At 37.1% G+C, this 72,089-nt stretch overlaps 2 protein-coding genes across 2 annotated transcripts; both read left to right on the top strand.

The window, feature by feature from the left end:
- Positions 1-4,489: 4,489 nt before the first annotated feature.
- On the top strand, positions 4,490-5,329 carry bhlha9 (basic helix-loop-helix family, member a9). Its single transcript, XM_046861434.1, has one exon. The coding sequence runs from the start codon at positions 4,490-4,492 to the stop codon at positions 5,327-5,329; it is 840 nt and encodes a 279-aa protein (XP_046717390.1).
- A 34,598-nt stretch (positions 5,330-39,927) lies between these two features.
- wscd1b (WSC domain containing 1b) lies at positions 39,928-52,942 on the top strand. Its single transcript, XM_046860555.1, has 9 exons — positions 39,928-40,107; positions 43,130-43,711; positions 44,728-44,842; positions 47,478-47,662; positions 49,278-49,399; positions 49,716-49,881; positions 50,651-50,815; positions 51,002-51,202; positions 51,948-52,942. The coding sequence occupies exons 2-9, from the start codon at positions 43,315-43,317 to the stop codon at positions 52,298-52,300; spliced, it is 1,704 nt and encodes a 567-aa protein (XP_046716511.1). The 5' UTR covers positions 39,928-40,107; positions 43,130-43,314; the 3' UTR covers positions 52,301-52,942.
- The last annotated feature ends 19,147 nt before the right edge of the window (positions 52,943-72,089 follow it).

The following is a 72,089-nucleotide window of genomic DNA, read 5'->3' as shown; positions in this document are numbered from 1 at the left end:
TTATAATCTATATAACGTTATTTTTGTTATATAGCAGCACTTATGTGACACATCCATTATGCAAGTCCTTGATAAGTTGCTTCTGCAGAAATAATAACACATCAGATAGAACCTGTGATTTGTCTGTCAGCTACTGTTATAAGAAATTAATCGAAATTTTTTGAGCGCTTGGTCTCACTTTAATTAAAGATGTAACAAAGTGTTCATCCTTGTGAAAAAGTCAACTAATATCAGTAGTTGCAGTCATTTTCAGTGATTGTACAGTAATTGGCCCCCCAGTGTGAACAGGGTTGACTCATCCATCAGTGTTGCTCATCACTCTCTTTTTTTTTTCCTTTGACTAGAGAGAGTGAGAGAATGTTGTGTCTACTGACTCAGACTGGGTGGTTCTATTAAACCAGTATGTAATGTGGCAGGTGTGTGTGTGTATGTGACAATATTACACTATGACAGTATGTTGTGTCAGAAAATCTATGATATCCCATCGCTACTGAATCCAAACCAAATCTGTGTAATTGTGGGAAAATGTAATGTTTTCTTTATTAAGCTTAAGCTGTTAAATCCATACACATGAGTCAATTGCTGATCACACTGAAATTACCTCACTGTTCAGTTTTTTTTTAATCTGAAAAAATACCTAAGGCAATCTGTCCTTGGCAGGAGGATATGTTTTATTGAGGTGTGAAAATTCCACTCGGAAAGCTGAAAACATACATTAACATACCTCTGCAAAAGCCAAGGTTAGCAACCGGACTCTACTTACTCATTACTCTAACTACCCCTTGGGAAATGCATATCTATAATGTTGGCCACAGACCTCTAATAACACGCAAGTAACAACCGCTCATTATGTGGGCCTGAGCTAGAGATTTACAAATCTCAGGAAAGTGTCGTTGGACAGGTTCTCCTTGTCATGAAAATGGTTATTCCTTCAAGGGCGTCGCAGGACGCTCAGTAAAGGCCCTGATTTATTCTTGGCGGCTGATAATTACTGGTGTCTTGTCATCTGTCAGAAGCAACGGGCTTAGACGGTCTGAGGCACAGATTTCGTGCTCTCAATAGGAGGCAATAAAATCTGACATAGGCCAATTATAAATCTTCGGCTGGGCCAGGGGGATGGTCTCTGCTTTGGTGAGACAACTCAGTGCTTGGGACGCCAATTCATTCCAAACGATCTTCAGTATTATAAATAACATGATGCCGAAAGGCTTCTGAAACAACAATCAATGGCAATGAATGCATGTTTAAGCACTGTAGCGTTGTTGCTGTCGGCTGCTTTTGACTTTTTACTCATTTTTAAAGCACAGCATTTCCATATCTGTCTTTATGAAACATTGCCGATATAAAACACAAGATACTTGTGATTTTGCACACCTGGCATGGGCAAATTAAGCATGGGCTACATGATAAAGGCAATGCATGAATTGCCCAAAATGACACCAAAATTAGGTGGTGATGTGTCACATTATGTTCAGACAGTAAAAGTGTCATGAAACTGAGAGCACCATTCAAAATGACTATGGTGCAGAAAACAATACTGCAAACCCAAAGTTCCAAAGGTTCCAAAAAGTTGGGACACTGTAAAAAAAAAAAAACAGAATGCAATGATTTACAAATTTACATATTTTATTCACAATAGAACATTGAACACATATCAAGTGCTTAAACTGAGGAAATTTACCATTTTAAGGATTAAATTGGATTTTGAATAACCACAGCACAACTCATAAAAGTTGGGACAGGGCTATGTTTACCACTGTGTAGCGTCACCCTTCTTTTAACAACTGGAAACTGAGGAGACCAGTTTTTGAAGTTTTGCGAGAGAAATATTGTCCCAGCTTTTTTGGAATTTGTGGTTGCAGTTTCACAATACAAGTGTTAAACCCCCTTCTGAGTCTATATTTTTATCAAATATTTTTACATCATCCCCCTTTATACCACAACCCTCTAGAAATTGCTATTCTCATGGCTCACAGGTATTGATTTATTCATTACCGCAGTTTTATATTCTGTCCTTTTTTTAATATATTAATAGCTCAATAATATCAGCCACCGGTAGGCCTTGAATTTCGCACATATGCTTTCAGTAGTGAGTCAATCCACCACTTAATACCACCATTATGCAGCTAGAGATATAAAAACTATCAATATTATACAGAAATGTCTTGCACAAGCATCAATATTAACCTTATGTAATAACCCCCGTCTCTCCGTGCATTTTGCATTTTTTCCCCATGCATTATGGTGGTATGAAATTTTGGGAAATTGTGTGTTTTTGTGCAAATTCTACAGAAAAGAAAACACAAATGTATAAATGGTTCATAGAAAAAGCTTAACAACTATTTAGAATTATTATTTCCTCATGAAAATCCTCACAGCTTTCCTCACAGCTTTTCTTGAGAAGTCCATCATGTAAATATTGTTGTAAGTATATCTGCAACCAAATCCATGTCTTCCACTCTACCAGTCATTGTGGAATGAAAAAACAACTATTAAATCCACACAAATATAACTGAGCTTGTAAAGTTTGATACAGATGCATTTTGATTGTTCTGACTAGCACTCTCTCTCTCTATTAAATCAAAGAACTGATGCGATCGGATGCCTCCTAGGAGGTTTTGGAGTGGCTAAGTTGCATTCTGATTTAAGCAACATAGAATGTATGCTAGTATAAGACCACAATGCTAACAGTATTGGCCTTGCATCAGATTTATTTGACCCTGGCAACATGTAATGTGATAGCTGAAATCTAATTGTATAGAAACTCATTGACTACTCTAAAATATATCCAACTTTAATTTCTATAGTATTAGAATAGTAGAATAGTGTATTGTGATGTAATCATATGTGAGTTTTCTGTAAGGAGATCTTTATTTAACATTTATGGAAGTCAATTACAGCATCTAATATACTCGGCTAGCAAAGTGATATGTTGTCTGAAATGGGAAAAGCCTCAGGAAGTTGAAATAGTCTTATAAATAAATGTACTCAATCAACACAGACATGTATGCATCCCATTAAGAGTGCGTTGTCCTTTGCATCTCCATAGTCATATTCCTTTTCACATGCAGCTAGCATGAACATTAATTTTACAGATCACCCCAAAAATAAAAATTGCTCTCAGTCCTTTACACAAAACCCTTAATGGGGGCTACTGCTAAGTAACAATGTGTTTAACTGCAAAGACCTGAAAAGTTCACATCATTAGCACTTTAACGGCTGGCGTCACTCAGCCGCAGCAGCCACCATAAAAGAAGAGAAAAGGAAGAAAACCATGTTCAGGCATGACCTCTTGTTCGGTGTTAAGGCAATGGCCATGGCCCGTCCTAGTACTAAGTATTGGTCTGGCCCACACAACTGATGAGAAAAATGATCTGTAGTTTGCTCAGGTGAAAAAACATACCTCAGAGATGATGAAAACATAATTCAACATGGCACTGGTAGACGCAATAAAAAAGAAAAGAAAACAAAATATTCCACATCAAAAGACCATCTTTTCTGACTTTTGACTACCGAAATGAGAAGAATTTTGCTTGTTTTGACAAGCATCTTTTTTTTTTAAAGGAAATTACACAAACCATGAAGTAAAATGCTGGGTTGCTGAAGCTAACAGCTATTACATGTTATAATTGTAAAATATTTGCCCTCTTTCCCTTAGCTTTGAAGTCCAGGTCCTTATCTATGTTTGTCCTCAGGTGCTGTAGGGACTTGATTTATAGTAACCTTACAAAGACACACAAATTATACAGTGCATGAAGCCCTGCACCAGAAGAGCAAGGATCGCCACTCTGGAGACTCCAAATTGCATCTGTGGAAAAGTCCAAATAATGGGTCCTAACCATTTTCCTCCTCCTTTCACACAGTGTGAGAGGAAATATACAAAATACTGGTTATTTGATAAATACACAATTTGTCATGATGGGTCACAGACAAATTTAGATGGAGTTGGTGGAGTTGATGATTAATATTTACCACAATTTAAAAATGCTAAATATTTTTCATCCAATATTTAACTGCCAGGTTTGAGTGTGCTGACATTTCATAATCTCTTTATAACAGTTGCTGGTGTTATTTTGATGCATGTAATACTAAAGAATTTGGAAATTTGTAACAAATTTTTAAACATCCTGTTGATGGTGTATGTCAAAGCCTTTCACTGAAAGATTGAAAAAAAAAAAAAAACAATGTTAAGATAAAACGTGAGTTTTAGAGGAAGGTGTGTCTTTTCAGCAAACTGATGCATTTGCCTGGAGGGCACTCGTAAACACAGCGCGCCATTCCTCATGGGTGACTGTACCATGTGACTGTAGGAGAAGGTGCTTTAAAAAGCAGCCGTACCTGTTGGGAGGAAGCAAAGGGTAATCATACAGTGTCTGGTGGCGCCAGTCAAAAGAGGCTCCGGACTGCACGACAAAGCTGAAACTTCGATACTGAACTCCACTGAGGAGTACCGAACTGGAGAACCGAGCCACATCTAGAAGTCCCAGCAATGACGAGTCGAAGCAGCTTCACCGGCTCCGAGTTCTCAGAGGAGGAGCTGGAACTAAGACTGGAGGCTCAGGTAGATGATGATGCCACTGACAGCAGTCGTAAAAGTTCCTACACTGATAGTGCAAGTCCTGGCAGCACCCTCAGTGAAGCAGAGGAGGGTCGGCCGAAGAAACGCGGCAGACCGGTGCGCTCCAAGGCCCGTAGGGTGGCAGCCAATGTGCGGGAGAGAAAGAGAATTCTGGATTACAACCAAGCCTTTAATGCTCTGCGTGTGGCACTCAATCATGATCTTAGTGGCAAACGGCTTTCCAAGATAGCCACGTTGCAGCGTGCCATCAACCGCATCTCATCGTTATCTGTGTTTCTTAGCTCCAACCCACCCAATGGAGCCAACAAAACCTGCAACCACCAGGAATGCCACAGACAACCTGGACAAGTGTCCCCACCCCACCTAGAGCCCCAAGGGTATGTGTCCTGGGAACAACCACTGGCACACCAGATTCAGGTGCACAGACTGCCTTCAGAACAACAAGTTTACATGGACCATTTGAGACACGTGGGTTCAACCTGTCCAAGATCGCCACACTATTCCTGTTACTCTTCTAATGTCCAGATTTATCCAACTGGTGGATCCTGTACCAGTCTCTCTGGTGATAATGTCAGTCCTACGCGGCATGGACGACTGGGTGACAGCTTGGGCTACCAAGCTGGGGTTTGGGGATCCTGTTCTCAGAGCTATGTCGATGGGCACAGTGAGGCATCTCAGACTCTACCTTTCTCATGGCACATGAGCTATCTTCAGGAGACAGGTCCTCAACACTGCTATCCAATGCTATGACACATTTTCAGAGGGAACTGTGATAAAATAATATGAGGACACTCTGTAGGTGCAATCTCAAAGCCATAACCCAATCTGAATCTTTGACACTGGACAGTTAGGTGAACAATATTTCAAATATAAAGCCAATGCTTCATGAATGAATGTGTAAATTATGTTCCAGTATTTCACATGCTAAGCTTACAAGCTCGAAAACCTCACTGTGGAGGTAAATAAAGTGTTTTACTGATTGTATGAAAAGGAAGAAGTGTTATTGTAAATATATTGATGAATGCTTTTTAATAAAAACATACAAAATAACTAAATGGCCTAAACTCATTCTTTGTTGTTTTAAGCAATTTATAGAGACTATAAGAAAACTGAGAATAAGAATTGGCTGCCTTTAACAAATTTCTCCAGACTGTTCAATGCACTTCCGCAATTCAAATTCCACTCAATGCAAATTCAATCTCATTTTTATTCTTCTATTATGCTTCTGCATGCATTCTCTTATCTGTTCACGCAAATATGTTTTATTCAAGTGGGATAAAAGAAGGATCCAAAGAGAACAATATTCCGTCCTGCATTAGTTTTTGTTGAGTCTGCTGGGGGACTTCCTCACTGTGCGTGTTAATGAAAGCAAACAACGTTAATGTCAGACTGTTAGTATTTGCAGACAGACAGATTTATGAACTCTCAGGAAGGAAGCAGAAAAATCTCTGGCTGCCTGAGAAAACCCCTCTCTTGTAGCCTCCAGCTGTGCCATACAACACAATCCGCTGCAGACCAGCGTTCGGAACGTTCTGAAAAAACACCACTTCGACGCTCACATGGAGCCAGAGACGATATTTAATTTACATTTACGCCATTAGGCAGACGCTTTCATCCAAAGCGACTTACAAAAGTGCTTAGAGTCTGTATAAATGAATAAATCAATATTAGTTCGCTAGATTACAAACTTAACTTAACTCGGCTGAGAAGAAAATTTGTTTACAAAAAAAAAAATTGGATATGGTGTGAGGGGAGGAATCGATGATTTGAGGTGTAGGCGGTACTGTCTTCTTTCTCATTGCTATCTTTTTTCCGGAGGTTACCGTGAATCATGGAAGTAACTGAGTCAACTGAAGCGTGCTGAGTGACAAATGACGGTGACGACATGTCTTCTCTTCCTACCCACTGCTGGCAAACAGCCAGGGCAACCATATAAACACATTTCATAGCGCTTGTTCCGTGCTATAAAATACTTTACACCTATTAACAAACAAACATTTAGCAGACATGAATATGTTTAGCGACCATCTGTGGCATATGAGCGACTGAGAAAAACAAAAACACGGCCTACATACTAACACACAAACAGCATGTTGACAGATATACGATGTTGAACGCGGATCAGACTGCGATCGTTGTTATTTAGACTTTCTTATGCCATGAGTCAGGAATAACGCTTACACATCAACCCCACGGCACACAACTCTGTCCGTCTGACACGCCTCCCTTACGTCTTCCGTCTCCAAAGCTGGTGATATATAAGTAAGAAAGTGGGTGTCATGGGAACCAAAACGGTGAACAATGACTCATTTTGCTAACCCAGTTCATTCACAATTAAATTTTTACAAATGTCGGGAGAAATTTCACAACCATCCTAATGATTCTCATAAGGTGGAAATATGGATTTCTTCTCTCCTGATCAATCAATCTATATGTTAGATCATGTTTAGATCATCAGTACAGGACAAAGTTCAGATACCTGAAAAAATGCTTTCCCCTCCATGAAAAAGCATGATTTACACTTCACAGTCCCAGTTTACTCACTATTGTGATACAGATGTCTGGTTTTTAAAATATTCATAGTCAAGTCAAGTCAAGTCAAGTTTATTTCTATAGCGCTTTTCACAACAGACATTGTCTCAAAGCAGCTTTACAGAATTTAACAGTTAAGGTAAATGTTGTGCATTTATCCCTGATAAACAGCCATGGCGACTGTGGCAAGTAAAAACTCCCGTAGATGTTATGAGGAAGAAACATTGAGAGGAACCAGATTTAAAAGTGGAACCAATCCTCATTTGGGTGACATCAAGACTGTGATTATAAATCTTTAAACAATACAGAACACTGAAGAGAGAACAAACATGAGCACTGTGTGTAAGATTATGAGTAATAATCTTTCATACTTTACTTTTACACAATGAATAAAAAAAATATGTATACTTTCCACTTGTCCTGTTTCCACTTTATTCTAACCATATGATGACCTATTATATTTAACAGGTACTAGTCATTTCTGGGCTCAGACAGCATTAAAGAGTAAAACTTTCTAATAAAATTAAACTTTCGAACAAAATGATGTGAGAGAAAATGAGTCCTAAGCTAGGTAACATTTAAGAAATTAGAAATAAAGTTAGTTAACTTCAGCTGTTTTCTCATGTGCGTCTCATTTTTCAGCGGAATCTAAAATCAGTGCGATTTATTTTTAGCTTTTTTTGTAAGTACATTTATGAAATTATATCTCCACATTTTGATTGTAAAATTTTAAGCTGTTCCTTGATTTTTTACCACAAAATCTATTGAATGATTTGAACATTTATTAAAGAAAGCAAATTGGGTCGCTTTAACACTTCTCAAGTAGGTTTGTAGACGTGCAATGGTACCTCTACAAGCCAGTAGACAAACTGAACAACAATTGAATAGACATTTATGCTGTAATGTCTAACCTGGGGAGGGATTCTGTAGGCAGTGCATTCAGAGGGTCTCTCAGTCACACATAAATCAGTGCACAGCAATGAAAACGATTTCTCATACCGAATGCAGTCAAAGGAAAAAGTAACACAGTGCTGAGTCATTGACAAGGTGTGAAATAAACAGCATTTATAATGAAAAGGGTTCTGATTAATCCTTGCAAAAAGTTTTGTTCATGCAAGCATGAAAGGATGTGGTAATGGAATGTCAAGAAACCCCTCAAACGTATGTTATATAAACAAAGAAATTCATTAAGTGTTAACTATAAACTAAGTGGACTATTCAGAAACCTGATATGTAGCCCCATATACTTAATGCAACCTGTAAGTGCTGATTTACAAAAACTCAAAAGAGTTAGGGCGATAAGGTGGTGGTTAAGTGGTTAGTGGTTAAGGCCCTGGGTTACTGATCAGAAGGTCAAGGGTTCAAGCCCTGGTATCACCAAACTGCCACTTTTGGGACCCTTGAGCAAGGCCCTTAACCCTCTGTGCTCCAGGGGTGCTGTAACATCACTGACCCTGTTCTCTGACCCCAGCTTTCTACATCACTCGGATGTGGGTGGGAAACATTCGACCTCCGTTTGAACCCCATATTTTGTCCTTTCTCTCATTTTAAACCACCAGGTGGTGATATCACACTGCAGTGAGGAGTCTCAGGCACTGTACACCATTCAGAGCTGAGAAAAGTGCATTTAACTAAATAATAGCATCATAAACCCAATACCCTGAATGAAAGAATGGCAAATGGATGAAACTGAGCAGTTTTTATCTTATACAAATCAAGGAAAAGCAACTCTGCTTTAACCAACTTTATGTCATGTTATCACATGACAGAATCTTAAATCACCTACCCAACACATTTTTAGGCTCAGTATCCTCTAGGCTCCTTGATCTGTTCTTTTAAAAGCAGTGGGTTCAGTTTATCTTTCTCAAATGGCTCCAAGAATAGTTTGGTTTAAAACCAAATCTCATCATCTTCCACACAATTCTTGTAAGCCAGCCGTAATGTTTGCTTCTTCAGTTTTCCACCAGAGTCAAAAGGCTAATCTAACTAGAATTAACATACATATTTTTCTGTAAACATTTGTCACAAACCACATCTGTATTTTCACCAGTCCAGGACACAGCAACTCACTATTTGATCTGTAATTAAAAGAAATTACATTATGTAGCTAAAAGCTGTATTGTTATGGAGGCAGCCATTTTAGCCACTTCTTACCATAGCACAGCTTGTTATCATTCCCTGTTCACCGAGCGTCGCTTCATGAAGTTTGCCACAAAAGGATAAAATAATAGTTTCTCTTTGTAACCAATTTTATAAATACACAGTCACTGCTTTGTCTCTTTAGAAAATGATCATTTAGTTCAAGCAGAACATTGTGTTTAGCTCACAAATAGCCTTGCTTAACATCATCTTTGTAGTGTCTCCCCTTTCATACAGTATGCTCTAACTTATTGCATTCTTAGTCCATGACCCCTTGCGTAGTAGAAGGAGGGTGTGTTTTGATAGAGACTACAATGCTACTAAGAATTTTGAGAGTGTAAATGTTTCAACTTTATTCTTTGCCAAAGTGTTTCTTTATGTGGTGTTCACTGTGTGAGCGTTAAAGGTTTGTGTGAGTCAGTGAGTTTCTCTAATTTATTTCCGCCACAGCTCTGCTGATAATCATCATCAATACAGTGCCTGAAAATAAAATACAATCCACTGAACAGTGGTGGGCATGCACATAAGTAAAAGTAGAGATACAGTAAGTAAATTTTTACTCCAGTAAAAGCTCCCTTTAAACATTCACTTGAGTAAAAGTATTAAAGTATTTGCGTAAATATACTTTAGTATACAAGTACTATGGTTTATTATGGCTATAATGTCTCATTATCATTTTTATTACAAGTCTCTTTGCTTAATCAACTCAATTTATGAATAAAAGACTCTAATGTTACTCTCTGCACAATAATCTATAAATAGTATGATATTATTAGTCAAACACTGATTGATATCTAATAAATTATCATGAGCCCAAAACCTCCTTTTCAACGACTTTTAAAGAATCTCGCAAATAAAGCCACGGGTGCTGTGTCAAGTTAGAATCAGGAGTTTCCTCCATCATTTATTCCTCACGAAATGTTCTGCTTGCTGTTGAACTGATGCTAAACTGGATGTTCGTGATAAGTAGATACCACCAACCGGCAATGGTGTTTCTAGCTTGAATGCCGCCCTGGGTGAACTACGCCATGACCCAACGTCTCCCCCATTGATTAGTTTCAGCTTTAAGAAGCTCACTGGATGAGTAAGAACATATTCTCAGAGCAGTCCACAAATTAGGAGACATTTCTGAGAAGTCGCTTTCATGTAAAATATCAATCTAAATGCATTTATTGCACTATTAAATGCACATGTCATTGTGCACAATTTATCAAACTCAGAACCAAAAATCATCAAACTCCTTGGCTATTGTAGCCATAAGATTTATACAACATCTATAGCCTTATAATATATATGTCTTTTCAATGGGCTTTTTAAGATGCAGAGGAGATTCCCCCCTTACTGACCTCAGTTTAGGACCTTTTCAGTCCAATCACAGAAAACCTTTATGACATCCCCCAATTAAAGGCAACTAAATCAATCAGTGCTGTTTAACTACAATCAAACTAGACTAGTTACAGTAGGCTGGAATTGTTTTGTTGCTACACACATTATAATAAACTACATACTATAAATTATAATGTTATGCAGCTAAATTAAATATTGTTGCTCTATGAGTAAAAGCATAGCAGGAAGCAGAAACAGTTTTTAACCTATTTCATTAGATACATTAGCTTATACTAATAAGTTAGATAAGTGATAGAGCTGCATACAACCCTTTATCTTTTGCATGTTTCCTTCATAGTTTTTTCCTGTTTTTTTCAGAAATGGGCTCCTGAGAGTTTGGACCTTTTTTGTCATCCATAATTTTTTATTTAATTCAGCGCTCCTTACTGTTGTGATGTCACCCCAGTCGCCTCTCCTTTCTGAGTGGATGAGTGAAGGAACTTCTCCGGGTGGTGAGTGCACACTCTGAGTCCCGACCAGGTACATTCACCGTGAAAACCATTCAAATGAGTGGGAAAAAAAATACAATTTTTTTTGTGTGTTGCCACAAACTTATTTTGATAAGCTGAGCTGCTGCCCATGTCGCCTAAATCTGGAGCTGACAAGTGGCAATTAAAATAAGTTTAAAACAGAGCGTGCGCTGTACCCTGATTGGTGGCTTGCTGCATGCTTGACCAGTTACGTTTTTATTCACTCAAATATAAACGAACGACTGATTTCACAAAATGTAGTTGAGGAAAAAGTTAAATATTTGACTTTGAAATGTAGTGAAGTGAGAGTTAAAGACTCCCCAAATGAAAACACTTGAGTAAAGTCAAGTCAAGGTTATTTCTATAGCGCTTTTCACAACAGACATTGTCTCAAAGCAGCTTTACAGAAATCAGCAGTCAAGGTGAATGGTGTGCATTTATCTCTGATAAACAGCCATGGTGACTGTGGCAAGGAAAAACTCCCTTAGATGTTATGAGGAAGAAACCTTGAGAGGAACCAGACTCAAAAGGGGAACCCATCATCATTTGGGTGACAACTAACATGACAACTGAGAACTAACATGAGCACTGAGATTTTAAGTAATGTTTTAAAAATGTTATAAAACTAGGAGCTACTGAGCTCAACATTTGTAATCATCACAGATCCAGCATCAGCTTCTCCATGCCAGAGCTTTTAAACACTCCAGGAGGTCCAATGTCAAAACTCCACACATGTAGTGGGATCAATTAGCACTGGTACGTCCCTAGATGGTTCGGGATGTTTGCGAGTTCGGCATCTACTTCTTCAAAGGTCTATAATCTTCATGAGGTGGGACATGACTGGAGCTGGCCAAACCTCAGGATGCCTCGAGATGGGGAGAGAAAGAGAAGCAGTGTAGAGAAATTAGCGTAGCTGCTGTTCATGATATTAACAGCACAAGTTGATAATGTGCATGTGATCAGATGTTCTGGAGCACAAGGTTATGAAAGTACAGATAAGCAAAAAAAACTACTTAAGTGCAGTAACGAATTGCATTTACTTTGTGACTGTCCACCACTGCACTTGATGTAAAGCGGCCACTCCAATGTTCTTTTGGGTTTTCTAATGTAACTTTGATCGCATTTGTTGCTCCATATATCTTGATCAGTATCAAGATATTTGGAGCAACAAATATCTTGATCACTTTAGTGCACCAGATAGCCAGATCTGTGTCTATATTTGGTTATAAACCAGGAGTGGGTGTGGCCTAAACCTAAAGAATTAAAAATTAAATAAGATTGCTATAGCGATGCCATCAGAAATTCTGAAAATGTCAAGATTGTGTGTTCCTCAGCCTCAGCTACATCACTCCACTTTTAGAAATGTTCTAAATAAGAATGGGTTATTATTTTTGTTTGTACCTCCAATTTTATAATATTTTCTAATGAATGTATTTAGTTCTATTTCATATTTTTAAAATATAAACAATATTTATTTTAGACTAGTATCCTAAATTAACCCTGACCACACAGTTACTGGTGATGAATGAACAAAAGAATGAACACTTTAAATGCGTTATAGAGCCTATACGATATATCCATAATAATAGGAAGAGCAATGATTTATTTTTTTGCCTATATTCATGATGTCCTTGATGTCCCCATTCCTTGTCTGAAGTATAGCAGAATTTCAAGAAAATTGGTCAGGGGGAGCTGTTCTTCCTGCTGCTCTTGTGGATGTGTAGAAGTGACAAATTACCCTGTTCCTGGTGAGATATGGAACCCCCACTGTGCTCAGCTCTGCCATTAGTCGCCTTCTACTGCCTTCAACACACAGCAGGAGGGTCATCATCCAGGCAACAGTCTCACACATCAACACTCAGGCCGCTGGCAGAACACTGCATCACCATGCAGGGGGGTTAGCAGTAAATGTTTTCAATTATGTAACAGATTATGGATCAAATCTTGATTGCATCATTAATAAGGCAAAGGCACTCACCATTAATTAGACTCTATATATACTGATGTTTGTTATTAAGACATGCAGTTACATTGGAACAGTGCTTGTCTTTTTTTTTTTTCTGTGGCCTTTACAGGTGATGGGACTTGGTTTTTATTGTTATGCATCCAGTCAGATATTGAAGCTCTCAAGTTTAAGAAAGCCCACATTTATTGGAGAAGCATATTGAGTATAACCCATTCATAATGCAGACATGCAATTCACAATTATTGCATTCACTCACTTTTTCTAAAGATTTAACCCAATACAAGTGCATGACAAGTGCATGAATAGATAATGTGTTCTGAACAACCTTTTGCTTAGATTACTACTTTGCACACTCTTGGCATTCTCTTGATGGCTACTTTAATGAACCTACAATATGACATATTTTCAGTTCACTTTTTTGTTATGTATATAATTCCACATGTGTTAATTCATAGTTTTGATGCCTTTAGTGTGACTCTACAATTTTCATAGTCATGAAAATAAAGAAAACTCTTTGAATGAGCAGGTGTGTCCAAACTTTTGGTCTGTACTGTATATATAATATATATAAACTTTTGGTCTGTACTGTATATATATATATATATATATATATAGGAGGTGCACTTCTTTTTCTTTTTGCTTGCCAGGGTCCACAAGGCATCTCGATGAAACAGCAAAAAAACACTGTAACAAGAGTTTATTATTTTTTTTCATACGTTTCAGTGTTTAGGTAAAAAGCTGACAGGTAGAAAAACAGATCACAATAATTAACAACAAATTACAATAATGCAAGACATATTTACAATTCACTCCCTCATCCTGAGTTTAAAATCAGTCCGCTCAGTTGTTATTTTTGGAAAAGTGATCAACTAATTTCGTTGGAAAATATTGCAGGCAGATACAAAAAAATGCAATTTTCAGAAGCAGATTTGATATACAAGTTGTTTAAACATCTCTTGTTGAGACCGATTTTGAACTTCAGTAATGTAGGTGAAGTTAAATAACGTTCAGGGCCCACACACACACATACACACACACACACACACACACACACACACACACACACACACACACACACACACACACACACACAATTATCCTCAGTAAGAAACAAAGGAAAAAAAAAATCCAAATGAATTGTTGAATTATAATAAAGAGGTATTTTCATTAGCGTAAAAACAAATTAATTTAGAAATATCAAAAACTAGAACCAAATAAATTCATTATGTTGCAGGCAGAAATAACCGATGGATGTGCAGTAAACAATTAGAATCCTTTATCTTATTTACGTTTGGTCTGTTCCTCTATATTATGTTGTTAAGAGCTTCTGAAGGAAGACTTTTTCTTTCTCTCACACTTGGTTTGCCTTTCTGTCTCTGCCTCTGGCTTTGCTGCATCCCTGCTGTCTGTCAAAGAGCCTCTTCTCCAATAAATGGCCCCAGCAATACTGAGGTATATATCATTTACCCAGGTACATTGTTGTGAGAAAACGCACACAACAGCTTGACTTTTATGCTTTTATGTGCCACGTGTTCAGTTTGTGCGCCTGCATTTGTTATGGTGCTTACTTCTGATTAGCACTAAACACTTCATTTACATTAAAATCATCTCACTTGTCTGAGGACGATATATGGGGAAAAGCTATTCATATTTAATCATGGCCTCTAGTGAGAGTCATAAATATCATTTAACACAATAAGATTATAATGCCATTGGTGACATAACGATTAATTTTTCAGTACAACAAAAAATTGCTAAGAGATCTGCCTGTTTATGTGCATGAGCGTCTCATGTTTGTCTTCATTTGATGTAAGATGTTAAAAACTGCTAAATGTTTTTTAATGGCAGAGTCACCTGACCTCATCCCCAAATGCACTATACATCTGAAGAGAAGAAGCAAGTGGTGAGGTCCGTGTTTTCCACATTTCAAGCAATTAACTGCAAAGGATTTGCATGAAAAGAATCCTTATATTTATGATTATATAAGCTTGCATTAAAAATGTCTGCAATTCCAAAGCAAGTAATGTGAGATCTTTGTTTAAATTTAGGGTAAAACTTTATACCACCCTTGAGTCATTTCAGATCCATTGCGCTGGAGACATAATGGGAAACATTGTGTCGATGTCCAATTACTTACAAACCTGACTGTATATCAGCAGACTTGTGATTTACATGATTTTACTGTGTAGGTCACTATATGCACTGAAATAAAAGAAACACAAAGTTAACTGAGTTGAAAATAAATATCTGGCAACAGATTTCTGATATTATATATAGAAAGAAGGATAATACGGTGCGAGCTGAATAATACAGTATATCACAGAAACAAATATACGTGCATACATAACTCATTTGTCACGTTCCGCCAGAGCGGATGGCAATGAATATTTAGAGAGGATTACAGCCCCAAATTCACTTTCATCAGGGAAAGATGAAATTGTGCTCCTAAATATCTCGAAACGCTCCTACGTCCCATTCATCAGCTCTAATTTAGATGAAAACGTATATGTTTGGACAGGACTGTTGTGCTCGCATTCATAACAGCATGACAATAAATCTATTGGCCATCAAAGCATAGCAATGCAGAGGAATAATTTAGAGTTATTAGGATGCACAGATTGCTTCATGCTGAGGACAGTGTACACTGTAATGTATTTAATGTGTGTGTGTGCTACACTCCAGACATTAATGTTAGATGTAGTAACTCCTTAGTTGTTATTAATGTTATTATTAATAATAATAATAATAATAATAATAATAATAATAATAATAATAATGATCATTAATAATAATGATCTTATGTAGGTGAGATGAGGAGGCCTGGGGTGCAGTCAGCATTCCAATTCAAACCAAAGGTTGGTTGAGGTCAGAGCTCTATAGCAGGCTTCTCAAGAGCTTTCACTGTAACCTATGTAAAGCATATCTTCATAAAGCTGGCTTTGTGCACAGGGGCATTGTCATGTTGGAACAGGTTTGGGTGTCCTAATTCAAGCGAAGGAAATATTTAATGCTACAGCATCCAAAGACATCCTATACAATTATGTGGCCATATTCAATTCATAATTGGTGATAAAGAACGGATAAGATGTTCTTTAAAAGTGTAAGTTTGTCCCTAATGAGTGAGCCAGTGGAAACTGTGGCAAGGAAAAACTTCCCGAGATTTCATAAGGAAGAAACCTTGAGAGGAACCAGACTCAAGAAGGAACCCATCCTCATGTGGGTGTCACTGAATGTCTATTTATTACAGCTAAAAGATGTTGAGGTGTGCAGTGATTGTGATCAGACTTTAACTACAGTCCAAATCTATTCTCTATCTATCTCTATCAATTTCTTGTCTTACTCAGTAATTTCATGGATTTCCACTATGATAACAGTTTGGGGAACCATCTAACGTACTTATGTAATAGCATTATTTATGAATGTGACATCAAATATATGTAAATACATCTCAAATAATAAATCTCAAAGTGTGATTTTAACATTCAACATGACAATTAAGTCATATTAAATGCCAAACAATGACAAAAAATACAATTCTTTGGCATTTTACACTGGATCCACGCAGTAACGATTCAATTTCTAGAGAATAAGCTTTTCAAAATTGTTCATTTGTCACCAGAGAGGTTATAGGTGTAAAAATAATGATGCTGTGTCCATTCATCTCTTCTGATTTTCTAATTTTCTCAGACGTTTAGTCATTTATAAAGCGACTACTGTCAGTTAAAACCCAAAATAAATTCAAAACACAATTCCACTCATGTCATTCTGATTATTAAATAAAATAGCATATTGTCTTCTAGTGAAAAATGACAAAGTGCAAGCTGTGAGCTATTATTATGTCAATGCTGATAATATACAATTGTTCTTATTACTTCAGCCAGATTGAGCAGCATAATAGAAGGGAAAGCTGTGTCAAAGACATAAAAGCATGGAGAACCAGTTCTGGATCTTATCAGCCAGCAAATATAAGCAGATTGAAAATTTTTCATTGGCAATATTCCAACATTACCTCGTAACTGAAAGCTGCAGTGATGGTGAACAACCTTCTCATCACCAGATCTTTATTTCTTCTACATTGAAGATAATGGTAAACTTAACATAAAGCAAGTTATTTGTGGAACAAACATATGGAAAAATACAAACATGTGGATGCGATTGTATAGGTTTCAGGGGAATTTAGAAAAAAAAATGCATGTTTGCAGAATATCCTGGATAAAAGAATAAGTTTACTTTCGATGCAAAGATTTTGATGAGTTTTTACTAAACTAGCATGCAGCCAGACACCAACTGCTATGTAAAATGTACTTTTTTTGAATGCTTACTGGAGGAAAGACTTTGATACAGAATCCAGACAGCAAATCCAGACAGTGTGTAATTAATACCTGAGACAAAGAGGCCTCCGGTTGAGGGACTGAGCTTCCCGGCAACGCTCCACCTGGCAGAGAGTCGCACACCGCAGTATTCAAAAGACACTTAGTAGTCTAATTACAGATAAGACACATTCATTAACGGTCCAAATCCCTGCCATATGGGTCTGTATCGGACAATTTTGAACCACTCACTCGTCTCTAGAACCAACAAATTGGTCTGCTCTCAGAAGTGCTATCTAAATGCAAACACAGAGCAACCCTTCAGAATATTAAACAGCCATCTTGGGTCTTTGCTAAGCGAACAATGTAATTTAGCAGGGTATTTTTCTATGTCATGGGTTTAATTATTCCAGTTCTCATTCTCCATGTAGCTTTGGCTTTAATGGATTGAATATTTCGGCGAGACTGCTCAATAAAACAGTCACTGAGAAGTACGAAGGCTGACCTTTCTGTGCTTTCAGCCATTACCAAGACCTATTTCATACCACCACATACTACAATTACTTATTATTCTACATATAGCATCATGCATTATTTGATTGGGGCTGCTTGTAAGGTTCTTGATCGAAATGAAGATGCATTCAGGGTTGCAAAATCTGTGGAAAAAATACACAATGAGGAAATTACCATTCAAAAACTTTAGTGCTACAGAAATGCATTTGTGAGCAAACCAATTGCAACTGTCAATCACAGTGACACTAGCCATTCTGTGAACTTATATTGTATATGCTATTTTTATATATAAAAATTTTGAGTTATAAGGCTTAAATATAACCTCACTGCTTTCTAAAGCATATATTCCATGCTTATCATTGTGCTTTAAGCCCCTTATGTACACTGTCAGGCATACCATTATGACATTATAACATTATGACCTGTAAAATGAATAACACAGATTATCTCTTCATCATGGCACCTGTTAGTATGTAAGATATATAGTATTATGCAGCAAGTGAACATTCATTAAAGTTGTTACCAAATTGTGATGACTAGTGATGAGGATGAAAAGGATTAGAAATGAGTTTATTAGCAGGACAGCACATGTAGGATGTTTTGGGGACAAGGTGAGGGAGGCGAGATTGAGATGGTTTGGACATGTGCCGAGGAGGGACATGGGGTATATCGGTAGGAGAATGCTGAGGATGGAGCCACCAGGAAGGAGAAAAAGAGGAAGACCAAGGAGGAGGTTTATGGGTGTGGTGAGGGAAGACATGCAGGTAGTTGGGTTGAATGAGGCAGATGTAGAGGACAGGGGGTATGGAGACGGATGATCCGCTGTGGCGACCCCTAATAGGAGAAGCCGAAAGAAGAAGAAGAAGACGACTGGGTCAGAGCATCTCCAAAACTGCAGCTCTTGTGGAATGTTCCTTGTCTGCAGTGGTCAGTATCTATCAAAAGTGGTCCAAGGAAGGAACAGTGATGAACCGGTTAGAGGGACATTGATGCACGTGGGGAGCATAGTCTGGCCATAGTGGTCCGATTCAACAGATGAGATACTGTAGCTCATATTGCTGAAGAAGTGCTGTTAAGGCTCGACAGGTCAGAACTGATTGGGCAGCTAAAGGGCAATCGTAATTTTATGCCTGATCGTGTGTATATTCCCTTCAAATGAAGTGTTAAGAGGCAATAATTTTATATATATTATATTTTATATTATTATTTATTATGCAATTTAACTTGGGTAGAGACAAAAACCTCACTAATGTACCTCTCACCATGTTTAATTTTACTATACTCTGTATGCAAATATAAAATAATTAAAAAAACTAATATAAAGCTGTGTTTGGGACCTCTCCAAAGTTAATCATATTACAAAATTATATAAGATATTACCATCAAGAAAATTATCTGGAAGATTTCTACTTAATTTTTCTTTGATTTTAATATATATATATATTTTTAGTAAAATAGTTTGTAGAAGTAAGAATGTTTTTTCCTTTCTATGCTCTTAAGAAAACAAGAGCAGAATTTGAGAACCAAAGAAAATAAAGAAAATAAAAATAAATAAAAGATCCAGTAAAACGTTGTGCATGACGAGTCAGGTAGCACTTTGCACCTCAGCTGTTTACCGTAGCGTAGTTTTACATTAAGGTCCAGACAGTTGCACAAATATATTAAATAGGAAAAAAGCTGGAGTTTTTTTCCCTGAGGCAGTACAATTGAAAGCCTAAAAGCAATTGATATCCAAGAGAAAGCACCGGGCTGGCAGAATTTCTCTAACCCAGTTAATGTCAGAAAAGACGAATTACTTTCGGTGGTTTCAGAGGACCACAATCCAATATCTCCTGAAAGCCAAGAAAATATTTATTAAAGAAAATAGGAATTAAGTTACATGGATTGAGGATCCCGGAGCTCGGTTATGCATTGAGTACAGTATTTAAATGTTTTTGTAACAGATGTTTAAAAGAGCAAATCAGCAGCAAAAAAATGACAAAATATTATCCATAAGTTATGCACTAAAGGCACAATGCTAATGTAGTGGACTTGTACAGCTGTTAAAAAGTGCTGACATGGGAGACTCTTATCATGATTGAAAAATAAATGACCCCTCACATTTTTTCTTCTTAAATAACAGGGACTATTTTGGTCCATGATTCCACTTTCATACCACAGTTCCCATATGTGTTCCCATATCACCATATGCTTGTGTCCTGGCTCAGGTCTTTTATTCAAACTCTATACTCTATACAAGATTCAAGAGATGTTAATTGATTTTCTAGGGTAAAGATTGACACACAACTGTGTATCGGGTGTATTTTATGTACTGGGCATTTGATAACTGCTGTATTTTTGTGCATATAAAAATTGGTATGCCTTAACAATATTGAAATGTTTCCACTTTGCACTTTGGATTGGCTCTGTGTCTCATCTCTTTACTTTATGTTTCTAGTCTGGCATATTTCTACCCTAAAATATTTGTGCTACTGAAGCAATTTACTTTGGCTGATTGATGGTGCTGAGACTGCGTATGCTCATCCAACTCACCCGACGCAGTTAGAGAGAATAGTGACTCTGCCGTCTGAACGCAGGCCCGAGCGGTGAAAACTGATGATGTGTCTGAACTACGGAATTTATTTCTCTCTTTAAACCAATCTACGCTCTGTTGTTATATAGCATCTTGGGTTATATTCTTTGCCCGAAGACTTGGGCAACCGAATTGAAAGACACATTTATCCTTTTAGGCACAGATCCGAAACATTTTAAACTTGGACCATAATATATATGTACATAAAGGGTACGAATTTCTTATTAAGCCGCAGCACATTAAAAAAAAATATATGTTTTGCTTTCAATGATCAGCATTTAAAATTTCAGGGTATTTTAGGGCAAACTCTGAACAGGATTTCACATGATGCACTGGACTTTTACAAAACTTGAGCTGGGTTGAATGAAGATTGTTGAGGTTTGGAGGTCTTTCCTTTCGCCGGAATCATCCTGCTTGATACTTTTCCAGAACCTTTTCCTTAACTCATTTTTGATATCTCATTATTCCTTATGATCCTCATTGTTTAGATAGGTGTGGAAGTGGGTAAATATACAGTGGTACCCCGCTTATCGACCGGCTTGGACATCGACCTTTTCACTTAGCGGACAGTTTTTCGACCGAAATTTGCGCCCGCCGAACAACCAAATGCCCGCTTATCGACCTTTTTTTACCCCGACCCACGTGGAGCGAGGGAAAGGATCTTCCCAGTCTCACCTCAGCCTTCATGGAGAGAGCATCTATCGTAAATTAAACTTCGGTTTGTAAACAATAAAGTGTTATCTAGCGGTCAATATAACAATTTAGTGCGTGTATATTGTATATTGCGTGTACATTCGCTCTTTGACCTTTTCGCATTTCGACCGGTTTAAAGAAACGGATTAAGGTCGATAAGTGGGGTACCACTGTACAAGAATCTGTCAAAAAGCATATTTCATTTAATTCTGACATGAGTTAAAGACAAAAGCAAATGGGAGTTTCAAAATGGCTGTTTTGTCTTTGTAATTGCTGCTGCAGTCAATTTCAACTGCCCTATTTTCATCCACATGGTTCAACCGCTTAATGATATGTTTAATATTAAGTGCCACGAGATTCAACTACAATATCTGCTCATGAAGCAGATGTAAGAAATGCGCAGCTCAGTTTGCTGTCTCGCACCTGCCGCTCTGTTTATATGCTGAGCTTGAAGCATGGGTTCCTTCATTGCTAGGCTGACGGAGTGGCTCCGTTAATTAGAACAGCGGTGCCATAGCTGAATAAGGCAAGACAGCATGCCACCTTGAGGGACGATTAGCCCCGAATGCTGATCTTGGTGGATCTCAGTTAGAGAGAGAAATGGCTCCAATTATACACACCGGGTAAATGAGAACAGAGAGCACTGTAATCTGCAGCAAGATATACATTTTATTGTGTCCCAAAATTCTGAGATTCAGCTTCAACATCAACGTTATGGTTATAAACCCCAATCATTGTCCTACGCCATTTTTTAGACAGATCAGTTCCTGTAAACAGAGGACGTGTCCATAAATGACATCAGTTTCCACGCTCGGTAATAAGGCACGCAATGCAACAGCCACTAATGACAAACTCTGGTCCTAAATAAGAGATAATGCAGATACTTGCAATTAAATCAGTAAAACAAGAGCCATTTCAGATCTAATTAGAGATAAGGAGCACAAAATAAATACAGTCTTGAATAAATCAGAACCAAAAATCTAGTAAAACCAAATGAAGCAGTCGTGTATTTAACAATATGTTATCTAGGGTGTTATCTAACTTGGACCATTCCTATAGCTATATACACTCTCAGAAAACACTCTCAGGGTAGTAAACTCTATCGTGGCAGTACGCTCAAACCTGCATCTTTTTCATATATTTAAAGTTAATCTTTTTCCAACAAATGTGTACGGTATAAAGAACATTTAAAGCTTAAACATAAATTATGTTCCACTTACAGACTATGGTAAAGTATGTACAAATATTTAAGTAAAAGTTTTAAAGGACAAGAGCATCACCTGAGCTACAAAAAAAGTACAGCTCAGTACCTTCTTTTGTAATTGTATCCACACCACAAGTCTGAGAGCACTAGTAAAAACACTTGTCCTTCCCTATTTTCTCATTTAACACAGCATTTTCCATTACTGAAATACTGAATTTACTGAAATGCAAAGCTTTCAGGGCTTATTGTAGTTCTATATGCTGAACATAGGTAAAGATTGATGATCATTAGCACCTACTTGGTATAAGTGGTTAATCATACACCTGACTCTGATCCTACAAAATCCCTGATTTGTACAAAACGTGTAAGAATTGAAAACCAAAGGTTGGTCACATCAAATATTGATTTGAGTTTTATTTTCTGCTTTTCTTTGCATCATTTTGTCAATTGAGAACAATTTAGAATAAAAAAAAAATAAATAAATAATAAATAAATATATAAATATATATTCCTGTGCTGTAAAGCATTTTTGCTTTACAGCATTTCTTCACATGAACATGATCATAAATATAACATGGCCAACATGTCGTACTAGAAACATACAGTAGAAAATTGCCAGCACTTTGGTATATGTGAACACAATAAACGTTTTCTATTGCTGAGAATAAACTCTTTGTGATGCAGAAGCCTCTCAGGGTTGCACTCTACTTCATTTTGCCAAGTGTGCGTCCCACACAGAATAGTGAACAAGCTGTAATGAGAGGAACTCTAATGAGGACCGACATCCTGCTACACCTCACTCTGCCGCAGCAGTCCCATCGGATGACGTGTTCTCTTATTAGAGAATGAAATGTCACCCAGCTCTGGAGGATATAAACACAGACCTTGTAGGTTTTTCTTGCTCTTTGCCCCAGTATAATCAGTGTCACTTTTTATTCGGCACTGCCTGGAATTTTCTTTTAGCATGAAAGATTTATCTTATAACAACACCACCAACAAAAATGAATCAAAGCAACAAATATACACAGTATAGCAATATTTAATATAATAGGTTAATTTTATAGTATACAAGCGTATTGTATGTGCACTTAGTTAGGAATGAAAGGTGTAGGTGGAAAACTAACTGGGACTGAAACACCTTCCATGTTAAATCATTACAAATCAGTTTTTCATTTGTCAAAAAAAAAAAAAAATCACAGTGAATGAGCTGTTGCTATAGAAACAATAACACATTGGAAAGAGAGCATTAATATAAACTTGTGATTTGAGCTGCATTCTTACATGCTGTTATAGAAAATGAACTAGAAGTAAAGAATAAAACATGTCATGCCATTCTCTAGGATTCTATGATCATCAGGTAGTTCAGTGGTTAAGATGTTGCACTTCTGATTGGAAGGTCATGAGTTCCTGCTGCCACTGTTGTGGCCCTGAGCAAGGCCCTTAACCTCTAACTACTCAGTTTTATAAATAAGATAATGGTAAGGCGCTTTTAATAAGGGTGCCTCTTGAATAACATAAATGTTCCACCCTTTAAAAACTCAAAGGTTGTATGTAGAAGCCCTTAACAGAATATATAGTCAAGGGTATAGTATATTATAGATGGTGCTATCGACTATACAAAGAAACCCTTGAAGAATCCTTGTCTTTTAGTGTACATCTGTCTACATATTCCTTAGTATACATAAGTCTCACTAAATAAGTGTTTTCTTTTATAAGCGCATGGATATAGACAGGATTTATGAAGTATATCAGTCTCAATTTAACATCTTTTGCACGTTCTTGCATTAAAATTAGTTACTACACATTTAACTTTCTATTCAAATTTACCAAACGGTTCCCTGGTGGTCTAGTGGTTAGGATGCGGCGCTCTCACTGCTGTGGCCCGGGTTCGATCCCTGGCCAGGGAACCAACCCCAGCCATTAGGGTTGCACAAGCCTTAGTGCCGGTCGCAAGCCCGGATAAATGGGGAGGGTTGCGTTAGGAAGGGCATCCAGCGTAAAAACCAAATCAAACATGCGGATGGTCTGCTGTGGTGACCCCTAATGGGAGAAGCCAAAAGAAAGAAATTCAAATCAACCAAAAGTGGGTGCTGTATGGTTCAACACCAATACTGGTAAACCTAAAGACCAGACAGGATTAGAAAAATAAAATGGGTTTGTAGTTTAAACATTTAATTTACTACGCAGGTCCTGTTAAAATGTTCATGTTGGAAGGAATGTTCATCAGGAAGGTTTTGTGAGTTAGTGAAGACAGAAAGAAATTTTTTTAGTTCACTTACTTTTCTTCAGCTCTGCCTGTGAAATATTTCATGTACATCTTGTTGCCTAATGAGAAAGGAAGAGTGACAGGTCTGCCTGTTTAGTCAGGTTGAAGATTTGAAGGATGTATCTTGCAGATGTGTTTGTATTCAAATCAAAGTGATTAAAAAAAAGGTGTCAAAATTGTATCAAGCAATGGATTTCATGCTATTGTTTGACAAACTACAGCTTCTTACTGTGCCTCTTGTCCTGATTTGAAATAATTATAGATTTTTACATATATCTGTTATGACAGAAAATATAAAGTGTTAATATAAATATTGTTTTCTGGTATATATTGAAAATAAATTAGAATGCAATTAAGTAAGAGTAGTTTTACAGCATTACAGCACCTGTGCTTGGGCTGCTGGCTGTGTGGAGTGATCTCCCCAAGTTTGCAGTGTTTTTTCTCCAGGCTCAATCCAATTTAAATCTGTCCTGTGAACACTACATGGAAGGCGGAACTACAACCTGGATGAGGTGTCAATCCACTGAATGTACCTGACACACAGATTTGACAAATAGGAGCAATTTAACCTAGCCATTCCACATCTCAGTATGTATTAGAAGGTGAGAAAAGACCAAAGAACCAAAAGGAACACCACACAGTAGCCGGATGTTAATATACTTTATCAAAGCAAGTGACTATTCATAGTTTGGAACAATATTCTGCTGTAGTAGTTTGGCTTGAAGAATAGTATTGTGTGGGCAGCTTTACTTCTTTCAGACTTTGAGAGAGAAGAATCTGCTTCACCAGTGATGGAATTTATTCATTTTATCCCAAGTGGAACGACTTCTGGGAGAAAATACAATAAAGAAAAGATTAAATGACTGACATCCTTTCAGTGATGCTGTAAAACCCTTAGAATGCTCCCAAAAAGAAAACATAGCCATTAAAGTTTAATTAGACAAAAATAGACTGAATGACAGAAAAACAAATCCAAATCAAGTAGAAAAAAATGTTCTGCTTTGTTGCTTTAATTGCATTTACATAATGTGAAAATTTCTGTTGAGGCAATTCACTGCTTCATTATTAGAAAAATAGCTCAGTGAGTTTTGTCAGCATTGAAAAGAATATGCCAGGGCCATTATCCACTGTTTTGACTAATTATAAAGATAGATGAAATTCATTTTTTTTTTAGCATTTCCAATTGACCAAATAATTAGAGATTATTTGTTTTGTTTTCTGCCTTTTACAGCAATAGCAAATAATTGCTAATCTGTAATTACTCGTTTTTTAACGTTTCCTTTTCTTTCATATGAACAAGCATTGAGTTGTTGCAATCTCCTTTCAGAAAACTGGCTTGGGTACCAGAACTATTGTGGTTAGACTCAAGGAGGAGGAAGAGGGTGAGAAGGGGAAGGAAGAGGATGAGGAGGAGGAGGAAGAGGAGGAGGAGGGTTTATGAAAGGAGAAAGTGAGAATAATAGCACCTGCCACAGCAACAGGAAATGTGCAATGCACCCACTATGACACAGAGAGAAGAAATACTGCTTTAATATACTCCCCTTCAATGTAATCAAATTTCCTTTAATAAAAGAAAGACAGGGCTGGGGGTATTTACGGCTGGTGTGGAGGAAGAATAAATTCGCACATCTGCTAAGTCTCATGGCTGTGGCAGGCTTCTGTGGATCTGTAGCTTTGTAGATCAGGCCTTTGTTGTTTAATTTTGATGAATTATTAATAGTGAAAGCATGTATCGAGGAGGTGTGCCTGTTATAATTCCATAGTTGGAATTGGGTCTTGTGCTCGACATGACATTGGGTTTACATAGCCCAGGTACAGGCAGCAATGATGATCACATGATTAAGAATAAGTAGAATAAGTAGAAATAGAAATACTCACATTTCAGCAACCATTTTTGTATATCTTCTTAAGGGACAATACTATAGAAGTTAAAATTGGATATACTTTAGATAATCAATGTACAGCTTGTATAGTAGTACAGATTTACTGTCCTATAAAAATAACTTAACAAACCACCATTATTGTCTAAATAACTGGCAACAAAACTGTGTCCAAAGTGGCAATATTTTGTTTGAAAACCATTGTTATCTTGCACTGCCTTAATCCTCCTGGGCATGGAATTCACCAGAGCTGCAACAGTTTTTGCTGGGATTCTTTTCCACAACTCCATAATGACATCACGGAGCTGCTTAATGTTATGGCACATGGCGCTTCTCCACCTACGCTTGAGGATGCCTCACAGGTGCTCAATAGGGTTCAGGTTTGGAGACATACTTGGCCACTCCATCAATTTTATCTTCAGCTTCTTTAGCAAGGCAATTGTCATCTTGGCGGTGTGTTTGGGGTTGTTATTATGTTGGAAAACTCTGAAGGAAGGACATTATGTTTTGTTTTCAGAATGTCATATTACATGTTGGAATCATGTAACATGTTTCTCTCGATGAACCCCAGATCATAATGCTACAAACACCATTCTTAACCGTCGGCTCACCATGGCATCACCACACATGCTTAACACCATCTGAGCCAATAAAGTTTATCTTAGTTTAATCAGACCACAGAATATGGTTCCAGTAAATCATGCTCCTGAACAGGTTGTTTCCAGCAATCTTTTTGTGGGCGTTTTCTTGAGAGACAGCTTCAGAAGAGGTTTCCTTCTGCGATAACGGCCATGCAATCTGACTTGTTGCAGTGTGTGGAATGTAGTCTGAGCACTGATAAGTGGACCTTCCACTTCTGCAACCTCTAAAGCAATGCTGCAGCACTCATGCGTTTGTTTTTTTTAAGCAGCTTCTGCACCTGACGCACAGCACGAGGACTAAACTTTTTTGACCCTTGAAAGGCCTGTTCCGAGTGGAACCCGTCTTGGAAAACTTCTGTATGACTTTGGCCACTGTACTGTAACTCAGTTTTAGGGTGTTACTGATCTTCTTATAGCCTCAACCACCTTTGTGGGGAGCAACAATTCCAATTCTCAAATCCTCAAAAGAGTTATTTTACTATGAGGTGCCATGTTGAACATCCAGTGGTCAGTATGAGAGAATTGTACTCAAAGAACCAGATTTTAACTGCTCTAATACAAGATATAAAATTTTTATGGTCCTGTCAAGCAGACAAAAACATGAACATGATAAATAAGACCATTAGCTCAATATATCTGACAGAATGTGGAAATCAAGGGAATTGGGTTTAAAGGAACAGAACACAAACTGGCATGTTGTGCAGATGATATTCTGATATTTTTAGGGCAACCAACTTACTCTTTACCAAAACTGATGCAGTCATTTGAAGTATTTTGACATTTATCAGGATATAAGATTAAAATAGGCAAAACTCAATTACTTTCATATAACTATAGAACACCAAATTAAATAAAAAATAGATGAATAGTCCCCCTAATATGGCAGCTAGAATCTCTCAAATATCTTGGCGTCAGCATGCCAAAAGATTTTACGAAACTTTTTGAATATAACTACTTGCCTATAAATAAAAAGACTATTAAAATAAATATTTTGGCTAGATTATTACATTTATTCCAAATCCTCCCAGTAATGAATAATCAAAATCAATTTAACAAATGGGATAAGATGTTGTCCAGTTGTCCAGATGTTGTACATATGGCAGGGTAAAACACCTAGGGTTCATTTCAAAAAACGTTACAGCTAGCTAAAAGAATGGGGGGACTGGGGATTACCTTCTCTTAGAGATTATTACTTTGCTGCACAGATGAGAGCGGTAATATGCTGGAGTAACCTATTTTACAAGGCCTAATGAAAAAAAAACAAAGAGGGGAAAACATCCCCTATTCCTATACAGGCAATCCTGGTCATAGTAATTTATAAAACACATAAAGGCTGTTGATAACCCATTGATAAAATGTTTTATAATAGAAAATAAATCAAAGGGAGATATAGTGCCTCTTAAATGGTGTCCATACAATTCAGAATTTACACCAAACAGATTAGATACCAGATTTAAGGACCGGAAAGATAAGAAGATAACAGTTTTGTGAAATATAACAAAAGATAATACATTAGCCAGTTTTGAAGTGCTAAAGGAGAAATGTTCATTAGAAACACAAGACTTCTTTAGATATTTACAGATACAGCAACAATTTGTGAATATGAAGAACGTGGATGAGACAAGGACAGGCATAATAGAATTATTCAGAAAAGTTTTACAAATTTCATAAATTTTCTGTGTTGGAGAAACCGTGGAAACCTAAACGCAAACCATTACCATGTCTTCTGGGACTGCTATATTATTAGGGATTACTGGAGAAATGTAGATTTACAGGATTTTTTGCAACGTATGATACCATTTGATAGTAAAAAAAATGTGTTTAGTGTTTGGGATAGCTTTGGGATTATTTCTACTGCAAAAACCGCACAAACTGTTTTTCAGTAGTAGTGGTTAATAGCTGCGACGTTATAGGCCATTATCAACATATAAAATGCAATTTATTGGCACTGTAAATACAACTTTGTGTCCTTCACGTTCTCCTGCTGTCTCACTAAAGTTGGCTATGTTATTGATGGCACCACTCATAACATTAGTCTAAATGCTCTAAAGTGTCAGGGACTGTTATTACTGAATCGGCAGCACCCATTTCCTCAAGATCAGGAAAGGCCATGTGTTTTGCCCTGGACAGCTCCGTCCATCAGCCACGGATCACAGCTATCGCATCATGTGAAATAATGCTGGCTTACTGTCATAATATTGGATTTATGAACTGTGATTTAATAATATCCATTGCCCAAGGTCTCCTCTTTTCTCCTGGCTAAAATGGGACCTTGAGATTGATGACCAAGTTAAAGAAGAGAAAACAGTAGGAACAATAGCAAAGACAATAAGCTTCACCCAAAGATAAAGACGTGTTGTTTCTCTTGAGGTGGGGATAGGAAAAGTGACCAGGTTCCAGATAAAGTTTAGGATTTGTGAAGGCTATTATGGAAACACAACTTATCCTGACTGTCTTGCTGAATACATAAAACACATAGTAGATATAATGCAAAACATTGGCATTCTTAAAATGTTTTTGCTTGACATGTTATTCTTTCATCTGATACTTTTATCCAGGCAAGACAGAATCCCAACAAAGCCCAGAGTTGAGCGGTTGGAATTAATTTTTTAAAGCTGAGATTTTGAGATTTTAGAGATTTATGAAGGTCAAATGATAAAAATAAAAAAAAATCTCCACAACTCCACAACCTCACTGCTAATTAAGGAATGTTGATTAAGAAAAATTATGTATACAGTCTTTATTCACTTAGTGTGAATGGCATATTTATAATGCATTAAATACATTCAAGAGAAAAAAAGATTTTTTCTACAATTGATATTTTGTCTATAACAACATGGTACACACTGATGCATTACAAAATGTGTTTATAATGAATAGTATGGTATTGAGAGTGAAAACAGAAATACAGTTCATATTTTAACAAATTTGCAATGGAACTTACTCATATTATGCACTATAATGCATTAAATTCTTTATGAGTACATTTATCAAACTAGAGGATTATGTTATAATACTTTATCAACTCATTCTTTATGAAGTTTTATGCATGCAAACATAACAACTCATCAGCAGTTATAAGGTATATGCATGCTATTTAATATTCTATAAATGTATTTATAATGCATTATGCACAAAGCACTCAGAAAGCATCCAGAAAGGCTGTTAAATAATGCATATGAGAAGTGGAAATGTGTGATGGAAAGTGTGAATTTATTTCCCAACAGCTTCAGCGTTTCTATTTAGGAAAGCACTACAGAGACAACGTCATCTCATGATCTTCATTTTAAAAGCCATTAGTCTGAAGCATGAGAAATGAGGAAGAGATAAATAAACAAATAAAAATAGAAATGCTAAAAAAAAAACACACAAATACATGCAAATTATTTCAGATGTTTGAAGTCCCTGGGAGTAAAATCATCACTCATCTCTGATGATGTGGAAGACCTTTAGATAATGAAGGTTAAACTGCATCTTAACACTCACTGGACAGATTAAGAGTGGGTTTCATAAGCAGCATGCCAACATATTGCTTGTGTAGAGGGCATTTTACAGCCTAACAACTTTCATCAGGCATGAGTTTCTCTCGGCTTGTCAACCAGAATACGTGAAGCCTGGGCTCAAGATGGGAAAACAAAACAAGATCCTCTGGGGAGATCAATGCAGCTCAGTTTGTCACATCCCAGATGGTGTGCAAGTCCTGCAGATGAAGCGTGCTCGAGAAAAGCTGTCAAGACAAATTCGAATACATCTCCGAAGCCTGTGTGACAGGCAGCCCAGAGCAAATAGGAACTAAGAGTAGAGCATATTTAATATCACGAGAAAAGGAAATGGAGTCTGGTCCCAGCAGATATTATCCAAAGTGCAAATAAGCACGAATCACAACTCTGTTGCTCATTCGCAGTTCATTACCTTAACTTGCATGAGTGACAAGAGCACAGCCTGCTCACTCGTTTTCAATCTTGCTAATGTACCGGAAGGTGTCATGAACGCCACAGAACTGCCATTTGCATACAGGCCTCCCACCACAGAATCGATGCTTTAATTATGAAATGAAACGCATTCAAGCGCCGAGCAGCTCTTACACCCATTAATTATTGAGCTAAGCACATTAAAGCGACTGTAGGCTGGCCAGAAAAGATTACAATTTACCCAGTGCGATCGTAAAGCAACCATGAGCTCTGTCATTAAGTCGGCTGAGCTGAAGTGCGATATTCTTGAGTTTAGTGACTAAGACACGCATTATGGTGATTTTCTGCATTGGGATGTGTATTAAGGATTCACGAATGAACCATGGATCTCTGGAAATAGCGGTTAGAAGCGATGTTTGTGTTGACTGGGAAGTGCTTATACTGTACCCTGTAGGTGACACTTACCTAAACCATTCAAAACTGCTGATATAAACTTTTTTTTTCTCTAGATCTGTCAGTACTTTTTTATATTTGCCATAGTTGACTTTATATTTGAGTATATTTGAAAGTCATCACATTACAACAACTTTTATATATTATATACAGTGAGGAAAATAAGTATTTAAACACCCTGCTATTTTGCAAGTTCTCCCACTTCGAAATCATGGAGGGGTCTGAAATTGTCATCGTAGGTGCATGTCCACTGTGAGAGACATAATCTAAAAAAAAAAATTCAGAAATCACAATATATGATTTTTTAAACTATTTATTTGCATGATACAGCTGCAAATAAGCATTTGAACACCTGTCTATCAGCTAGAATTCTGACCATCAAAGACCTGTTAGTCTGCCTTTAAAATGTCCACCACCACTTCATTTATTATCCTAAATTAGATGCACCTGTTTGAGGTCGTTAGCTGCATAAAGACACCTGTCCACCCCATACAATCAGTAAGAATCCAACTACTAACATGGCCAAGACCAAAGAGCTGTCCAAAAACACTAGAGACAAAATTTTACACCTCCACAAGGCTGGAAAGGGCTACAGGGAAATTGCCAAGCAGCTTGGTAAAAAAAGGTCCACTGTTGGAGCAATCATTAGAAAATGGAAGAAGCTAAACATGACTGTCAATCTCCTTCGGACTGGGGCTCCATGCAAGATCTCACCTCGTGGGGTCTCAATGATCCTAAGGAAGGTGAGAAATCAGCCCAGAACTACACGGGAGGAGCTGGTCAATGACCTGAAAAGAGCTGGGACCACCGTTTCCAAGGTTACTGTTGGTAACACACTAAGATGTCATGGTTTGAAATCATGCATGGCACAGAAGGTTCCCCTGCTTAAACCAGCACATGTCCAGGCACGTCTTAAGTTTGCCAATGACCATTTGGATGATCCAGAGGAGTCATGGGAGAAAGTCATGTGGTCAGATGAGACCAAAATAGAACTTTTGGGTCATAATTCCACTTAACGTGTTTGGAGGAAGAAGAATGATGAGTACCATCCCAAGAACACCATCCCTACTGTGAAGCATGGCATCATGCTTTGGGGGTGTTTTTCTGCACATGGGACAGGGCGACTGCACTGTATTAAGGAGAGGATGACCGGGGCCATGTATGGCGAGATTTTGGGGAACAACCTCCTTCCCTCCGCGAAGCACACAGCCAGGATAACCAAGGAGTGGTTCTGTAAGAAGCATATCAAGGTACTGGCGTGGCCTAGCCAGTCTCCAGACCTAAACCCAATAGAGAATCTTTGGAGGGAGCTCAAAGTCCGTGTTTCTCATCGACAGGCCAGAAACCTGACTGATCTAGAGAAGATCTGTGTGGAGGAGTGGGCCAAAATCCCTCCTGCAGTGTGTGCAAACCTGGTGAAAAACTACAGGAAACGTTTGACCTCTGTAATTGCAAACAAAGGCTACTGTACCAAATATTAACATTGACTTTCTTAGGTGTTCAACTTGTGTTTAACCTGCCCAAATTCTCCCACACCACCCCACTGCTGCACTCCCCGCTCTGGCTTCCGGTAGCTGCACGCATCAGATTCAAAACACTGATGCTTGCCTACAAAGCCAAAAATGGACCAGCACCCTTTTACCTCAGAGACATCATCACACCTCGTACTGCACCACGCTGTCTGAGATCCTCCAACACTGCTCGACTGGTACCACTCTCTCAGTGTAAGAGATAAGTACACCTCAAGGCTTTTCTCTTTTCTGGCACCGAGGTGGTGGAATGAACTTTCCCTAGATGTCCAAACAACGAAGTCCCTGGCTATCTTCAAGCAATGGGTAAAGACGTTCCTCTTCCTAAAACATTTAAACTAGCTTTTTTCCAGGTTTGCTTTGTCTTTTACCAAAAAGAAATCCACTCAACAGAGTTGTAGGCTGATTTATCTTAAGTTTGTAATCTAGCAGTGTAAATGTATTTTTTAATAGCGCATCAAAGCACTTTAAATGCCATAGATAAAATAATGTAAATGGAATGTAAATGGAACTCCTCTGTCCTGAAGTTGCAGTTTTGCATCTGTCTAAAAAGCATTGGAATCCAAGACTTCATCCATAAATGTCAAATAAACATTTACTACTATAATTTACTATAATTCACATTTTAAAAATCCATTATATAGAGCGTATACCATATAATTCCAATGTAAGATGTTGCTATAGAAACTATATTATAACTGAACAAGCATATTAATATAAACCCGGTGTGACCATTCAAGCTCCTATTATACTTGCATTAAAAAAGTAATAAACACTTTCTGACGAGCAAACAGTTCTGTTGTATGATCAAAAAGAGGTATTTTTTGTGTTGAGTTTGTGTGTCATGAAGGCTATATGTATCTGTTATTTAGCTTCATGAACTTATAGCATAATAGATCCATCTCAAGCATGGATATTGTGGCTGCTGCTTCAGAGCAAGATTGGGTATGTTTGCATTTTCAGAGACCTATTGCTTGTGATTTTCAGTTCTTCTGGAAAGCAATTTCCACTCTCTTTTACAAAACAGATTTCGTCTCATATTTTCACTAGCGTGCTTCTCAAAATTAGACTTGGCCAAACTCAGATGTCTGAATTTGAAATCTTAGGCAATATGTAGTTGCACTGTTTGTGTATCCATGCAGTAAATGATTTCAGCCACCACCATATGTACTGTGTTGGCTGATCCTTATCTACTTCAGATGCGAAATATATTTTCACTTCAGTGGAGAAAGAAATGCAGGCACTGGCAATGGATTATTGCAGAAGATCTGGTAAAAATGTAATGGTTTGCTGTAGTTCAATCTCCTTCAGTCCTGTTACACTCACAGTGTTATAATATTTTAAATTTCCTTTTAAACAGCACATCAAGTGCAAAGTAAACATGATTCATTTCAACAACCAACAGGAACAAAAAAAAAGTATTGACTTTTCACAATGTCACTGTTTTCTTTTAAACATCTGATAGTTACTAAACTCTCTCTTTTTTTTCCAAAAGGCAGGCTGAATAATATTATGAGGTCAAACAAAAAAAAACAACTTATATTTATGGTATTTGGCAGATGCCCTGATCCAGAGCAACTTACAACTGAGCTGTTGAGGGTTTAAGGCTTGCTCAAGGGCCCAGCTGTGGCAATTTGGTGGTGCTGGGATTTGAGTTGGTGACCTTCTGATCCAGAGTCCAATGTCTTAACCACTGAGCTACCCCTCCTCCTCTTTTATATCATTAGAATCCTTTTTGTGTAAAAACCAGTGACAAAATTCTGCATAAACAATTTTGAAAAATATGTGTACTGCATACATAAGAAAATACAGGATTGTTGTACTTAAATCAAAGTATGCACCAATTTTACTATGTACTTTTATACTATTTGAGCAACTCGACTTCCAAATGTTACAAGGTTCAAAGTCAAATTTAGGAACAGCGTCTTTATTTGGATATTCAATGTCAGTGTCACTTTTTTCTCCCTTTTCAGTTTTAAACAGCAATGGGGGACTATTAAATATATTTTTGAGATATTGAGCAGGATATAAAAGAATGAATGAATAATATTTGTGTATAAAATAAAATACAGTTAAACTGGGAATCTCTGCACCCAAACTTGATATACTGTAGGGTAAATCTTTTTTCTTCCTGTTATTCCCTAAATTGGTGTCACCTATAATATTCTTGTATAAATCAGAAAGAAAAAGACAGCATGAGCAGGCTTCAGAAAGAAACTGCATAGGCAGTGAAGGCTCATCTCTTTAATGTCATACTGGTGTTCTCTGGGAGCCTGGGACATCTGTTTTTACCTTTGAACAAGAGAAATGAAAAGTAGAAGACAATGAATGGTGTTTGGAGATGAAGCTAAGCCATTGCACTCGTAGATAAATCATACTATCTGAGTAGTAAACACTGAGGGCATGAGCCCAGAAGAGAAAAGCTCAAGTAAGAGAACCAGAAGTGACAGACAGGTTGTCATCCCAGATGTGTCTCTTGAGTCAGGATTAGTTCTTGTTAAAGGAGCATTCAGAAGCACAAACAACAAGCACTTGGCTTCTTCATGATTTAAACAAGAGGCAGAGTTTTTGTCTCAGGAGGTCACACGTCTCATCTACCTGCAGTCTGACATGGGGCTTTGGAGCTGTAATGATCAGACATGCCTGATCCAATCAAGCTGTCGCCTCTGAGACAGCAACGCTCTAATTGAAAGATATTTCAAAGCCTTTCAGTGTCGGAAAAACCCAGAGGAGCCTAATGAAGTGTTTGAACATAGTACACCACATCTCATATATACATTTTAGATTCTTAGCAAAGCTCACTATAATCCCTACAGACGTGGACAGGATGAAGACGTGTCTAATGATAATGGAACAAAGACCAGTAAAGATCACTTTTAGACTACAAAATGCCCTTCTCTGACAAGTTCACTGTCCTCAAAAGGGAAACAAGTTAACTAGAGGTTTGTTCAAAGATTGGGGTTGACATAGATCTTATCATGGATTTAAGAGAAGACTCACTAAATTATGAAGGAAAACCTGATTATTTACCCCAGATGCTTTGAGTGTTTTTTTTTTCTTTATCTCTTATACCCATCACTGGTGCATCAATTAAGTGAGGCTCCTAATCTTTAATCTCTAGCAACCCCATCTCTGGTCATACTGCATCCATCAGTCTGCATATAAAAGCTATCCAAAAGCATGTAGTTCAACATAGATGTATCAAGAAAACTCTCAGAAGACACACAGCATATTGTATCACTATAGTGTCATTTATATATAATATATATCGAGAATATATCATATACTGTATATTGACATATCTTTAATTTAGATTAGATCTTGTCAAATGTCCATTATGAGCTATGGTTTACACTTTAATATTGTCTTAACACTTATGAAAATATGTTGTCACAAGGATTTATGTATCAACAATATACATTGTTCAAAAGCAGCTTTACAGAGCAAAAAGGTTAATTTATTTTTATTTAAAATATAAAAATTTGTATTTATATGTTAGCGCCTATAAGTTTAGTGCCTATAAGTTCATCCCTAATGAACAAGCAAGTGGCAACAAAAAATCACTGCCCCTTTATTATTTAATTCCAGCTCTCTCTATTAGCCATGTCACATTTCCAGGTAAAAATAGATTTTCTTAACAATAAAAAGGTCATTGCCACATATCAGCTGAATTCATTCACCGTTTTTGATGCACCCTTTACTCTAAGTGGCTCTCCACATAAGAGAAATGCAGTAAACCTATACAGATTTTGTCTGAATATGACTTTTCCCCATCATGAACTTGACTTAAACTGCCATGCTTGCTTGAAACAACAGCCAGTAAAATGCCATTGATCGAATCTTCCATAAAAAGCTTGTGTCCATGCCCGGTCAGTCTGCTCTCAGGGGTCACAGAGTGGAATTAAACCAGCCAAGCTCATTGAAATTCATTGTGCTTCCGTTCAACATTTTCTTCACCTTAATGAGCAGAGAGACCTGGGGAATCTTGTCAGAATGTGTGTTTAGCATAACGAGAACCAGTTTCAACCGGATTTATGTGATTGCAAACTCTTCAAACCTTTCTAAGCAGCTGAGCAAGTGCAGACACCCACCTGTCTCTAAAATGTTCTCTGTATTTTATTGCTCTGCCTTCAATCTTTATGCCAATTCAGACAATGTATACTTCCAAGAGTTATTTATTAAAAATGCAGTCTTTCTAGACACACAGAACATTTCAGACAAGACTAAAAACCTAGAGATATTTTTTTTATAAGAACTGCACCTTCAAATGCAAACTAATCCAGTCTAAGTAGTACCAAATATATTTACATAATATATAAAACATTCGAAATCACCTCAAATGTTGACAGAAAATGTGTTATGCATGGCTTATGAATGCTATTAAAGCCCAGTGTAGGTACTCCTTAGTTAAAACGCTACATATTGATTCAAATGCTTTTGATACATGAGAGAACGTTGTTAGAGAACATTTTCTAGTACAATATAACAAACAAAAACTGTTTTGCTCTAATACAACCCCTCTCACACTCTCACCAAGCACTTGACAGCTGCTAGTGTTGGCTGAATACTTAACAAGCTGGACTGCTGAGACTTTCATCCTGCTTTAATATTTGAAAATTGAGATGAATAATTCTAGTTACTCAGGTGTCAAAATCTCTGCATGTTTTGGGATAAACATTTCCCAGTGCATTACATGTCTGTTTTTCAGGTTCGCACACTCAAACAGATCATTATAATTATCTGTAGTGTCGGCAGAAAAGGAAGCATCAGAGTACAGTGCGTTTATGATGATAGAGAGAGGGAGGGGGTGGATATGGGTGCACAAGGGCTAGTCGATCTTATCTAATTCCTGCTCAATCTAATGGCTAAAATTCTGTCGCCATCTTGGGCCTTAATTTAGATTCTCCCAGAGAAATTCTATTGCTGAATCTAATCTCCTGACATTGAACTCCAGTGTAACATGATTAGACAGTGACCATGGCAGAGACATGCACTATACTTAAGCGATGAAACCAAATTAGATGTAAATAACCGATGACCATTAATTCAGTTGCATTGTAATTAGTAACAGTGTTTATACTATTGAGCCAGTAAATAAGTACTGCATAAAATGTCAAGCCTGTCAGTCATTATGTAAATTAATAGGCCATTATGTAAATGGACTCGATATGTGTACGAACACATACACTCACACACACACACACACACACACACACACACACACACACACACACACACACACACACATTTATCTCTGACATGCTTGTACGCCAATGGTAGATGAATGGCCACTACTGCTATTATTAGATGAACAAAGACCTACATCCTGTACAGCAAAGATAAAAAACAGAGCCTGCCAACAGTGCCTGTCTGTCCGTCTATCTGTGTGTGTCTCTCTCTCTCTCTCTCTCTCTCACTCTCTCTCTCTCTCTCTACTGTAGGAGTGATGGATGTACAAATCTTTCTGGCTGTGAAGGTGCCATTTCTTCATAGTCATCTTTAATTAGCCTGAGTGCAGGTCAACAACACACAATAGCTCATGTCATTCATTTGTTTTACACTTATAAAATGTTATTGGGAGAAAGCGATTTCATAAAATGAAGGACACAGAGGGAGAAAAACACAAAAGCATGCTGAGCCTAGTGTTTTATCTAGAGCACTGAAAATAGGTTAATGGCAAAACAACAGTCTGAGGGCAATAATAATTATAAAGAAACAGGCAAGGTATTTTATCATGACTGAAAAAGCTAAAGTTATGGTCAATAATTTCTTTGAGAATTTGTGAAAAGTTCCATAAACAATACATAACTCTGTTACAGGACATAATGTACATTAATATGATATAAAAGATGAATTCTGAATTCTAGTTTAAGCAGCTAATTTATGTTATCATGCTAATTTAACAGCTAATTCATGTTATGGGTTGATAATATTACATGCTGTTATAGAAAGATATTTAAATACGGGATGGTTTAATGAAGCCTTAAAGTAACAGCATGTCAGGAAAGGTTATTATTCCTCTTACTGCCAGGCAAATTGCCAGCAGTGATTTTATTTTGTTACTGTGCATTTTGTGGAACCTCTGCAAAACAGGTGAGCTCCTATCATTACTTACATTATATCTGTTATAAACAGTCATTCTTTTGTATTGTTCTTTTTCATTTAAAAAATGCAGTTTAGTAATGGCAAAGTGCAATCTGGAGCTTTATCTCTGACTTTAAAAAGCACTGATACTGATGACTGCATCCTAAACCGGTAAATAATTCCTCCTTACAGAAAACGTCACTGTATCACCAATTCTGTTTCTTCTTTTGTTTTGTTTTGTTTTTTAATCTGTTTCTTTGGACCTTTTATCATACAATGTAAAAGAGCTGTTACTATAGAAACGATAAGGTATTAGACTGAGCCCATTAGCATAAACCTGTGATTTACAGAAAATCAATCAACACCTTCTGACCATTTTATAAAGCACTGTGCAGAAAATCAGAGAGTGTGGTTTAAATCCATGAGCCTTAAAGAAATAACTGTGAATTAATTATTAAGAAAATGTGATTTTTGTTTAAATACATATTCTCAGGACTAAAGTGTGTGAATGTGTGTGTTTGTGTGTGTGTGTGAGAGAGAGAGAGATGCTCAATATTGTGTGTGAGAGAGAGATGCTTAATACTGTCTCCAAGATAGTATTGCTTTTTTTTGGGTGGAGGCTCACCTTTGGATTATGTAAATCATCTTTTTGACAAGCCTGTCGGGGGGGCGGAGCTTTTACGTGTGGCAAAATTTGCATACTGAAAGCCGACTGGCTCAGACCGAGCGACTAGTGACGCAATTGAAACGCCTGGAGGCGCGAGGACTCCCTCATTCAGAGAGAATGAGAGAGAGGGATTGTGTGTTGCGTGTGAGTGTGTGTATAGAGAGAGAGTGTGTAGAGAGCGCTCACCGAAGTTAAAGCCGTCGGTAAAAGAAAAAAACTCAGGCATATTTATGGAGTGTTTAACGGGAACCCACAGGTGACACGCGCTCCGTCACGAGCCGCCAGAAGACGGCACGCGCATAAGGACAACAGGTAAAGGCGCAGCTTCATATCTGCTCTCTCTTATATACAGCAGTTGATGTAAAAAGAGGAAAATGCTATTTTGTCGTGCATAGGTGCTGGTAGAACTGTTTCAGATGGAGAATTTAAGCGTGTGTGTGTGTGTGTGTGTGTGTGTGTGTGTGTGTGTGTGTGTGTGTAGCTGAGTGTGTAGCTGTTGAACAAATCTTCCTTTCAAGCTGTTGCTTTCAACCTGAGTGTGATTAAAAGCACGACCATAGTTTTATTATTTTTCCAAATAATAATGTGCATCAACACGTGTGCGCGTGCTTGTGTGTGTGTGCGTGCGTGCGCGTGCGTGCGTGCGTGCGTGTGTGTGTGTGTGTGTGTGTGTACGCTCACGCGCGCGTGTGGTCGCTGTTCAGGACAGATGGTGCTGAACTCGGATGCACATCAACTTACTCGACTCGAGCAAACCACAAATGTGCTGTTTGCTTGGACTTTTGTTTGTTGGGTTTTTTAATGCAGGGAGGGTTGTCATGATTTATTTCACAAATCTGTTTAAAAAGTGCTTAATTCCCAATTACATGTGGTTAGTAAACTCATTAACTAATGCTTTACTGTTTTAACATTTGCTGTACAGTTTCCTAGATACTGCGACTTGCACAAACTGATGTAGTTTAATGCTTAAAAATAGATGTAATTTACTATAGTGCTATTTGATCAATATTTAGTAAGCTCTTCATCCTGGTCAGGGTCCTGGTAGATTCGGAGTCCATCCAGGGAACACTGGACATGAATATTCTGCATTTATCCTCAAAATTCCATATGAGGTTTTTAAGAGTTTGAAGGGACCTGTAAAAACCTGGTTGATACCAATACAAACACAGGGTAAAATTCTACATAGACCGTAACCCGAGCTGAGGAACGATCCTGAGACTCTGAAGCAGTCAGGTAGTAATGCAACCCCAGTACACTTTCATGCCAACTGTATTAGATTCCTAGAGTATTATGGTTCTGTCAATTTCCAGTCCCTGTGGCTTATTGTTTAGAAGCTGTGTGCTTTTAGAAAAACAGATCTTCAAAAGTTTTTTTTTATAGTTTGATGGCCTTAACATCCTAATTAATATCCTTTTTAAAATGGAAATTTGCTATTGTAGCATTGGGGGAAAAATCACAAATGCAAGTCCATGTCATTAAATTTCTGAATTTTGTTCCATCTTGTGGTTTTATGTTTTTGAGCTGATGGCTTGGGCTTGTGTTAGACAAACAAAAACAAATAAACATTTAAATGCTGTGCTTATCTTCTACATGTGCTGTTTTTCAAAACAGGTCTTCAATGTTTTTGGCTGAAGGTACACAAACATTTTGGCTCTGGTGTCACCTAAAGTAAGATTTCAGTTTGATGGGAGTACAGAGTGAAAATAAAGCAATCAGAGGTGGAGAGAGTTTCATAAATATCACTACACAGTGCTTAGAATGCATGCCTGAACCACACTTTGATGGAAAGCAGAGAATCTGACTTTAAGGTTGAATTCATCACAAGTTCTCACTCTGTTGTGGTGTAACAAATGATTTAATGAGTGAAATACACTCTGTAGCCCACTCTTGAGTCACTATTCTGCAAGCCATGATGTGTATTTGCTTATTGCTTCTGTTTCACTATGGTAACAGGGAACCATTTGTTGCTGGTGTAGTCAGGCTTTAGCAACACTTTGTCGCCTGGTGGCTCGGGAATCAGCTGGGAAACAAAAAGGATCACTCCCACTCGCTTTTGGAATAAAATGAGCATTTAATCAGATATACAAAACAGTATGAAAGCTTGTAAAGATGTTTCAAGGTTAGTCAGTCTAGTGCAGGTTGAGTGTTAACCGAGTGTATTATTAAATGGTGAAGACGATCAAGAAAAAGATGAAAAATAACTAAATTACTGCATTAAAGATCTATTCAATCGACATGTTTAAACATTCTAAGAATGCAAAAAAAGATAATAAACTGAGGCTTCAGAGCAAAGACATAAATGAAGATATAAATGTCTTTACACTCAAATATAATCCTTGTTGCCGAGATGATACTCTGAAGCACAACTTTTTATATTTGCATGTAGCACAGTATTTAAACTTTAGCATAAAATGGAATGATGTATTCTATTCGCCCATACGTATGTGAACACCTGACCAACAGGCCCGTATGTACTTTTTGAGTATTCCTTTGGATATTTATTCCCCATGTTTGCTGCTATAATAATCTACACTTTACTGGGAAGTCTTAAAACTAAAGTGTGTGGCTGCAGTGAATCAGTTACCAAAGCATTAATGAAATCAGTTGGTTGAATAGTTCAGTCAGTGTTCCAGTTCATTCCAGATGGTGTTCACCTTAACACACCATGTATTCATGGAGCTTGATTTATGCACAGGAGAATCGTCATACGGGAACAGGGTTCGTGCTGCTTTGTTTCAGTAAAAGGAAACTGTACACATTGTGTGTTACAGTACATTGGGTGTTATATTTTATTAGTGCATATACTAGGTACACTATCAACTGTTCAGGAGTAACATACACAATAAAGGTACATTTCTGGGAATAAACATATGTACAGTTAAGTAACTTTAATTTTGAGAGTGTAGGGTAGAACCTAATTTCTGCAGTAACTCTGAGCCAAAGGGGTGGCCTTGTAAAATTTCAAATTTGTGGAGATTCAAAAGGGATGAGAAACACAGGAGTAAGGAACTGTTTGGACAAACAGAAACAGTTTAATAGATGGAAATATTTTTTATTAGGTATTTAGAAAAAAAATCAATAATGAGGAAACTGTCTAATTATACAAAATGACCTACTATGACTAGCTCCTGAAGGTGTGTGTGTGTGTGTGTGTGTGTGTGTGTGTGTGTGTGTGTGTGTGTGTGTGTGTGTGTGTCTGTGTAGAAATAAGGCTTTGAAAGGCACTCTTTTCAGTTCAATCAAATTACTTTGATGTACAAAAATACCTGAAAGAAGTTCTGATAAAAAGATTTCACACACGATTTCAGATCCTTTTTTTCTTCCTTTGCTCCAGGTTCATCATGTGTTTTTAAAGACATTGTGTGTGCATTTTCTGAAAACTGGAGCCCCTCAACTGGAGACTTTTACCAGACACCAGAAAAAAAAACATAAAGTGTTTGATGATGAAGAGAAGAAGATCCTGAAAACTGAATCATCTGCTTATTTATTTTAAACAGTGGTGATCACTGAGAGGAAATCATGGCTAAAACCTTCTACAGACTACAACGCTTTTTAAGACAGGCCCAGTTACTGTTTCTTTTCCTGGGTGTGGTTTACATCATGGCAGGAAGTGTGCTGCTTCTCCAACGTTCCAATGTGGCCTTGTTTCAAAAAGGAACCTATTCGCCTTTGTCATTTTCTCCTATACCTAGATCGCTGGAGGCACCTAGTGTTAGCTGGCACCATAGGAAACCGGGATCTGTAGTTCAGAAAGTGGAAGATAATCCAGATCTGTCAGGAAGTAGAGCGGAGAAAGAACGCTTTGTAAATCGGAACCTGAAAATTAGACAGCTGAGACGACATTGGATTCAGGGTCGGAGACCAGACCAAAAGAATTTGGAACACATTCCACCAAACAAGGACACCAGACATAAAGGTATGATAATGCCTGAGTCAAGTCAAGTCAAGAAGCTTTTTATTGTCATTTCAACCATACATAGCTGATGCAGTACACAGTGAAACAAAACAACGTTCCTCCAGAACCCTGGTGCTACATTTAACAACATAAAGCTGCATAACAGAAACCACAGAGCTAAGGACTAGTAAGTGTCTCCGCCACATAAAGTGCATCGTGTGCAAACAGTGCAAAACAGAAAGTGCAAAACAACACAAGACAGTGTAAGACAACACAAGACAGTGTAAGACAACACAAGACAGTGTAAGACAACACAAGACAGTGTAGGACAAACACACAAAACACAAAATAGTGCCGCCAGTAAACCTACTGTATATTGCACAGTGCGGTGTGTAAAAGAGAATTGAGTACAGGAGTGTACATGTAATTAAGCAAAATGTAAACAAAATGGTTGCAATAGCAGCAGTCAAAAAGATGTGCAAAAACCGCATGTAAACAGTTTGTAGTAATGAAGTGATATAATATTGGTGGTTCTGAAGAAATGTGTGAAGTGAGTATGAGTGTGTGTTGAGTTGAACACACACTCCAGCACACACTCCAGTGCTAACGATATGTGTGTGTAAAATGTCTCATACCGTAGAAAAGAAAGTACACTCATAATCACACACTCCAGTGCTAACTATATTTTTCACTCTCCAGTTTGTAATATTTTAATGATTTATAATCACACTTTTGGTTTCAGCCAAATGTGAATGAGCATGGGTTCACTTTTGAGCCTGATTCCTCTCAAGGTTTCTTCCTCATACCATCAAAGGGAGTTTTTCCTTGCCACAGTCATCCGAGGCCTCCTCACCATTGATAAATACACATAAATATATGTGAATTTTGTTCTATAATTCATACATTCTGTAAAGCTGCTTTGAGACAATGTCCACTGTGAAAAACATTAAAGAAATAAACTTTAATTGAATAGCAACTTTAATTGAATTTTAATTTAATGTCAAGCTGAATTCACATTATCCTCGTACGTTCTTAAGGAACCTACGTCGGGTGTTTCATAAATGACGACAAACAACATGCTCTTGGAGGAACGGTGCTTTATGACTTCAGGAAAATGACCAGCTCGTTGTGCCAAGACACCTGCTTTGAGAGGTAAGAACAGGAAATTATTGTATCATCATAAGCAATTTATAATTCATTTATAAGCGCAGGATATAAGGATGTCATGATACATAATGATCTGTGAAAAAGCATAAAGCAACAAATATTTCATAGGTTTACTAAATATTATGGTTTATATTAATATTACCCATAAGGGGCTATTAAAGGCAACTCCTAAAGCTCACACATCATAAAACAATTCTTTGGTCATATATATTGGAATTGACATTCTTTAAAATTCAACATACAATGCTGGGCATCGTGACCAACAACAATCTTTTAAATATTTTACTAAAATCTCAGAATGTCAGTCATTTAATATAAAGACAGTAAAGTTCACAGGACTTCAAATGATATCAAAGAAACATAAAAGATAAAAATGCTAAGAGACCTTTAAAAAAGATCCTTTATTTGCACAAGCCAAGAACAAGCTGATTGATGCTATACAAAGAACGTAGTCATTAGAGAATCTTTACCAAGTGCTCTGACAGAAAGAACTCTCATTACAGCACAGGCCTTTATTAATTTCATCTCTTACAATGATTTGGTGATTTGTTCTAAAATATGAATTATTTATAGCGCAATTATATAGAGAGCTTTATGGAGAATCATCACTAGAAGCCATCCCCAACCTTTATTGTATAATTTGTGTAGTGGAAAAGATTCAGGCTTCTTAAGAGTGAAGAAGAAAGCAGGCAGTGTTGGTCAGTAGGCACAGGTGGCAGACACTCATGTTGGAGCAGTACCAGCATTTATGCGGATCTTTTATTTCACAGATAAAACATTCGGCACATTCTAAAGGCTTTGACTACCCGAAGAACACTAAAAACATTGTGAGCACTCGTAGGGAAAATTACCACAAAAGGTTAATATTCATCTCAGAAATAGAACGTATTAGTCTTAGGTATTCTTACACCGCCTAATTACATGGTCAGCATTATTGCTCCCACTCAGAGCTATAAAAATTAAAGAACTGTCATCCAGAACCATGCTACCTGCCTAATACATAATTAATAGCAGAAAAACATAAAGGTTTTTTTCTCTCGCTGAGCAGGGGAAAAACCTTCCCCAATAGAGCAATGGTTCTCTTGTACTGCCTTTAAGTAAATGAAATAACCATGATGGAAATCATCATCAATTTATATTATACTTGTGGTTAGTTGAGTTGTTGGTCTAATTGACTGGCCACTTATAAACAAACTGGTTTGAAAACGACAGTAATAAATCATTTTAATTACCATTTTATTTAATAGAGCAAGGTGATGCAATACATACCCAGTGTTTTTAACACAATTTGTTTAAATGGAAGAAAAAAAAACTCAAATTGTTCGAAACCCTTCCAAAATGGTGATGGTATTTTGTTAGAAAGCAACAATAACACGAGGCAAAGTGTAAGAAAGACTAATGGCCTTCCCTGAGATGTGGCAGTGTGCAGCCCATTTAATAACAAAGCTGTGCAAAAGGAAAGCTCTCATCAGAAGACCTTTCAAACTCAGGTTGCTGGAGATGTTGCTTCAAAATCAATATCTTCTCTTCTGCCCGACTGTTATAACTAAATAATAGGATTATAATCGGAAAAATTTGGTGCAAAGTATTCAGGAGAAAGGCATATTACCAACCCATTGACTGATTTTTTTTTTTATCTTGATTAAAAATGATTGAGGGGGCAACATCTAAACCAAGCCTGATGCTGTCAGTTTGGTTAGTCTGTTGACCCTATCAACAGAATCATACCTCACAATAAACAGGCTTTCTTTAGTTTACAATCATTATATGTGGTTGCACATTTCAGTTCACCAAATGTATAACAGGAAAGCATCTTCAACTTCATGTAATTATTTCTTTAGTCAATTATGTGGAAATAGTGTCATGGAAAAAAATCTTACTACAGTTCACGATGTTCACTTCAAACAACGGAATGAGGATAAATGTGATCTCTGTGACTTTGTCTATGGCATAGTTATTGATGCCATACAGTCTAGAGCAGGGGTCACCAACCTTTTTGAAACTGAGAGCTACTTCTTGGGTACCGATTAATGTGAAGTGCTACCAGTTTGATACACACTTCTGAAATAACAAATTTGCTAAATTTACGTTTAATTATATGTTATTATTAATAATTAATGATATTCAACTATACCTGTTCATCTATATTTTAATATTTTTATTTTCAAATTCACTTCAATGCAAGTGTGATTTAAAAAAGAATAGCAACATAAAAAAATGGATGCAGCTCACTGGTAAGTGGCGCTATGGTGAGCTATTTTTAGAAAAGGCCCGCGGGCGACTCATGTGGTCCTTGCGGGCACCATGTTGGTGACCCCTGGTCTAGAGTTTACTCAAAATGGTGCAAAAAACAAATAAACATCCATTGAGAGGATTTTCTGCAACAATAATCCCAATGCTGGCATGAAAGTTATCAGAACTCAACTATCTCACTGCTTTAAGGTGGACTACTATGCACAAGATCACATAATGTAAGACAAGGACTCTAGTATTACAGTAAGCGCAAACTCACCAAAACAAGGAGTTGAGGACAGTTGAGGGAAAAAATAGACAAAACGTTTTGGTGAGCCTGCACCCACTGTAGCTTTACTGCAGCCTCAATGCATTTTCTTTCTTGCAGTGGCTACCGGTTTGCTGGGCTGGAATATGGAACAGAGTGTCACTGTGGGAACCGGATCAGTGCTGCTCGGGCTCGAAGTGAGGACTGCAACCTGAACTGCAGGTCTGAAAGGGACTCATTGTGTGGAGGTGTGGCCAGGCTTTCAATCTATAAAGTGGATGAGGGGATTCCTGGCCACAGGGGATGTGAGTATTGAAAGTGCTTTTATACAGTAAACTGAAAACTTAAAAAATGTTTACATGCAATCTTATAATTATTTATCAGGAAAACAGGACATCAAGGCATTATAAAAATAACAAAATGCATCTATATATTAAAAGTTCATAAATTGAAAACCTAAAAACATTAAAAATTCTATATATAAAATGAGTATATATTCAAGATAATGTTATTTTTTGTTAGAGAAAACAGGTTCTTTTTTTTCAGCTGGTCAAGTAAAAAAAAATCATTTATTTTATACAATTATTTGTGCACTCTAATAAGGAATACCAATGAACCTGGAGTTGACTGAAATATATTTAACATGCTCATAAACATATGACTTATATACTATTATTAAATTGATTGTCTCTCATAAACACACACACACACACACACACACACACACACACACACACACACACACACACACACACACACTTGGGGTTTTCTCATCCAGTGTAGCAGTAAGATGCCTCTGGAATTTTAAACATGTCTGCTGGTACATTCATATTTTCCTAGTCAACTGAACATCTGAATGTATGTGTATATGTGGAATAGTGCAAATCTATTTTCTCTCTGTCGCTGTATCTCAAACATTTACAGACTTCTCTCTATGCAACCTTGTTTCCATTTAACACATTAAACACACATTAGTTGAGTATATATATAAAAAAAATATATAAATATATATAAATATATATAAAATATAGACTAAACACTACTAATACTATTCTATTAATATAGAATAAGTACAGATATGCCATTACTTGCAAATGCCTTTTGGACAAAATATGTAATTTCTGCCAAACATTTAGTGTGCTGTTTTAGATTTACTGTAGGGCATTGTGTTTCAGATAGTTTTAACTTCATCTGTAGCACAATTGAATAAATAATGAATGTTAAATGGGCAAATAAACAATTAGTATAACTTGCCAAACTGATCTAGCAATCTAGGCTACTTTAAGGTATTTCAAATATTTTAAAAAACGCAATAATATTTCTGGAAATATTACTTCAATCTTACTTCAAATGGTCCAAAGAGACATATTTTAAACACATTGCATTCAGGTACCCATTAGTGAACAGATGATATGATATGAATGGACATTCTGTGTCACCCAGATGAGGATGGGTTCCCTTTTTAGTTTGGTTCCTCTTAATGTTTCTTCCTCATACGATCTCACAGAGTTTGTCCTTGCGACTGTCATCACTGGCATGTTATAGAGACTGAACTTATCATTTCTTTCCTTCTGTAAAGCTTGGATCAATGTATAATGTTAAAAGTTCTATACACATCCAATTGAATTAAATTGAACTGAATGTCCTGTTAATGGGCGCATCATCAAAGAAAAGTTATGGAATTAAAGTATGTGCATACAGGTTTATATTAATATAATATCTTCTAAAAGTTAAATTCTTGTAGTCTGTGGAACCAGACACAACCAAATGTCGAAACACTATGAATAATATGTCTTAACACTATATATCAAATGTTTTCTCTTTACTTTTCATAGAACATAAATAACGGTGTAAATATACAGTGTACGTGAAAATGTTGTGCTAATAATTCTGTGTTTTAATGTTCTCTCTTTCTCTCAGACAGAAATGTCCACTATCATGGCTGCTTCCACACCCCAAAGAACATGAGTGCTGACTTTGTGCTCCATGCTGGCCATCAGAACATCACCTCACAGCTGTGTGTGGAGACGTGCACTGATCAGGTTGGCTCCCCCGTCCCTGAACTAGCATGCTGCAGCCTTGTAGTTCGCCTCCTTTGTACTTACTTCAAAAGAGGCCATCATCAATCAATAAGCCTTTGTGATTCGAGAGCCTCTTTTCGAGAGTCTTACGCAGAAATGAAGCTCTGAGATCTCGAGCCACTCACACAATAGCTTGTTTCTTTTTTTTTTCCAGAGAAGGCATAATGGAGCTTTAATGAGGAACAGATGAATAGAGAGTCATTAGTTTTGTATTTTGCTGCTACAGTCTAGATCATTGACATTATGATTGTAGGATGCAACCTTCTGACCCATTCAGGAGCTGCCTCTGGCTGTTAGAAGAGGACGAGACTGTCTCTGTGGCCACACCTCCACTTTCCTCCTAATGCAACAGAATGTAGACGAGCAGCTGTGTGAGGGGAAAAAAGCTCCACACTACACCTCTGTGGCCGATTACTTACAGGTGTACAGCACACCTGTGCTAGGTAACACACACACACACACACACACACAAGCACACAGAACCTGTGTTTACTAAGATTATATTAGATTATCATTTTTTTTAAAACTTGATCATTTTGAAATACTAAACTATACTTTTGTTAAACATTAATAAAACCTAAATTATATTATTTTCTATCCAGATGTAATTCATGCATGCTCCTAGTGTGTGACATTCAGGTTACTTAATCACAGTTGCTATTTGTTTATGAATATGCAATGCTTTATCATAAAATAATCTAACTACATCCTAATCCCTAGAACACCTATCAGGCATAACATTATGACATTAGAACATTATGACCGATGAAGTGAATAACACTGATTATCTCTTCATCATGGCACCTGTTAGTGGGTGGGAAATTATTAGGCAGCAAGGGAACATTTTGTCCTCAAAGTTGATGTGTCAAAAGCAGGAAAAAATGGGCAAGCGTAAAGATTTGAGCGAGTCCGAAAAAATAAAAAGTTTGACGGCCAGAGTGTGGGTCAGAGCATCTCCAGAACTGCAGCTCTTGTGGGATGTTCCCGGTCTGCAGTAGTCAGTATCTATCAAAGGTTTTGCCTGGTCAGTGTATATCACAGCATAAACTAAATCCTACCTGAAATCCCTTTTTATCACGATTTAGTTACATATTCACACAATATTAATAATATGGCATCACAAAACATACTACTCATAAATACACACACACACACACACACAACACACACACATAAACATCCAGTACAAGCTCATTATGCCTGTGTCGTCAGAGTCTCGATGTAGGGCGAGGATGTTTCTGCCAGAGAGCTCGCCCTCCCTCACTGCATTGTCTAGTTTTCCTGGAGCGGGTAACACTTGGCTGCGGCACCTCATCGAGCTTGCTACGGGTTACTACACAGGCAGCTATTACTTTGATGGCTCTTTGTACAACAAAGGTGAGACCCAATTATTTAATGTCATGTGATTAAATGAATATTTTAAGTCTTTTTTTCTTAATAATAAAATTCTTTTAATACAAAAAACACAATCTGCCCACATAATATTAATTATCCTAATTTGTTTTACTTGTAAATTCAGAATAAATTCTTGTCCCATTAATGATCTTTTTCTTATTTTGTTAGGCTTTAAGGGAGAGAAGGATTACTGGCAAAGCGGGAGAACCATCTGTGTAAAGATACACGAGAGTGGGCAGAGGGAGATCAAGAAGTTCGACTCAGCCATCCTGTTAATTCGGAACCCGTACCACTGCCTCGTGGCAGAGTTTAACCGCAAGAATGCAGGGCACCTGGGTTACGCAACAGACACACACTGGAAGAGTAACGGTAATCATGGACTAAGACATGTTTGAGCACTGGCATTGCAACAGTCAATTATGCTAATAGCTGGTATGGGCTATGGGTCATAGACTTTAAACATGATCAGAAGATATGCGTAGGGAATGCTGAAAATTAACAACAAAAATATCTGAAATCTACAAAGCTCTGAGAAGGCCATGAGAGTACTCTCATCAATGTGATGAGTTGGATGAAGTAAAATAATTTGTTGAAAATCCCTGGAACAAAATGAGAAAGAAAACGTGGACCATTTGAAGGATAAGATAACTGTGTTTAGCTATTTACTAAACATTGTCATTTTTTTGTATTAATTCAGAAAATCAACTCGCAAAATATGAGCATGGTAAAATATTCCACACATACATTATGATTTCATGACATTAATTCCATATCTCAGAGTTTCTTTAAGTTGTGCAGAGTTTGTGGATCAAGTATGTTATAAGTTGACAGTGGAAGTTCATCAAATTAAAAGATTACATAGAATTAATGACACAAAACTGTTTAATGTATCACTTCCAACCATTTATTAAACTGCTAACCTGTGAAAATAGAGACAATCTTGGAGATGCCAACCTCAGACAAAATTAATATGGAAATGGGACATTTCAGAAAACATGTATGTCCTCCACATTTGCATTGCAAAACTGATGTGAATCAGGAAACAGTTGCACACTGAGATTTTATGATGCATTAACTTTTGAACATCAAAACTAAGTCTGATTTTTGTTCTCAGAGTGGCCCGAGTTTGTAGAGACCTACTCCTCATGGTGGGTGTCTCATGCCCTGGCCTGGCTACAGTACTCCAGACGTCTTCTAGTAGTGCACTACGAGCAGCTCCTCACAGACCTCGTCCACCAGCTCAGACTCATGACGGCTTTCCTTAACGTCACCGTTCCTGAAGAACGGCTGCTGTGTGCCGAGAGAAACCGAGACGGCCACTTCAAACGCACAGGATCTCGACGCCTCACCTTCGACCCCTTCACAAAAGACATGAGGACTCATATAAATGGCTATATGCGGGAGGTGGACCGTGCTCTCAGGGACAGAAATCTGAGTGGCCTTCCACAAGAATTCATGCCCAGATAATGAACACTAATAAGTGATAACTAGTACATGAGGGCAATGGATTTCCCTCTACAGGACAGAAATAAGGGGATACATTAAAAAAAGTGCCTGGGAACTCAGCGTTCCAACACATCATGTGGCCTTCTGGTGGTTTATGCTCTTTTTTTTTTATGATCATCTACTTGAAAAAAACAGCAACTCAGTTTGTGGTTTGAACACATTAAATCCCACTGTTGAACTTAAAGTCCTTTGATTTAGCTCAATTACATTTTTTTTATAGTGCTTTTATTTATAGACATTGTCACAAAGAAGCTTTACAGCTTTGTATCCAGGCAAAGAAAAATGTCCTCAAAGGACTTGAGGAATAGACCAGGTTCAATAGAAACCTGTCCTTCTGGGTGATACCTGATATTAAGATTATAAATCTGATGTTTAGTATGTACAAATTTAGTATGTATAAATTATAAATAAAAGTCTTGGGATGAGCATAAGATAGTCTTCATGATTACAGCTACAGTTCTTGGGTACAAATCTTCAGTATCTTAAAATTTAATAGACACAATTTTATAGCAGTAACTTGGGTCACGATTTAGACAGTTTTCCTCTCATCCCAAATGTATCCAAGATGTTGTTTACAGAAATGTCAATTCTATTATAAGTGCATTGTCATGTCTGACTCATTTTCTGCTCACTTCAGTTTAAAGATGGTAGAAAATATATTTCCATATTTTTAAAGATAAATAAATTTAACTATTACAAAAACTTCACAATAACTAAAATATACTTTAAGATCACTTTTACATTACAAAAAAAAAAAAAAAAAACATTATATATATATATATATATATATATATATAGATATAGATATAGATATAGATATAGATATAGATATATCCTCACAGAATCCCCACTCTGTGAGGATTGAGTCAGGTTAATGTGACAAAAAATTAACTCATACATAATACTTGAATACATGTCCACAATACAGATGAATCTTATAAATGTGTATGTGCCTCAAACTGCTTTTTTACTGTTACATAGTACATATATTCAGTAACTAAATATAATAATTATTTAACACTGAGAAGGATAACCAACTTATACCATTTCACAGTAAACATTCAATTTGTAAGAATTTCATAATGTGATTGTTAAATTACTAAGTAATACTAGGAATATTTTATAGATTTAGACAAAAAGCTTGATAGTACATATAAAAGTAATTAGCTATTAGCTAAACTAATATTGTTTCTGTTCAAGAATAAGTCAAGTATACTTCTTTAGAAGTTGTGTTTATTTGACATTTGCTTCTTAAATCTGATGTAATATCAAATCAGCATGGTCTGAAGCAAGTTTTTGTGCTCAGTGATAACCTATGGCTGTATTCTGTCTCAGTTTGAGTGGCAGGCATTGTCTTCACAGACAGACTCGGTTTGGGTTAAGAACAGCATTTTGCAAATCCTGTCCTCCAAACTGCCACTTTAACCTCAATAAGCAGGGACTGATGCAGTCGGTTTCCTCTTACATCGCTGTCAGTGTGCTCATGCATATTCTATTCTATTATATTTCCACTTCAAGTATCAGGTGTTCTGAAGACATGAGCAAGTTGAACAAGTAAACATCAATTTATGATGGATTAGAACACTTCAACACAGTATGCTTGTCATCTTCTTCAGTGCAATGGCCAACAACATTACCAATACAGTCAAAGCTATTGCCTTAGAAATATATCTAGAAGTAAAAAAGTTTTAAATATGACATCTTTCACAGAGCCTGTAACATAGACCAAATGGACAAAAGTTTGTGGACACCTAACCATAAAATTCATATTTTTATTGATTATCATATTTCACATTTAATCGTAATTTACTGTTATAAAAAGCTCCACTCTTCTGGGAAGACATTTCACTAGATTTTGGAGTGTGCTTGTGGAGATTTGTGCTCATTCAGCCACAATGGTGTTCGTAAAATCAGCTACTGATTTAAGGTGTTCAGAGCTCTATAGCAGGCCACTCAAGATCTTCTTCTTTCGGCTTCTCCCATTAGGGGTCGCCACAGCGACTCATCTGTCTCCATACCCCCTTGTCCTCTACATCTCTTTCAAACCAACTACCAGCATGTCACCACATTCATCAACCTCCTACTTGGCCTTCCTCTTTTCATCCTTTGTGGTGGCTCCATCCTCAGCATTCTCAAGATATTCCTCTTAAAACCATGCAATCCAGATCTTCATGGAGTTTGCTTTGAGCACAGGGACATTGCGATGCTGGAACAGGTTTGGGTCTCCTACAACTCCTACTACATCCAAAGACTATACAATGTGTGCCTCCAACTTTATACTAATGGTTTGGGAAAGAAACACATATGTCTGAAAAAGCTGAGTGTCCAAACACCTTTGTTCGTATAATGTACACCTAGTTAAACACCACATCAACAAACAATAGGTCATCTTTATCTCCCTTATCTATAACATTTCCCTCTTTCTTATACTGTCAAATTGTTATTGTGAACATCACATAGTTTTCTTTCTTTTTTCCTCTTTTAATTTTTTTATCTAAACTTTCAAGGTTTTTTTTTTTCATTCATTTATCATTCTTATCCTTTTTTTCTAGCAGGTTTAATATTTCATAAAAATTGGGAGATGGAGGTTGGTTTATACAGTATAAATTTTTTTTTTATGTATTTATATTATAAAAGACAAAAACAAAAAAAAATATTAAAAAGCGTAACGTACAAGCACTCCACTTTATTGAACTCTGCTGGGGAAAAAACTGAATATTTTGTTTGCAGAATTCTCCATGGTGATAATGTCCCTTTTTGACGCAATGCCTGAATGACATATAGTATGAACTATTAAAGGAGTGTCTATATTTAAATGATCTGCATATGCATGACAGGTATGAACATTCAATATTTACTAAGCTCCCCTGCTAAAATCTGTGCACATTACATACACGTTTAATGAATCCCAATTTTTATTGTTCATTCAAAACAAAGTTGAAAAATCAGGACCCGGGGGTTGAATATAAACCAATCTCAGTAAACAGTGCCTAGTCCTATGACTGATCTGGTGCACATGCTGCCTGTGCTTGCACACACACACAGCTAAAATTATATGCTAAGCCTGCACCTAAGCAGGAACATGTTGTGTTGAACGAGCTGCCATCTGTTTTCCAGCTCCAGATTAGAGGTTGATTGGTTGCTCTAAAAATACCCAGGAGGTCAAACCGCAGTTGTTTGTTCTGCTTTATGGGTCCTGATGATAGTGTTTTCTTTTTCCAACACATTTAGATTGCAGTTTTATATGCCAGGGACACAGGGGATAAAATCTGTTGAGTGATGTTTTTGATCTGCTGCCAAAGAAGTGCGATTATCATATTAAGTGATTTTACTGCAACTTATTATCACCTTTAAAATCAACCTTATATCAATGTTGGTGTCAGGATTTAAAGTCCTGATAAATGAGCATTCATGTTAAAGGAATAAACAGCAGATTCTTATTCTGATCACATGTAACCTGCTACGGTAATTCAGGATAGTCTGAAGCAAGTCTGATTACAGATGCTTGGAACTGTTAAAATGCTAGTATAGGTGTTTGGTTTCATTACGCATGCTTGTTATTTATTTATTTATTTACATTTTTTTTGGGGGTGGGGGGGTGGAAACAGTAATGATTGTGATTTCAATTGTTTAATAATTCGGCAGATGTTTTGAAATTCACTTATGAGAGTGTGAAGAAAGTCTTTTATAAAATATATTTTTAGGTTTTTTCATACTTTGTGACAGCATCAAAACCTTGGGTTGTTTCTCTAAAGTTCAACTTAAACCTGTAATAACTGGATCCAGGTTCTTCTACATGTGTCTTTTCTTCAAAAGACCTAGTATTAGTCTGGTATTAATCATGTTATTATTTTAGAATAACAGTTACGCAGGCAGTACATACAATATCTACTTGAAATAGAAAAGGACTGCCCAAGCTTTATCCATTTTCTTCCTGAAGCTGGAATCATTGAACAGCTTTTTTGTGCTTAGTGAAATACACATTCACCAGGAGATAAAAGCATAATAACACTGGTACACCATATGCTTTTCACCACTCATTAAGCTTCTGTATTTGAAATGAAGGCTTTAATAGCATTGGCACACAGGTTCACCATATCAGTTCTGCCAAACAAGTCTATCCCACCATCCCAGGAGTCATAAATAGCTGAAATGCTGTCCACCTATTAAAACACACTCTATTTCCTTCAAACAATCATGGCTTTATTATTCTCGACTATAAACTCTCACATATAGGCTTTATTACTAATCTGTGCTTTAAATAATATTGCCCATGCATTTATAACACTTTGGCCAGAAGACTAAGCATAAAGCAGTTTATAATATTGCTGGGTTTTAAGACATCAGTATACTTCATGCAAAGATGTTGTTCCTCCAAAAAACTGTAAAATACATAATTGCGGAATGAAATGATATTAAGCCTTTGTCTTGTTTTTAAAATAGTAGCTGAGTAAAATTATGCAAAAATATTTTTACAGACAAACTGGAGTGCAGTTGATGTTCCAGTGAATCCCAAATGTGTTCAATAAGGTCAATGTCAGGACTCTGTGCAGGACATTAGAATGCTTCCACTCAAACCTTGCCATAATATTCAGGAACCTGGCTTTGTGCACAGAAAGACTGTCATGTTAAAACAGGTTTGGGACATTTGGTGCCACCTAGATGAGAATGGGTTCCCTTTTGATGCCATCTCAGGGAGTTTTTCGCTCATTAGGGACAAACTTACAATTAAAAGGAACAAACTTATAGGCACTAAACATATAACTTTATAGCCAAAGCTGCTTTGAAACAATGTCCATTGTTAAAAGTGCTATACAAATAAATATGAGTTCCATTTAATAGTTTTTCTTTTACTCCAAATTGTATATGCAACAGCACACAAAGTCATTATACACAAATATAAACTTTAAGGCAACAAATTGGAAAAGAAATGGATATGAGTGTGCTGGTCAGGTGTCCACATACATTTGGCAATAGAGTGTACTTCCAATAATTCACTAGATTGTACTTTTGCCACTTTGCATTGCAGTTTTCAATTCTCATACTATCGGTTTAAAAGTGCAAGAGCAAGTAGTACTGTGACATTAACAGAGAAATAATGTGAGCTGTATGACATCTTTATTTAATGGAGACCAGTTTGCTAATTAATATACACAAATTGTGTGCTAGCCTGACCTGCATTGTATCATTAAAACATTCCAAACATTACTTTCGGGCCATGAGGAATTATCTCAAGTCTTGATTAGATGAATCCTCATCCTTCCTGTCCTTCAGTGTCTCTGCATTTTAAAAGGGCATATATCACAAAAGATCCACCTCAAACACAAAGCTAATAAAAGTGTCTGTTTTGGTCTTTTTTTCACACAGAATCATCTCGCTGATGGTAAAAAACAACCGTGATAAAATGTCTGTCTCGATGGAGGTGTTAGTCATAAATATCAGTTCCTGCAAGATTAGTGTGTGTGTAAGAGCACAGCATTGTTGTTTCACTCATTTTTGTGAGGTTAAAGCTCTTTTTCTTAAAGCCCGTAATGGTTCTTTGGTAATTCTGCTGGAAAAAATTCTAAGGGGTCTGTATAAACCCCTAAAAACAAAATGGAGCCAAACAGACCGCACAACTAAGAGCACTCAGTAATCCCATGATCTCTTGAAGAAACTTTTTTTTCCTTCTTATGTATTGAATTATTCATTATACAATAAAGAGTCTATGTATTGCATTATATAGTACCTAGAACCTGTTCTAACCAGTTTTATTTTTCCCATGCTACCACAGTGATGTTCTTCAGATATCTGGACCCCAGAACTAGATTTACTCACTATAAAATGGACAGAAGAAAAGATAATTAAGACAGATTATGTGGAAATTGTGAACTAATGAACACTCCAAAAGCAGTATTAGAGGCCAAGTGAGTCACCTTCAAAGCCGATTGAGGTAAAAAATTAAAAAGCCCCCAATTAACACCCCCTGACATTTTGCAATCTCGTGTACAATGGATAAATAGGGGTCTGACTGAGACTGAATAATAACGCTTCGCCTGCTGCATGCAGCTGTATGGATGCTGCATGACAAAGGCATAAGAATTTTAAATTAAAAGCATATAAATTAATGATTATGTCTCTTTCACCTATAGAGGGTTTATTTTATCTATCTATAAAATAATAGCAGCAGTCAAGAGTTTACAAGCATCGTGGACTTCCGGTTGAGCATGTGAGTGAGAGGACGCACGTAAAGTGAGCTCCCGAGCATTTTATCGTTTAGCTGCATTTTTTCAGGCAACCCAAGTTATCTTTATGTACATGGAGGATTTTCATTAGCTAAATTTATACTGTATTCAATGTCCTTGGTTATTCAGTCTTTTGAAGGTTTTAATTTGAGTGTTGAATCACAAGGACGACATATTGTTGAGCTAGGTCAGCACCTGAATGCTTACAGTGACCACATTGTAGCGCTGGAGCAGGCGGTGCAAAAGCTAAACTCAGCTAATAAACAGCTCACAGATAAAGGGAAGGACTTGGAGTCCCGCTCACGACAAAGCAATCTCCGAATCATTGGCATTCCTGAGCGAGATGAAGGGAGCGATCTAGTTGCGTTTATGTCTCAGGATGTGCTGGGAACAGAAACCTTTCCATAGTTGGTTCTGCGGCTTCAGCTGATCACGAGAATTAAAGGCCCAGGGTGATGATCATGTGGTTCCACTACTTTTGCGACAAGGAAAAAGTTGTTCGACACGGAAATTGGAACCAACATTTTTATCAGGGCTGCAAAGTCTTCATCTTTCCTGACTTTAACTCCAGCGTCGATAAGAGAAGGCAGGGGTTCAAAGTCATGAGGAAAAGCTTTCTCTCAAAGATTTCCTGCCCATCTTGTGATAGATCTTGGCGATGATGAGATTCAATTCGACTGTCCTCAAGAAGCAAAACGTTGGTTCAACGAAAGGTATCCTGCGTCTAAACCAAGTGGTTTCTGTTTTCAAGTAGAGTTATTGATGCATCACATGTGTTCCACTCCAACTTATATTCCAGGTCTAGGGGGGTTGCTTAATAAGCAAGACTGCCATTTTCTGTTGAAAAAGTTACTGCTGGTGTCAATGGTAGATATGTGATTGTGGAAAGGAATATTTCACAAACACCAGTAATATTGGTAAACGTTTATGCTCCAAACTTTGATAATGCTCAAAACTTACTGTCAAGGGTCCCTGCTCTAAACACATATCTTGATATTCGGGGGAGATCTAAGAGAAATGTAGTACTGGTATGAAGTCTCCCTCTTCTATGTCAAAGATATTCTCTGAGTTTATGGTTCAGAAAAGCTATATTGATCTGTGGGGACATCTTAAACCTACAGCGAATAAATATTAATTTGTATAAACAGTTCTTTAATTCCCCTCGTTGTAGATTCAGAATATTTGCCCATTGCTGATCACGCAAAAAATTTACATTCTTTTATTTTCGCATTACATCTCTCGTTTACAATGGAGGTTCAACTCTTTTACTCAACTTTTATCTGATCAAATCAAATCAAATCAAATTTTATTTGTCACAAACACATACATACAGGGTACGACATGCAGTGAAATGCTTTTGACGACGGTCCGGCATGAGGGAATAAAATAGGGTAAAAAAGGAGAATAAAAAATATAAATATAATAACAAAATTTAAAGAAAAATATAATAGAAAGAAGGCAGATAAATAAGATGTAGAGATATATAAATATATATAAATATATATGTATATATACGTACATATACATATACACATATATACACATACATATACATATATATACACATACACTGAAAATGTACACAGAAAATGTTTATGGCAGTGTGCAGTTAGCCAGTAAACAACAGTAAACAAGTTATGATTGACCATGAGTGTCCGTGTGCAGTAAGGTGTGGTGTAAAGTGTCCGTGTGCAGTGAGGTGTGGTGTAAAGTGTCCTTGTGCGGGATGGTGTGGTATAAGAAAAGAGAATATAAAAAATATGAAATAAATATGAAAAGAAAAGAAAAGAAAAGAAAATATGAAAAGAGATGGAATGTAAAGTGCACTGTGCTGTGCAAGTCCAGTGTATAATGTGCCGTAGCACGAAAAGTGTGGTTGTGCAGGGGAAAAATGGTGATGATGGAGAGAGTGGGCCAGTTTTTAGATCCTGGGTGTTTCCTGGTTTAAACTCCGAATGGCCTGCGGGAAGAAGCTCCTCCTCATTCTCTCTGTGTTCGCCTTCAGGAGCGGAAGCGTTTCCCAACGCAACAGAGAAAAGAGTCCATTGTTGGGATGGCTGAGGTCCTTCACAATTTTCCTGGCTCTGGTCCTGCACCGTGTGCTGTAGATGTCCTGCAGGTCAGGGAGCTCGGTGTGGATGGTACGTTCGGCTGAACGCACCACCCTCTGGAGGGCTCGTCTGTCCTGCATGGTGCTGTTCCCGAACCAGGAAGTGATGCTACCCGTCAGAACGCTCTCGATGGTGCAGGTGTAAAAAGTCTTAAGCACCTGAGAGGGTAGTTTAAAGTCCCTTAAGCGTCTCAGATGGTACAGACGCTGCCGGGCCTTCTTCACCAGGGTGTTGATGTGACAGGACCAAGACAGGTCCTGTGTGATGTGAACACCCAGGTACCGGAAACTGTCCACTCTTTCCACTGGAGTCCCGCAGATGTTTAGCGGTTGGTATGACCGCTCCTGCTTCGTGCTGAAGTCCACGATCAACTCCTTAGTCTTGCTGACGTTCAGGAGAAGGTTGTTCTCCTGGCACCATCTCTCCAGGTTTTTAACTTCCTGTAGGTAGGCCGCCTCGCCGTTGTTGGAGATCAGGCCCACCACAACGGTGTCGCCAGCAAACTTGATGATGGTTGTGGAGTTGGAAGTGGCCACACAGTCATGTGTGTACAGTGAGTACAGCAGGGGGCTCAGAACACAACCCTGGGGAGCTCCAGTGCTGAGGGTGAGGGTGGATGAGGTGTGTTTTCCCACCCGTACAGCTTGTGGTCTGTCCGTCAGAAAGTTCGAGATCCATTGACACAGCGGCAGGCTGAGTCCCAGGACCTCCAACTTAGAGGTGAGTGTGGAGGGAATTATGGTGTTGAATGCTGAACTGTAGTCCACGAACAACATCTTTGTGTAATTCCCATTTCTTTGGTCCAGGTGGCTGTTTGTAGTGTGGAGAAGATGTGCAATTGCGTCCTCAGTCGAACGGTTCTGACGGTACGCAAACTGTAATGGGTCCAGTGTGTCTGGTAGTGATGCAGTGATGAAGTCTCTGACCAGTCTCTCAAAGCACTTCATCACTACTGAGGTCAGAGCTACAGGGCGGTAGTCATTGAGGCATTGATGCAGTATTTGCAGTGAGTATATATATATATATATATATATATATATATATATATATATATATATATATATATATATATATATATATATATAGCTACCTCAATAGATGATTTTCTCCTTACTAAACAGTCAGACTCAATCTCTTATTCTTTACTTTGGAACACTCTTAAAGCCATTTTAAGAGGTTAGATAATCTCTTATTCTGCTTCTATTAACAAGAAACCGAAAAATAGAAAAAAGAGATATTAGATAATTTTCGAGCCCTTTATGGCCAATATGCTCTTAATCCGACCCCTGAATTAAACAAACAAAGGCTTAATTTGCAGGCAATTGCGTAGTCGAGCGGCTTTGCGCTCTATCACTCAGATTGCAGAGACTAGTGGTACCTTAACCTCAGATCCTTTAGAAATTAATGCAATCTTAAAAAATTTTCATTCCTCCTTATACACAGCTGAAGCTCCTGGTATATCAGATAAGATTAACCAATTTCTTAGAGGTATTACATTTCCCAAAGTTGACCCTTCATTAGCATCTAAACTTGACAGCCCACTTGCCTTAGATGAGATCATTGAATAAATAAATTAATTGCAATTAAAGAAATCGCCAGGCCTGGATGGGTTTCCTTCTGAATTTTATAAGTAATGTAATGTTAAATTAGCCCCATTACTTTTGGAAACGTTTGAGGAATCCTTAAAGATCGGTACAAAAGAGCAAACTGGATTTATAAAGACGCAACATTCCTTTTGCAACATTTGTACTCTTTTTAATATTATATATTTGAAGCAAAGTAGTAGCTCCCCAGAGGTGGTAATTTCCTTAGATGCTGAAAAGGCGTTTGAATGGATAGAGTGGGAACATCTTTTTAGAGTGTTGAGGGAGTTTGGCTTTGGGGATGGATTAACATCTTGGATTTGCTTATTATATGTCAAACCTCATGGTTCCATATATACCAACAATGTTAAATCCGATTATTTTACCTTGACGTGTGTTACATGCCAGGGATGTCTTCTCTCTCCCTTACTTTTTGCAATAGCCATTGAGCTGCTTTCAATAACACTTAGAACCCTTCTTGTATTTCAGGGTATACTCTGTGAAGGAATTGAGTACAAACTAGCCTTATATGCTGATGATTTGTTATGTTACTGATTATGTTACCCGGTTACATCTATCCTCGTAAAAACGTGTCTGCTTAATGATTTTGGCACATTTTCTAGATATAAACTGAACCTGCAAAAAAGTGACATTAAACTGATAAACTTTTTTTTTGAGGGTTCAAAATTCAAATATCTTGGAGTAAATGTTACTCGTTCCTACTCTGGATTAATGGTGGCGAACTTCATGCCCTTAATTGCATACATGAATTCAGCTTTTCAAAAATGAGCTGCTTTACCATTGTCTCCACTTGGTAGAATAAATACAGTTAAAATGAATATTCTTCCAACATTTTTGTTCCTGTTACAGTCTATTCCTTTGTTTTTACTTAAATCATTCTTTAAAGATATTGACCAGCTAATTTTGTTATTATAAATTTACCAAATACTTCAAAAATGCAGACTAAGAGGGGCCTGGCATTACCTAACCTTATGCATTAATATTGCGCAGCTAAAATTCATAATATTCATATTTATAAGTCATGTATTTCAACAGCCCTCTCTGCTATGGTGTGCTATTTGCATCTTTGCTTGCAAAAAAAATGAAAAGTTTACAAGCACTGATAATTGACTCAAAGCCTCTATTAAAAGCAAATGCGCATCAGTTAACATCCCAATTATTCTTTAAATGGTCATCATTAAAATAAATAAATAAATAAATAAATAAATAAATAAATGCTACACTTATCCAGTTCAAGTAATCAAAATAGGTCCATCTACAGCTGTCAATAACAGACATGATGGAAAAAATGGAAAGTAATTTTTTTTTTTATTATTATGGTTTAATGAAAACATAAAAAGAAAAAAATAATTATGCCAAATGGGCTGAACACTGAAAATCAATATCTGTGCGTATCAGCCTTGTTATTCCTGCCATATAAATATATGTATAAATTGCACTGCTCTTCATTCATTCAGCTACTAATGCGCTTAGACATTACATCAGTGCAGATCCATCATTCACAGCTAATACAGCTAATAAATAGTAGTATTTTATGGAATGAAAGTAAAACCACAAAAGCTCAAAGGCTGACAGGTACATTTAGACTGGGATTGAGATATGGGAAAAATGGTTAAGCTGAATGACAAAACTCTAGATCAGGTTTGCATGTGGATTTTATTTTATTGCTCCGATTTTAAACTTTGTAGGTTAAGCTTTAAACTGACTATTAGATTTAATTGAAAGCGATTGTTTTATTAGAAGTAGATACTAGATTGTTACTCATCACACTCAGGATAGCGTATTCAGTTTGATTTATTATGAAGTACAACATAAAAAAAATTCCTCCTTGGGAATTTTATGATTTTTTTGACACTGTGTTAATATTAAGAGGGCCTCACACTTGTTTCTATTATCACATAGTCCTTAAGTGTCTGTGTAACGTTTAAATATGGCTTAAACAAGGTGAGTACGTACTATACATGACTTCCTGTCTGGGTTAACTGTCCTGTAGTATTGGTCCTGTTTTCTTATATAGTATGGAATGTAGACCCTATAGAGCTTGAATATATATGAATTTATATGGCTAACACATCTCTGATTTTCCTTCTCTTATTCCTATCAGATAAAGAAAGGTTTTAGCTTAGGCTCTGTCCAGTGTGTCTAAAGAGCTGCCTGTTTTCTTAATAAAACCTAAGAATGTATGCACCATACTGTTTGTTCCCTGATATCAGCCGGACACCACGTGCATTGTAGATCATGTTGGAGATCTCTCCTAAACCTCTTTAAGATCTAATTTTAGTTTGGTCATGATAAAAATCTAGCACTGCTTACCTAAGTAAAGCAGATTCAAGAATTTATAGGATTTGATCAACCTCAAAAGATGGTTCTTGACAATCAAACACAGCGGAGACATCAGGGTGCATTATTTACAGGTGCAGTTTATAAAATAGCCAAGGAACTCATCTGAAATGACCAATTATACCATAAAACCGTACACTTAAACCTCACCTTACCTAGCATTTTATCTCTATAGCACTTATAACAATAGACATTTTCCCAAAGCAGCTTTTCAAAATTAAATAATTACAAATATACATTTTAAATTGATGAATTCGTCCCTATAAGTTTATCTGTAATGAGCAAGCAGGGGACAACAGTGGAAAGGAAAACTCACTTAGATGGTAAGAAACATTAGAGGAACCAGACTCAATAGGAAAACACTCCTCATGTAGGTGCCACCTAATGTCCATTCATTATAGTTTTATTATTGTCCCCTAATAGACACTTAAATGCAAAACTGTTTGTGGCAATTGCAGCCCTAAGCCATTGCAGCAGACTGTGTACATTAATTACTGTCAAAATCCATCCTCGTGGTTCCGAGATTCATCCCTACAATAACTTCATTGATCTTTAGACTTTTAATGAGGAACCATCCTCAGATGCAGTGAGTGGTCTCTGGAACCAGAGGTAGGGCTTCAGAATCAATCATGCAGGTCCTGAAAGAATAAAGGGACAGGATCACTGGTACCTCAGAAGCACTCTCTCCACAGTGTGAGAGAGGAGTAAAGTAGGAGAGGCAAAAGAAAGAAAAAGACAAACATGGATTATTATTAGGGGTGTAACGTACACATATTTAAACCAAAATCTATTAGGACAGTGCTTTTGTACCGAATTTTTGTCCAGAACATTGTTAAAATCTGAGTTCCTCAGGAACTTATTAAGTGGCAGACCGCAAATTTGTTTATTCTCTTTTATTATTGAACTTGAAAATATACAACAATGCTGGGGTATAGCATTTTGTACTGAGCATGCATGAAAGCGTTAAAGAATCCATAGCCCCTAACTAGGAAGTGGCTAGCAGCTAACGCTAGCCCTATGGATTCTTTAGCATTTCATGTCCAGCTTCAAAAGAAGAAAATCCTGAAAATTCTGCATATCGAGGGAGTGAATGAATGAAGGATGGAAGGAAGGAATGAAGACATTTGTTAAAGTATGCTGTAATAATTAGTACAGTTAAGTAGATTAAAAAAACATGTATTTTAAATAACACACACACACACACACACACACACACACACACACACACACACACTTACACGTGGGGTCTAACAAATGTAAATTATATAATTACATTTTTCCCTTTATCATATCATTATCATTAATATGGATGATGATTTATTCTATACATTTTTTATTAAATGTTACGAAATATTATTTTATATATTATTTACCCAAGCAAGTATTTTATTTAAAATTATTAAAAAAAAAATTTAAATGTTCAAATATTGATCACAAATGTTAATAATAATAAACTGCGTCTCTCTGACCATACCAAAATTACCTAAATTGAACCGAACCGTGACTTAAAAAACGATGTTTAAAATGCAAGTATGGACTCCAGCAAGACTATCTATGACAGTGTAACTAAAAGGGAGAGCCAGAAGGTAGCATAGACAGGAGGGAGCTCTGGGATATAAGATGGCTTGCCACAGTATCATCTACAAACTTGAGTGACATATGAGAGTAGGGGAAAAACTGTACTTAAACATCAAAACACTATATAACCATGATCCCTCCAGATCTGCGCCTTTACCTAAGAGAAACCTATTCACAAAAGACTTGAATAAATAAATATGTTTTCAATCTAGATTTAAACACTGAAGCTGTGTCTGAGTCCCAAGGAATGTGATAACCATCTGTCTGAATAAAAGCAATTTAATTAGCTAAGGGGTCACAGAGATAATGAAACTTTAAAAATCCATTAAACAAAGGCAAAGTCATTTGCAAGGACACAGCAGTCTGTCGGACTATTCTTGTAGGAATCGGCTCTGTAACTGAATGCTAGCTGACTCGGCATAATCAGAGATTTAATGGGATCCTTGGCTTTTAGCAAGCAAAATGATTAAAAATGGGGAGAGGGAGAGGGAGAGAGAGGGAGAGGGAGAGGAGAGAGAGAGAGAGAGAGAGAGAGAGAGAGAGAGAGAGAGAGATTGAGCAGGGTAATACATTTGTGTCTTAATACATATTTATGTCTTTGGTGGAGACTTGCACCTTGAATCCTAAGCAAAGATCATGCCTTACTGCTCGCTGAACTGAAGTGCTCTCCTTTGCAACTCTTCTTTACACACAATTTACAATGCACATTTTAATGACCATGCCCTCTGACATTACTTTACCCATTTAGATTAGCCTTCACGCTTTCTGTCACCATTTAGATGTTATAAGATTTTAAAGCGTTGTATTTGTTTGGTTTGAGATAGTTTGATTTGTTTCAAAAAACACAATTTGCAGTCTGCTTCAATTTATTTGTCATCGTGAAAAACGTCCACGTCGCTGTCACTAGATCTGACTCATGTTACGTAGCGGACACACCCAATGTTAGTTTTGGTGCATCGCTAATTAGCTTTATTTAGTCCTACCTACCAGCCAGACTGCTCAAATAACTAAACTCTTGCTGGGTCATAACTGTCATAAAGTGTGTCATTTAACTGAATCTCAGCAAATTGTAAACACAAATTAAATAAAATGAAAAGTCCGTTAAGTTTCAGAAGGACATAAAATCCTCCACAGCACAGAATTATCAGTCATATGGCCTGGCAGAAATTGGCTATAAAGATGGCGTTTCAATGGAGGACCCTAGGATTTGGCAGAACTTTCCTTTAGGCACAAGAGAAAAAAATTAACTGCCGATAAAAGCGTTTCAGAATAAAACGATCTATCTGACTGTCCGAGTAAAAGATGACCTATTTTTAAGCATCACAACATAGTTTATATCAGTTCCATATCATTAAATGTGCAGTATGCTGTTTCATTGCATGCAATTTTGACTGAAAGAGGACGAACAAATGGGTAGTCTGGAAACATTCTCACAGCAGGAACACGCTACTGGGGATAACTCATAACATTGGCACGACTGCTGGTGTATCGAGATGACACTTAGGGACATCAAGTATATCAACAACAGCTTTTGCCTGAGACTGGGAAGCACTGAACTGTACATTGAGAACAAAGGAAAACTCAACTTTCATTGCAAATAGTGGCACATATCTATTTTTCTTCTTCCTCTCTCTCTCCTCATAAAAAGGAGAATTAAGCATGTGGATGTTTTTGCTTACACTCTTTGATTAATAGTTACAAAACATACCATGATATACAGTAAGAAAATATTTTCTAAAACAAAGCATGCCCATAGCTATCTGCATTTTTCTTCAGGGTAAATATGTTTGTAATGTAGAGTAATGTCTGTAGGCCAGGATCTCATCATCACAAGAACCATTACATGGCTGCAAAATGTGTTTTATTTATTTAGCACTCCTTGGATTGTTTTTCCATTGATTCAATTCCTTTGGTTTTTCAATCAAATACAGCTGACAGTATACACAAGCTTTTTTTTCAGAGCAGAGCCTGACAACTTGTCTACACACATGTCAAACTGTCTGCTGTGTTCCTCTGTCAGGACACACACCGCAGCAGGGCATTGATCACAATGACAGCTGTGTGTCCCCTCCATCCAAATAACACACACACACACACACACACACACACACACACACACACACACACACACACACAGTTCCCATTGGAGACAGTCATCACAAGAAGTAGAAACTTGTCTACAACACTTCTCCCATTAACCACCATCTCCTTTGATACCAGAGTGGATGAGATGCATGAAGAATCATGTCTTAATTTAAAAACATATTGAATTTCTTACTTAAATGTTTACTGATGTGCCAGAAATGCTGCATAGCTGCAGGTTATTTGTCTAAACCGACCTAATTCTTACAGGTGTCCCAGCTTTTGCTAATTACTTACAAACCTTCTGTTTGTATTAAAGCAAGTATTAAACATACTGTGTTTGTTCTCTTGAGCAGTGGCGCGCAGTCAGCAAAGCATCTTTGTTGGCCTAAACACTATGAGAAGCATTGACCTACATTTACAACCTAAATTCTAATATTTGTTCCATGAAATTTTATACATTTATTTCCAACTGTTTATTGTCTTTATTTTGTAACATTTCTTTTTGGTTGCACTGCTTCCAGTACGAGTATGTTAGATTTTTTGTCCAATCAGATTTCAGCCTCTATGTGCTGCCATGTCAATCTACTGTTATCTGCCCAGGGCCTTCAAAGTCTGTACTGCTGGCCCTTTTACCATAAAGAATATTACCAATTGGTTTGTTTCTTTAACCAATCAAAATTTCATATTCACCTCACAGGGCAGCTAGCTGGCCCAGAATAGCGTCTGCATTTTTCCGTCCTCTGATTGGTTGGTCAGAGGGAAACTGTTACAACCAAGTTTGACCAAGAGTGTAGCGCTCTGCACACATTAATACATCTAAGAAAGACTTTTTTATGCCTATGGAGGAAGAGAAATTGATTTGGTCTCAGACCTACTTAAAAATCAATTTTGAAGAAAAGCTAGACATCGTGAGGAGAGGTCGGCCAAACCTGAAGCTAGTTAGCATGTCTCAGCCTGGGAAAGGTTCTTCACTTCCAGATCAGTGAATACGAGCGGTATCACTGGCTTACAGCCTCTGAGGAGCAGTGCAAATTATGAGTTTTTATCTCTGGTGAATAGGTTGTATTTTATTTAATTTTTAAATGTTTTTCTCATGTTATTAAACAAATGTTGATTCTGAACTGCTCCAGATGATGTAGGTGTCACAGTTGCGGTTGTAGTGTAGAGGTTTGGAGCTTGCTTTAGTAAAATGTTATTCACCCTCTATATGTGAAATGCCTCTCTCTCTGTAATACCACACGTTGTTATACTGCGTTTTTGTATAGTATTGATGGTTTCTATAATTGCGACGTGATAGTGGTGGTATTGAGAGGTGGATTAAGTCGGGTAAGTCCCCACTGAAGGCCCAGGTACCAAATGTTTGGCCCACCACTGCTCTTAAGCACTTTTTGAACAAAACCAGTAGCAGGCAGTAGTAAATTCCCTCATAATTAGAGGTCGACAGGTTTGTCGATTTTGTCGGTTAATTGACACCGATAGTTGATTGCTGGAACTATCAGCTATTGGCAAAAATCCATATCAATAGTTTTTTCCGGGTTGCTGTTTGCTTTTCCCTCATTATTTATTAATAAAATTTAAATATTGAATTTACTGCATTTTCATGATATAGTACTGTTTTTCTATTTATTTATTTTTGTAATAAAGTTTGGTACTACTCTATATGGAGCATTATGTTTTTTTGTTTTTTTTATCCCATAATTAATCAGTTCTCAGCAAGTACGATCCTGAGTACGAAACTACGAACTTTCGGTATCGGTAAAATCCATCGGTCGAGCTCTACTCATAATGGTTAGATAAAGGCAATTAACAAAGGAAAACAGAAATACCATAGAAACCCTAGGAAGTGCATGTCCTTCCTTCAAAAAAATTTGCAAAGAAAGCCAAGTTGTTGACTCACAGTACAACAGCTTTAAGCACAGTGGACTACTGAAGTCTGGAAGAAATTTGAAATTTTTAGTTCATCACGCAGGGTTTTGTACACCTTCAAGTAAGAGAAAGAATGTGTGGCACCAACTACCAAACATAGAATAGAAAGCATGATGGTCTAGGGCTCTTTTGCTTGACCGAGAGTTATGTCAGAGTACACTGAGCAGAGATGGAAAGTAATGAAGTACAAATACTTTGTTACTCTACCTCACTATTCATTTTTTGGACAACTCTTTACTTTCACTCATTAGATTTTTCAAAACAAATTATCTAGACTTACATTTTTAAACCAGCCTCGTTACTTTAGTTTGAATCTATTTGGTGACGTGATCAATATTTTTTCTTCTCACTGTGCAATGTTTTTAGCCTATCAACCAAATTCTTGTCATTGCGTGGCTTTTTCAACCTACCACTGGTGTATCATTTCCTTGCTATCATGCACCACAGATGTAGGCTAGACTATTAAGATAACAACAAGTAGGGCAAAAGGCAGCAAGAAGTCTGGGGTTAACGTGGATGAGACAGAGGGAGTCAGCGATGTAAGCATGACTGAGAACAGACACATTCCTGATCACCTGATCATCATCATCTTTTCTCTACTTGTGTGTCTATATGGTGGTTGTTCAGCCTGGATACATTCATTATGTAACAAAATTAGAAATTCTTTTGTATTAATATATTAATATGATGTGAGGTCCAGTTACCAACGTGACACTAAAATAATGACCATACATAATTATTTCTCAGTCTCTTCAGTAGAATACAACCAGAAGATACAGAAGATTTGTACGCAGTATAAAAACAGTTTCTATAGAATAAAGTGGTGAATATTTAGTGTGAACTGTTACATCAGGATTGTATAAGATATGCTTGAACATTAGATACACATGTTGTATTAGTTTAATTCAAAGGAACTAATAAGCTAATAAGACCAACATTTAATTACATAATTTCATTGAAAATGCCAAAGACCACAGAATGTGACAGACAAAATAATATTTGTGTATCAGCAAGGCCACTCTGAAAGAGAAATTACAGTTTTTAACAGCATGTTAGGTTTTATCCATTTATGGGTAAAAGACAGTCAGTGCTATGGAATGGAATGAATAAAAGCCTCTTGACTTGACTTGATGTCCAGAAAACAATTATAACAGATTTTTTCTGATTTTTATAAATCATGAAAGCAAGCTAAAACTCCTACATATCTGCAGCATTAGCCAGTACAGAGGTACTGGTTTTGAAAGCCAAGCTAACACACACACACACACATACACATACACAGTATCTGAACATAACCTGGCTACACAACACCCACATAGCAGGGTTTATTTAATCTGAGTGTGACTCATTATGTTGTTTTATGAATTTTTTAATTTTAGTTAACATTTTTTTCATCCTCAGTCTCTCTTTGCTTTCTGAAATCAAGAAATCACACACACACACACACACACACACACACACACACACACACACACACACACACACACATGCAAATGTGAAACTAGCAGCTGTGTGATTTAACACACAGCACTTATACATATATGACCGCATGATCATTTGAGACAGAAAAGTCATGTTGCACTCAGTGAATCATTAGTTGTTGTGTTTCTAAAGGACACTCTCTAAACTGCACGCTTGAAAACGACGTTAAATCAGTGAGTTGTCTACCAATTTGTGTTGCCATGCAACTGAAGTCATAATCACCTTCTTTAATTCTCGCTCTGGGCCTCTCTTATTCCTCACTTGTAGAAATACATCTGATTATGCAAGGATGGAAAATATCTCCTGCACTCGGCTGGGCTCATTGTCTTAGTGAGATGAAACACTCCGGGGAAAAACATACTTATGTTTTCTGTCAGCTAGAAAGCAGTCGACTCACATA

Source organism: Silurus meridionalis, chromosome 11 (genome assembly GCF_014805685.1).
Source record: "Silurus meridionalis isolate SWU-2019-XX chromosome 11, ASM1480568v1, whole genome shotgun sequence".
NCBI classification, from domain to species: domain Eukaryota; kingdom Metazoa; phylum Chordata; class Actinopteri; order Siluriformes; family Siluridae; genus Silurus; species Silurus meridionalis.
The sequence above is the reverse complement of the archived record's forward strand: the minus strand, read 5'-3'. Positions and strand labels throughout refer to the sequence as shown.

Bases quoted from the DNA above. Each gene is read 5' to 3' on its own strand.
- bhlha9 (XM_046861434.1), top strand. From the start codon at position 4,490: ATGACGAGTCGAAGCAGCTTCACCGGCTCCGAGTTCTCAGAGGAGGAG.
- wscd1b (XM_046860555.1), top strand. From the start codon at position 43,315: ATGGCTAAAACCTTCTACAGACTACAACGCTTTTTAAGACAGGCCCAG. The intron at 49,400-49,715 runs GTTGGCTCCCCC...TGACCCATTCAG, and splicing joins TGGAGACGTGCACTGATCAG to GAGCTGCCTCTGGCTGTTAG. The intron at 50,816-51,001 runs GTGAGACCCAAT...TTATTTTGTTAG, and splicing joins TGGCTCTTTGTACAACAAAG to GCTTTAAGGGAGAGAAGGAT.